This window comes from Malus domestica, chromosome 04 (genome assembly GCF_042453785.1).
Source record: "Malus domestica chromosome 04, GDT2T_hap1".
In the NCBI taxonomy this organism is placed as follows: Eukaryota; Viridiplantae; Streptophyta; class Magnoliopsida; order Rosales; family Rosaceae; genus Malus; species Malus domestica.
In genome coordinates, this window is record NC_091664.1 from 7,243,961 (window position 1) to 7,315,108 (window position 71,148).

Here is a 71,148-nt window from a genome sequence, read left to right on the forward strand (position 1 = left end):
TTCAAGAACAAGGGTATGGATGGTCCTAATCTAGGCTAGGTAAGGATAATGTGGGTTAACAAACAATATAGGCTAAATAAGGCTCAACAGGGTTAAACCTACAAAAACAAATGTATGGAATGAAGGCTTTTTGGATATGGTGGCAACTACTAAACAACTTCTTCTTGAATATGTGTTATGCAATTCAATAACATGTTTTGAATGAAATTGGCATGAGTTCTAGCATTTGGAACTAAAGTGATAAAACGCATTCTAAGTAGCAACCAAGCAAAGAATAATGAGATCATGCAACGACTTTAGAAAACAAGAATGCACAGATTAATAACTCTCCAAATAAAGTTTAGGCTCAAGTCTCTCAGGGATGTAGCGTTAGTTTGAGTTTCTTCCTTCAAGCATGTTACAAAAACTGATTTTTTTTTCTTTTTGATTACATGTGAATTCATAAGTTATAACCACAACCAAGCATAAACCAAAGAGTAAATCAAACTTTCATCCATGTTTATAACTTTCTTTAACAGTCATGCAATTAAAAACCGAATCCTCATCATTGTGTTGGAAGGTACCCTAAGACACAAACAAACACACAAAAACAACTTAAAAACGACTCTTTTTGGGTTTTTTTTAAAAACAATTTTTCAAATTTTTTATGGAATTTTCGGATTTTTGAATCAAAACACATTAAAACACACCAAAACAGCCTAAAAACATCTAAAAACAACAAGAAACAACATTGGAAGTTATGAGTGAGAAAACCCTACGAATTTGCATCAAAACACTTTGGTTACCCCTCCACACTTAAATCAAACATTGTCCTCAATGTTTCAAGCATTAACTAACACAAATAACAAACGACACACAAACAGCAACAAAGAGAAGGGTTTAGGAACGCAAATCTGGAATTGGAGTGCTCTCTAGGTCTTCTTTTGTCGAATGCATGGGTTGCCTCCCACGAAGCGCTTGCTTTAACGTCTTCCAGCCGAACGGTACCTCCGTTTAAGCTTGACTAGGTTCCACGGCATGGAGGGGTACCTCCTCCACGACATGCTCCTCAAACGTCTCGTAATAGGGCTTCAATCGATGCCCATTCACTTTGAATTCTTGCTGCGTCCTTGAACTTTTGATTTGCATTGCACCATGAGGGAAAACATTAGTGACAATAAAAGGACCAACCCATTTGGAACGCAACTTACCCGGAAACAACCGAAGGCGAGAATTGAACAACAACACTTTCTGCCCAATAGAGAACGTCTTGGCACGAATCATCTTGTCATGGAATGCCTTCGTTTTCTCCTTGTAAATCCGGGCATTCTCATATGCTTCATTTCGGATTTCATCAAGCTCACACAATTGAAGCTTCCTATGTAGACCTACGGCATCAAGGTCCATATTGAACGTTTTGATGGCCCAATGTGCACGATGCTCTAACTCGACGAGAAGATGGCATGGCTTCCCATAGATGAGCCGAAAAGGTGACATCCCAATGGGGGTTTTGTAGGCAGTGCGATACGCCAACAATGCATCGTTTAAGCGCAAACTTCAATCCTTCCTTGTAGGCCCCACGGTCTTCTCAAGAATCTGCTTGATTTCCCTATTCGAAACCTCAGCTTGCCCGCTCGTTTGAGGATGATAAGGTGTGGCCACCTTATGCGTGACATTGTATTTCTTGAGCAACGCCTCGATGGTTCGATTACAAAAATGGGAACCTCCATCACTGATTAGCACTCGTGGCATTCTAAACCTTGCAAAAATGTTAGTTTTCACAAAATCTGCAACCACTCGAGAATCATTAGTTCGGGTGGCTTTTGCTTCCACCCATTTCGACACATAGTCCACAGCAAGCAATATATAAAGAAACCCATGTGACGAAGGAAAGGGACCCATAAAATCAATACCCCAAACATCAAAGATTTCAACACTAAAAATGGGGGTTTGCGGCATTTGTTGTTTAGGACCAATAGTGCCCGTTCTTTGGCATCTATCACAAGACATGCAAAATGTTCTAGCATCCCTAAAGATGGTAGGCCAATAGAAACCACATTCTAACACCTTAAGTGCTGTTCTTTGAGTGCCAAAGTGTCCCCCACAATCATAAGTGTGACAAAAGGTTAGAATAGCATTAAACTCAGAATCGTGCACACACCTACGTATAACTTGGTCAGGGCAATATTTCCATAAATACAGGTCATCCCACACATAAAACCGTGCCTCTTTCTTCAATTTATCACATTGGTGTTTAAGTAATTCACTAGGAACATGTTTAGACACCAAATAATTCACCAAATCAGCATACCACGGTTCACTTACCTTGACGGACATCAGTTGCTCATCTGGGAATGTCTCTATGATAGGCACGGCATCCTCCTCATGCACCATACGGCTCAAGTGGTCAGCCACCACGTTTTCACTTCCCTTCTTGTCCCGGATTTCGATATCGAACTCTTGGAGAAGAAGCATCCAACGAATGAGTCGTGGTTTGGCCTCCTTCTTGGTGAATAAATACTTCAATGCTGCATGGTCCGTATAAATAATAACTTTAGTACCAAGCAAATAAGAACGGAATTTATATAAAGCAAATACAACAGCAAGAAGTTCTTTTTCAGTGGTAGAATAATTCAATTGTGCTTCATTCAAAGTCCGAGAGGCATAATAGATAACATGCGGCCTCTTTTCCTTCCTTTGCCCCAAAACAGCTCCTAATGCATAATCGGAAGCATCGTACATAAGCTCAAAAGGAAGGCTCCAATCCGGTGGAACTATGATAGGGGCCGAAGTTAGCATTTCTTTGAGGTGATTGAACGCCTTCTCACACTCCTCGTTGAAGTCAAACGCCACATCTTTCTGGAGGAGACGGCAAAGAGGGTTTGAGATCTTGGAGAAGTCCTTGATAAATCGCCTATAAAACCCTGCATGACCAAGAAACGAACGAACCTCTCGAACCGAAGTAGGAGAGGGTAAGTAGCGTACAAGATCTATTTTCGATTTATCCACTTCAATTCCTCTTTCTGAAACAATATGCCCTAGATATATGCCTTGTCTAACCATAAAGTGACATTTTTCCCAATTAAGCACAAGGTTAGTTTCTACACATCGTTTCAAAATTATTGTGAGATTTTCCAAACAATCATCAAATGAATCACCAAACACACTGAAATCATCCATAAATACCTCAATAATCTTTTCCACAAAATCTGAAAAGATACTTACCATACACCTTTGAAATGTGGCCGGAGCATTGCATAAACCAAAAGGCATGCGACGATAAGCAAAAGTACCAAAAGGGCATGTGAAAGTTGTCTTTTCTTGGTCATCCGGCGCTATGACAATCTGATTATATCCAGAATAACCATCAAGGAAACAATAAAAAGAATGACCGGCTAACCTTTCAAGCATTTGATCAATGAACGGCAAAGGGAAGTGGTCCTTCCTTGTGGTGGCGTTGAGCTTCCTATAATCAATGCACACGCGCCAACCTGTTTGGATACGGGTTGGCACAAGCTCATTCTCGGCATTCTTCACCACTGTCACTCCGGACTTCTTTGGAACACATTGCACCGGTGACACCCAACGACTATCAGAGATCAGATAAATCACTCCACAATCAAGAAGTTTGATAATCTCCTTTTTCACAACTTCCATCATTGGAGGGTTGAGATGGCGCTGAGCCTCTCGAGTTGGTTTAGCCCCCTCCTCTAGAAGTATGCGATGCATGCACGTAGTCGGGCTAATTCCCCTAATATCGGCCAAAGTCCACCCAATGGCCGTCTTGTGCTCTTTCAACACTCGGATCAACTTCTCCTCTTCTATGGCCGTGAGTGATGAGGAGACAATAATGGGCAATGTCTCGTTGTCTCCCAGAAAGACGTACTTTAAATGATCGGGCAACGGTTTAAGCTCAAGTACGGGTGCCTGAATCACTGAGGGTAACAACTTATTAGTGGAAACTGAAATTGAAATTGGGTTAGAAGGCTTACCATGGTGTTGAGGTAGTGACTCAAGGGCAGCCACTATCTCGGCCTCCTCCACACTTCTAGGCACGGCAAAACCAGATTTTTGCCCAATTCCTTGTGCAATTGTCGTTTCAAGGGTATCCATCTCCAAACAATCGAGAAAATCCTGCGCCAAATCATCAATTATATCAATAGAAAAGCAAGAATGATCGTCCTTAGGGAATTTAATACTTTCAGAAAGATTGAAATCAATGACTTCCCCATCAAATTCCATCGTTAAAGTTCCTTTAAACACATCTATCTTGGTGCGGGCTGTTTTCATGAAGGGCCTCCCTAATAGAATCGGCAATGGGGTGGAATAGGGTGAATCCTCCATGTCAAGCATGTAGAAATCCGCTGGAAAAATCAAGTTACCAACCTGCACCAAAACATCTTCCAAAACACCCTTTGGATATGCATTAGAACGATCGGCTAATTGAATTATAACACCATCATTTTTAAGCTCACCTAAGTTCATAGATGCATAAATAGAGTATGGCATAACATTAATCGAAGCCCCTAAGTCTAACATGCATTGTTCAAACTTAGTATTACCAATAACGCACGGAATTGTAAAACTACCCGGATCTTTGCATTTAGGGGGTAATTTCCTTTGTAACACAGCAGAGACATTTTCACTTACTTGAACCACCTCTTTGTTCGAAATCCTTCTCCTTGTTGTACAAAGTTCTTTTAAAAACTTAGCATACCTCGGGACTTGCTTAATCGCATCAAGGAGCGGGATATTGACTTGAACTTTCCGAAAGGTCTCTAGAATGTCCTTCTCGGCTTCTTCCTTCTTTGATTGCCTAAACCTGCCAGGAAAGGGCACATTTAGTGGAATAGAACTAGAAAAAGTCGAATTGGGACTTACCTTGGTGGTTTGGGACGGTTTAGGAGGACTAGATGAATTCGGCAAGGTTTGGTCATCCTTGGCCGTGGGCTTTGCTCCCTGTGCTTCTTCTTGCAGCAACTTGTCCTCCTCGTCTTGACTCGATTTGGATGTATTTGAGTCCGTTCCAACCTGTTTACCACTTCTTAACATGATGGCCTTAGCGGTTTCAAATCCTCCCTTCGGGTTCACAACGGTTGAACTAGGCAATCTGCCTTGTTCTCTAATTTGCCCCATAAACTCGGCAATTTGACCCATTTGCTTCTCCAAATTATCCACCCGTTTGTCTTGGATTTGTCTCTCCTTATTTTGAGTTTGTACTTCCTGCGTCAAAGTAGTAAGTAACTTAACAACTTGATCATTATCCAAAGACGTACCTGAGGTTGTTGGGGCAGATTGCACTTGGTTTTGATTGGGGACGAATGGCTTTGTATAAAAGCCCGGTGGTTGCTGCCTAAATCCTCCTTGTTGTTGGGGTTGTTGAGGATCCCGCCATTTGAAATTTAGATGGTCCCTCCACCCCGGATTGTAGGTATTAGAGTATGGATCATGGCGTGGTTGATTTTGGTTCCCAAAACCCACGGCATTGGCAGATTCCCAACCTCCATTCTCAATCAATTGAGGGCATTGATCGTTGGCATGTCCTTGCATAGAGCACACGCCACACACACTTGGTCCATGAATCTTCATTCCCTCGGCCAACTGAGAAACAATAGAAGTAAGGTTAGCTAATTGGGATTGAATTTCGGGCATAGAACTTACCTCATTCACTTGTGGCCGTAGGGGGTCTCTTTGTCCAACACCTTCGTATTGTTGTGCATTATGTGCTCGGTTGGCAATTAGAACTTTTGCAGCCCCCGGAGTTTTATCCACCAACGCACCTCCCGCCGAGGCATCAAGCATTTGGCGTTCCATGGGAAAGAGTCCTTCATAGAAGTATTGAATGAGCAGCTCCTCCTTCATTTGATGTTGTGGACAAAAAGCAACAAATGATTTAAAACGTTCATAATAAGAAGGAAACGATTCACCTTGATTTTGTTGGATGCCACTAATCCGTTTCCTCAAGAGAATGACTCTTGAAGTTGGGAAAAACTTCTCCAAGAAAGCTCTTTTCATACTATCCCAAGATGTAACCGTTCCGGGTGCTAACTCGTAAAGCCAATCCTTCGCCTTTTCCAAAAGTGAGAATGGAAAAGCCTTCATCATCAGAATGTTCCCGTCGACATTTATGGGTGTCATGCTCGAACAAACAACCTCGAACTCCTTGAGATGCTTGTTGGGATCTTCCATGGAAAGCCCATGGTATTTCGGAATGTGGTGCAACAAGCTTGACTTCAACTCGAATTCATCGGTCTTGCCTTGGGCAGCCGCAGGGTATTGAATGCATAATGGTGTGGCATTGGTCAACCCCGAGGCCAAAAGCTCTTTAATGGTCCGATTGTCCGCTGCCATAACTTCTTCTTCCACTTCTTCAAACTCAGATTCGGCCTCTGAACTTGAACTAGGTTCACTAGGTTCGGGATGCCTCCTCTGTCTTCTCAAATCACGTTCAAAATTGTCGTTAAAGTCCAAGATATTTGGATGCACAGTTTGAGAACTCCGCGTCATGCACTAGTACCTAAACCAAGAAAACAAAACAAACTAAGAAAACTAGGTAAATTATACTAAAAACACACGGCAAAAACACAAGGGATTAGCAATTTTGCTAATCCCCGGCAACGGCGCCAAAATTTGATGTGAAAATTAACTTGACACACAAATTAAACCCTATGGATGACAATTGTAGTATATGAGCAAATAGGGATCGTTCTAAACCGGGGATTAACTAGGGCTGCTAATCTACTCAAATTAAACATTAAAACACTAAACTAGACTTAAAAACACAAGAATAGACTCTATAGACTCTAATCTAACCTAAGACACTCAAATCTGCAAAACTTAGTGAAATTGACTCAATTCTAAACCTAACAAGTGATTTAGACGAAATTAACTCTTACTTTGACTCAAAAGATTAAAAGAAAACAGATTGTAACTTAACTAACTCAGAAAACACTTAAAAGACTCAAAACAGCACACTACTAACAATTAGACTCAAAACAGATTCTAGAGATGAAATTTGACGAATTTAAGACTAAACTAAGACTCAAACAATGTTTATGGACTAAACCTAACCTATTTTGACTCAAAACACTCTAAAGAACCTAATTAGGACAGATTCTGACCTAATAACATAAAACAGAAAAGGGTGTTTGATTTGTTGACGAAATTGAATTAAAACTAAACAAATTGCAAATCAAGCAAACTAAAACGAAATTGAGATGAATTCAAGGGTGAAAAACTAGTTAAAGGATCCTTATCCACACATGAACATATGCATATAATTTGATTCCCAGTTATGACTTCAACAAACGATGAATGACAATGGTCCAAGTTAATTAGGTCTGCTTAAATTAACTTTCCGATTTCCCTAGATGCATTGGATTGAATGGAATACGCATTACAACCAAATTATTCCTCATCAAAGTCCCCAACTATGGAATACGCATGATAGAGACATTCAACAAAGATCAATAAGTTCAACGGAAATCATAAACATCGACTAGGCATTCATAACTATGGAATACGCATGTTAATCCAGCCTAGGGTTTACTTAACACAATCGTGACTAACGACTTTTACTACTTATGAATATAAGTTAATAACGATTAGGTGAAATTCCCTTATATCCTAGCATCAAGTTTAGGCATGCAAACTAAGTGTCGACCCTCAACCCACATACATAAGCATGTTATCAATCAAAACAGAAAAGTAAACCACATCTAAAGTTCATGAATTCATAACTAGAGTAAATCAAATCATAACCAACATATGTCCATGGCTTCAAATTCGCCTCTAACTAAAAAGAAATTAGTTCCACATGTTTAACATAATTGAACAGCAAGTTAAATTAAACATGAAAACAGAAACAAGAGAAGAAAGAACTCCAAACACTCCACTAGTTGCAGATTGCATGTGCAAGGTCTCTTCCTTCCTTTGGTTTGCACGGCACTACTCCTCTCCTCTTCAATAGTGGCTGCACAAGGTGGTTATGGTGATGGAAAGGTGCGGCTATGGTTGAATTTTTGGCAGAAAGTTGGGAGTTTGGGGGTGGAAGCTGCGGCAAGAATTAGAACTAGGGTTTTTTGGGCGTGTAGAATGAATATGGGGGGGGTCCTTCGGCCTAGATGTTATAATGTGTATATATAGGCATCCAAAACCCTAGGGCAATCAGAGTAGGGCCTCTAAAACCCAAATCCATCAGAAATTAGGTTAAAACAATCAGATTTTTTGTGGGGAAAAGGCCTAGGGTGCGGCTGGTTTGCTAGGGTTAGAGATGGGCCTTCTAGAATGCCTTGCAAGGCATGGAAATTAGGTATTCTAGAAGGCTAGGTGCGGCAAAGGGTTAAGGTGATCAGATTAGGCAATGGGCTAGGGTTTAGGTGCGGCAAAGGGTGAAGATCCACAATGAATTAGGGTTTAGGTCCAATTAGTTGTAGAAAGGGATGTGTATAACCCAAATCCACAAGGAAAGGGCCTAACAAGTCAGAATTCAAGAGAGATTGGGCTAGGAAGGTGCGGCTCTAATCTAAGAGGGTAAGGATGGGTCATCTAAAAGCCCAAAGCCACGAATAGAAACTCTCGAAAATGGAAACCTCCAAGAATAGAAACTTCCAACTTTAGAAACTTTGGTTTCCAATTCTGAATTCTTTGTTCTTCACTTTCATTTCTTCATTTCTTAAGCTCCTTTGACCTTCAACCTCGTCCATTCCTTGTGCTCCAAGCATGTACTTTCCAATCTAAGCTCCATTTTGCTCCAAAAGGCTCCAATTTGCATCCTTTTATGTAATATGCCCTTTAAACCTGAAAACACATGAAAGTAGCTTAAAAGACTACTTTAACGAAGAAAACATAACGAAAATGCATAAGAACTAGCTAACTAAGGCGCATAAATATGCTCCTATCATCTATGCATGAACTTGAAGAGGAGTGTTGATGTGAGTATTTTATTGTAAATATTCTAAGAGTTCTATGTTTGGTAGGATTAAGATCTGTAATTGATTGTAATATTTTGTAATTAATTTCCTTATGGAATAAGGCATGTGTGTCTATGTAATCTAAACCCTAGAGGATTAATAATATTCATTCAAATATTCAGCCAAACTGTGTTATATTTTCCCTTGATATTTTCCTATCAGACCCCTCTCCTTTATCTCTATCAAATTTCAGCCTCTTCGACTTGAACTAGGATTCTGAATCTAGTCCCCTTTTGAGTTCGATCCATTCCTTATCTGATCACAAATTTTGATCTTAGAATAATTCAAACCTCATCAAAACCCTATCTAATCCTTAACAATCCTAATTTCTCCAGGACTCAACCGAACCACTGGCATTTCACTGCTGGGTTGAACATTCACTACTAGGCCAAGCCTTTCTTAGGGCTGAGATTTTACAATTTTCTGGACTTCGTGTCTTTTCAGCCTCATACATAACTTTAACGTAAGTACGTTTGTAAAAAAATAAAGGAAACAAATTCCTTTCTTTGAAATGCACAATAAGTAAACAAAATGTGTTAACTCTCAAAAACTGAAACTACAAATATTAAAGTGGAACTTCGATGAAACTACTAGAACAAAATCATCGTTGATCTTATATAATTGTTTACATGAACAAAAGAGTAAAATTAAATCCCCTTGACAGGAAAGAAAAAGGAAGAAAAAGACTCCAAAGTCCTTATCCAAATTTCTAAGGAAAGTGTTATTGGCACTCCAAATATAAAAAGTTAGGAGTATAGAATGAGAATTTTGAAATACTAATAACAATTCTCATTTCTAAAAGAAGAAAAAAAGGTCCTCCAGAGAGGCGTGTGAATAATTTGCCCATGGAATATGATGGCGCTTAGCTATGACTTGTATATCTTCTTGTGCCATAATTTGTATAGTGATATGTGTGCATCTTATAATCTATTTATTTCTCTCAATTATATATATATATTTTTTTTTTGGTTGCTATTTTGTTGGTTGATCTCAAATGTCTAACACTATATAATTGCTATTTTATATCATCAGAAGTCAATTGTATTTTGGCTGTTGTCGTTTTCGCTGTTTTATGCCAATTTCCGGCAATTACAATGTTTTCACATACTATACATTACTCAAATGGAATAATGTTAGGTAGATTATATTTTTAGATCAAATTTGTAAGTCATGTGATTTGTCACCAATAGAAAATAACTACGTTAATTAACACTTAAATAATAATTCAATCGTCAATGACCACGTCATATTATTACATAATTAAATAGACGGTGTCCCTATTGTTAGCCAGTTTGGATGATATAGAAAATGTTTAAAACTTTAGATATTATGTTCTTGTTTCAATTACAATAAGCTTTAACAGCCAATCATCCAATGCGCCTTTGCATGACCTTTTTTTTTTTTAACAAATGATATTATTTACACTAAAATGATGGGAGAGTGGGCTAAAAGAGTAGCAATAATGTAATTCAAATTTGTCTTTGACGAGAATTAAACGAACCTAAGACTTCTCACTTACAAATGAAAAGTAATACCAGTAGACCGTAATACTAAGTGGCCCATGACCTATTTATTTATCTTTTCTCATTTTCAAACATAAATTTCATCACGTCCCAAGTTGTTTTTCATTTTTTTATTGTGTAATTTAATGTAGAAATATTTCTTTTATCCAAATACATAAAACTTAAAAACAAATTTTAAAATCTTAGTTCTAATGAATCACGACTTTATTTCATGCACGTTGGACTTATCACATCTTGTTTTCGGTTGACCATTATAATTTGTCCACACAAGAAATCCTTGAAACTTATGTATGCGAATTTGATTTTTACAATGTCAATTTGGCACCACTATCCATTGTTTACTTTTTTATATATTGGAAAAAGATGCTTACAGAACGAGTTCAATAATTCCAACCGTACAAAACATGTACACAGATAGTCCTCTGGTAAGGTATGGAAATTTGACCCTTAGGATTGTCCGCACAATACAAAGAACGAAGAAAGACGTACTTTCGTGATTCAATTTTCCTCTGTTTTTTTTTTTTTTTTTTAATTACTAACGATGAGCATGTTTATTTATTTTGTTTGGGATGGTAAGAACCAAATACCTATTGTAATTAGCCACTAACAATATGGTCTAGTTTTATTTATTCATGTTATAAGTAAGAGGTTTAGATTCAAATCACATTAATGACGAGTTTAATATTTAATTATTATGACAAACTCACTAATATTGTCATGAAGTGCTTAACATCCTTTATCTCAGCATTAGAGGTATGTGTTCGAATCTTGTTTTTATAACTTGTATAAAAATGACGTATTGTAATCGCAAGCATAATAAAAGCACAAAAACCCAAGTAGAGAATCTGAATCCGTTTGATACCCAATAAAGAACAAAAGAAAGTTTCTTCTCCAAAATATAAAACTAACATAACTTGAATAAGGTGATTAGTTTACAATTCTTCAAATAAAAAAATAAAACAAAAAGGAATAACATTCTGTTGGATACTTTCTATGTAACATTTCTAACTTACGTTTTTGTGCCATTGTTGTGCTTATGACCGAAACAAGAATGCCTAGAGGTATGCGGTGCAGCCTAAAATGAGTGCAAAATATGAAGGTTTTTAAACTGAGCTCACATAATAGTATCTGTGCTCAAGCTTGAAAAAAGCTCGAACACGTATGCTCAAGCTCGGCTCAAATGAATTTTTCAAGCTTGAACTTAGCTTTGGCTTGGCTTGGTTGTAAATCAAAGTCGAGTTTTTAATTGAAAGGAATACATCCCAAAATAACTCCAAATAATAAGTTAAATTTTTATGAAATGGTTATCCGTTCAACATCAAATGATAGGAGTTGCTCACGAGTTTTATGAGCCCAACGTATCAATACTTGACCTCTGCTCACTTTTTTAGCAAGCTCAATATTTTGTTCAAATTAAACTTGTTTTGCTGATTACCTACCCCAGCCTGAACGAGGCCAAAACAAGATAATGCAAGTCGAACTCGAACCGTTGTGGCCTGATTTACATAATTAATTTGTATTTAGAAAGTCAATCATCAATCGGATACGGTTTTGGATTATAAACTTAAACGGCAAAAAGGAATTTGGTACGTAAGCATTTGAAAGAATAAGTACTGCCGTAGAGTCCGACGTTTTGTGAGCAAAGAAACGAAAGAAGTACTTGATTGATCATTGATGGACTTTTCAGGACTGCGACCTTTGAATTTTCAATTAATTTTGTTTTACTTATGTCATGGGAAGCCCTCCTGCTGCTATGCAACAATGACCAATCCCTTCACTTTCAGACGTCAGTTTCTCGTATCTTTGGAGAGTACAGTTTTTGCTAAGCTGGATATGCTGCGGCGTTGTTTCAGAAGCTCGCCGTTTTGTCTTCTCCTTCCCAACTCTCTCTCATCTGTCAAAGACTGGCATATAATTCTTACGTCAATGTCGTTTGCATGGCATTGGTAGCTCAGTACATATATTCCAACTTCTTGTAAGTTTTTCAATCGCTCTCTCCAACGGCACAAAAGGTCATCTTCTTCTGGTTTTTGAGGGGTCTTGGTGTTTGGTGATCGCCTTCGAGTATGTTCCCGTGAAACAATTAAGCTGGCTGTTTTAAGTTCTTTCTGAAAGATTTGGTAAATTAATTGGCACTTCAAGATTAAAGCCCTTTATTTGTTTCTTTAACTCGAGAAATGTTCTAATCCAATCTAAATTGCGGGGAGGTGCACACTACTTTAGCCAACTTGTGTTGCCTATTACTTGTTTGAACTATGTTTTCTGTGGGGTTTTAAATTTTTGTTTCTAGTCCGGATCGACTATACTGAACAATTGAATGCCATCACATACTATATCGTTTAATTTCCTTGCCATGCGATATCCAACGGTCTTTGATGACTGATGAGAGTCTGCATGATTTGATATGCAAAAACTACTGGGATTAGTTGCTAATCATTGAAATTTGAAATTTTTCTGTTTATTTGTTTAGATATATATTACTGTTTCTGATACTTAGAAACTCAATAAACAAGAAAATCCACTCAACTAAGCTGGAATTTTCATATTTCCAAACCACAAAGCAGGAATTATAAGATGATTTGAGGAATAAAAATTTGTATCAGATGTGTGTTTTATTTGTTAAATACTTTTTGCATCCTTAAACTTTATTCTTATGACAAACTTCTGAATCCACAGATTGTCTATCTTTGCGTTCTCGGTGGGGGACAAGACAATTGAGCAGCAATGGATGCCCTTGAGACTATTTTGAAGGAAGCTGTTGATCTGGTACATGTTCTTGATGTATTTACTTTTCGGTGTTAAACCAGGAAAACCTAAATTTTTATGATAATTATAAAGTTCTTATAAAACTTGTCTGCAAGAGGATTTTACCTGTTATATTAGAGGGTTTTGAGTATTTTGGCAGTTTTATAAATCTTTAATATTCTGGCAGGAGAACATACCCGTTGAGGAAGTCTTCGAAAATTTGAAATGTACAGCTGAGGGTCTCAGTACTGACGAGGTACAAAAGCGGTTGGAGATGTTTGGCTACAACAAACTTGAAGAGAAAAAGGTTTCAAATAATTTGTTTAGGCTTGTGCTTTTTCTTGTATTGTAATTAATTTTCTATAGATAGTTTCTTAAGAAGAATTTATTTTAGTAAGCTTTCACCTTCTTGCATTGTAACTCTGTCTTTCAAATTGCAGGAGAGCAAACTACTCAAATTTCTGGGATTTATGTGGAACCCTTTGTCTTGGGTTATGGAAGCAGCTGCGTTAATGTCCATATGTCTTGCGCACGGAGGCGTAAGTTCCTAGTAGTTCATTTTACCATTGAGACTGGAGACTAGATTTCTGAACTGATTTTTGTAAACTTTATTCTTTCAGGGACTGGGTATGGATTATCACGATTTCGTGGGTATCATTATATTACTCATAGTTAATTCAACTATAAGTTTTATAGAGGAAAACAATGCTGGTAATGCAGCTCAAGCCCTTATGGCAAGACTGGCTCCAAAGGCGAAGGTTACCCTCATTTTTATATACCAGTTACTTTTTCTTTCTGCGCTGAACGTTTCATTTGTTATGTTGCTTTCTATCATGTTGGTAGTTAACAAAATCTGAACAGGTTTTACGAGATGGAAAATGGAGTGAGGAAGATGCTTCTGTGCTGGTTCCTGGAGACATTATCAGTATCAAATTGGGTGATATTATTCCTGCTGATGCTCGTTTGCTCGAAGGAGATGCTTTAAAAATTGATCAGGTAGCTAAGTCATATTGCTGTGTAATAAATCATTTCCAGACAATTTCGGACTTTCTGTTAACCGGTTTCCTTGTTTTCAGTCCGCTCTTACAGGAGAGTCACTTCCAGTAACTAAGAATGCCGGTGATGGTGTATACTCTGGTTCAACATGTAAACAAGGTGAACTTGAAGCGGTTGTCATTGCAACTGGAGTACATACCTTCTTCGGAAAAGCTGCCCATCTTGTTGAAAACACAACTCATGTTGGGCACTTTCAGCAGGTAGTATTTTTGGATAGTGCTATGCACACACCAATATTTACGTCCCACACACCTTCGTCAATTTTTCGGTATTGATTTTCAAGTCATTCAATCCGACGGCCGAAAATTGAGAGGGGTGTGTGAGAAGTAAAAATGGGTGTGTGGATAGCACTACCAATATGTTTTACGGCCCTTTTCACGTTAATAGAGTGAGTTCACGTTCATGTTGCTAAAATGTCAAGCCAATAGACATGTTTCGTATGAGATGAGACACTCATGAACATAAAACTGAGCAGCATTAAAACTATGAATTTGTTGCTTGAATGTAAGAGACAGTGAAATCTACCTATGCTAGAGTGTTTTGTCTTGAGCACAAGAACTTTTTACTTGTTGCACATCTCTAAAGTACCATTTGGACTGATTGTTTCAGGTCTTAACATCTATTGGAAACTTTTGCATTTGTTCAATAGCCACTGGACTTGTGATTGAGCTCATTGTCTTCATTTGTCAAAAAAGAGGTTATCGTCCTTCGGTAGACAACCTTCTTGTTCTACTTATCGGTGGCATCCCAATTGCTATGCCAACAGTTCTGTCTGTCACCATGGCCATCGGTTCTCATCGGTTAGCTCAGCAGGTTCAACGAAAACCATGAAATTTTCCGTACTTAATTAGACCATCTATCTCTTCAGTTTGGAAATCAAATTAACTTGTTTGAGTTCATTTCAGGGTGCAATTACCAAGAGAATGACAGCTATTGAAGAAATGGCTGGGATGGATGTGCTCTGCAGTGATAAAACTGGAACTTTAACTCTCAACAAACTAACAGTGGACAAGAATTTGATAGAGGTGATAATCTTGATCCTGTCGTAAGGTTAAAAAGCAACTTCTTGGTTACAGAGAAAATCTGAACCCTAGTACTCGATTATACTGACATTGATTTGATGAGCACCTCCATTTGCAGGTCTTCGCCAAAGGTGTTGAAAAGGACACGGTTGTATTGATGGCTGCAAGGGCTTCAAGATTGGAAAATCAAGATGCTATTGATGCAGCAATTGTTGCCATGCTAGCTGATCCTAAGGAGGTAGTAGACTATATGAGACAAAACATTTATGCAGCTGTTGGGGTCCTAAATTGAAACTTTTCGAGAAAAATAGGACCTGATTAAGCTTTTCAAATTTCAATTTAGTATACCACACAATTCCAATATCAGTGCTAATGTTGTACATAAGAAGTGCATAATTACAGTATCATATTACCCCAGGAAAAGAATGATGTTTCTCTGTAAAAATAGATATAGCACATCGCCTAATTTGGAAAGCTGTTAAATTTGAAATTTTTCGAGAAATTGGACATTTTTGTTCTCTACAGTTTTCAAACATTGCATATGCATTAATTTGTTTTGTTAACTAAAGCTTCCATGAGCTGAGTTTCTCTTTTATCCATTTGTAAGGCTCGAGCGGGGATTACAGAAGTTCACTTCCTTCCATTCAATCCAACTGATAAGAGGACAGCACTTACATACATAGACACAACCGGTAACATGCACAGAGTGAGCAAAGGTGCACCAGAGCAGGTACTTAATCTAACAATTTTAAATCTATGTTTCGTAGTCCTTCACATTTAAAAATGGCCTGAGTTTCAAAAACATTTTTTTTTCTGTGAAATTTGTAGATACTCAATTTGGCAAGCAACAAATCAGAAATTGAAAAAAGGGTACATACAGTAATTGAAAAATTCGCAGAGCGTGGACTTCGATCCCTTGCTGTTGCACGGCAGGTAATTAACGAGATTTTAACAACCACTCCTAGATGTATGCTTTTCTGAAGCATTATGGCTCACAAGAGATATAATTTACAGGAAGTTCCTGCTGGTACGAAAGACAGTCCCGGTGGACCTTGGGAGTTTGTCGGTCTTCTCCCCCTGTTTGATCCACCACGTCATGACAGCGCTGAAACTATTAGAAGAGCTCTAGATTTGGGTGTGAGTGTTAAAATGATCACGGGTGATCAACTGGCAATTGGAAAAGAAACTGGGAGACGACTTGGGATGGGCACAAACATGTATCCATCATCGGCGTTGCTTGGTGAAAATAAGAATAGCATAGATGGAACTCTAGTAATTGATGAACTCATTGAGAATGCTGATGGTTTTGCTGGTGTATTTCCTGGTAATCCTGTTTGTTACAGCTTGCAACTTTTGCTAGTCAATTTTGCACTGCTTCTGTCTGATTTGATTCTTCATTGCAGAACATAAATATGAGATCGTTCAGCGATTACAAGGTAAGAAGCACATAGTCGGAATGACAGGTGATGGAGTCAATGATGCACCAGCATTGAAGAAAGCAGACATAGGAATTGCTGTCGCCGATGCCACAGATGCAGCCCGTGGTGCATCTGATATAGTACTGACAGAACCTGGTTTGAGTGTGATTATCAGTGCTGTTTTGACAAGCCGTGCAATCTTTCAAAGAATGAAGAATTACACAGTAAGGCGATCCTCTCCTCTTAATTCCTTTTGGAACTGAACCTGTAAGTGCGCCTGCTGCTAAATTTTGGGGGTTGTTTTCCGTAACTGTGTTGGTTTTGTTTTCCTTTTTCAGATATACGCAGTATCTATAACAATACGTATTGTGGTAAGTAGCCCTCAATCTCTTTGATAAATAGATTACTTGACATCTAAGGATGCTGTAATGTGAGTTCTCATTTCTTACTGGGTTTGTTTTACAGCTCGGTTTCTTGTTGCTTGCGGTATTCTGGAAATTTGATTTCCCTCCTTTTATGGTCCTAATCATTGCCATTCTTAATGATGGTAAGCATTACTAACCTTTTACGTTCTACCATGTGTTGCGCTAGTCTGTAATATGGTTTCTTGAGTGTGAATTCTCAGTTTCCTACTCATTTTTCATTTATTTTCCTTCTTGTTTCCGAAAATATTTCTGAAATTTGAGCCATTTACCAGGTACTATTATGACGATATCCAAGGACAGGGTTAAGCCATCTCCAGTTCCTGACAGTTGGAAGCTGAGTGAAATCTTTGCAACCGGGATTGTGTTAGGCAGTTATCTTGCCGTTACCACAGTTATATTCTTCTCGATCATTTACGATACTAAATTTTTTCCGGTAATTGTTTCTTATCTTAATTATGTGTTACTTCGTTCTGTTCTTCTTTTGGCATAGATGAAATTGTTCTCACATTTTGTACTCGATTACAATGATCAAGTTTTCACCTTCTCTCGTTCTCTCTCGCAGAAAAAATTCGGTGTAGAAGATATCTTCAATGAGAATCTCTATTATACCAACGGGACCCTCATTCCGGGAATGAATGCCAAGCTATCATCTGCTCTGTACCTTCAAGTTAGCACCATCAGCCAGGCTCTAATTTTTGTCACTCGCTCCCGAGGATGGTCATTCCTGGAAGTACCTGGTCTGCTTCTGCTTAGTGCTTTCGTAATTGCTCAACTGGTAAGTGGTTTCATGCTGTTTCAATCAAATAGCATTCAATTTTGTTTTCATATTCATCAAAATCAGCACATAGGAAGACGTTTATATACATAGTTATGCTCAGAAACTTTAGTCTTTAATTAAACTAACATGTAATTCATATTTGACAATTAAAAATTTTGCATCCTTGCAGATTGCTACATTAATATCTGCTTTAGTAACATGGAAAATTGCTAGAATTCAAGCAATCGGCTGGAAATGGTGTGGTGTCGTATGGATATACAACATTCTAATCTACATGCTACTTGATCCTGTCAAGATTTTCGTTCGATATGCACTCAGCGGGAGGGCTTGGAGTTTGGTATTGAACAAAAGAGTGAGTGAATATGAACCTTCCTTCTCTTAACAATTTTGAACTTCAAAACATTTTTTATTACACATTCTAACAGCATTGCAATGTACATGTGTATAATTTTGTAGACGGCTTTCAACACCCAAAAGGACTTCGGTAAAGAGTTCCGTGAGGCTGCATGGGCGGCAGAACAGCGGACGGTCCATGGCCTCCCATCTATGGAGGCAAAGAACATTCCTGAGAGGCACACATTCAGGGATGTTAGCATCATGGCTGAAGAAGCCAGGAGACGTGCAGAGATTGCAAGGTTGGTTTTCTTTCTTAAGTTGGACATTGATCACAAAGCAATTGTATTCAAGTTTCCGAAGAAAACGATAACATAAGTACTATTCTCTTGCCAGACATATACTTACAGACCGTGATTATGTACAATATATTACTAGCGATCCAGATTCTCAATTTGACAAGATAAGATTGTTTGGCAAGAGAGCATTTCTGAAATAATTCTTTACGATGTGTTTTGGCAGTGTTGTGTGTTGCCTAACTTTAATTTTTGGTGTTTCCTATCGATGCAGACTAAGGGAGCTTCACACTCTGAAGGGGAAGGTCGAGTCCTTTGCAAAGCTAAGGGGTTTAGACATCGAAACGAACCCAAATTACACTATCTAAGTCATTTTCTAGTGTAATTCTGGCTACCCTATTTTCCTTCAAACTGTTACTACCTTGATATTTTGTCCCCTTTTGTTTTGTTTCCTTTCCTGTATTCTTAATTATCTTTTTACTTGTGTTGTATGGATTTGATGGACAGAAAGCTCTTACATGAAAAGAACATACATCAATAAAAGTTTTTAAGTCATGGCTCTTAAATCAGCTCAATTCCATACTCTTGGTTTCCGGAAACACTTGTATGTATGTACTGACTGTATTGTTAACCGCCTCTTTAATATATGTAGTCAGTAAATGTGAAACAAATAGAAAAACTCATAAAATTGATTATAGTGTGCATGAGGGAGTTGAATATGGAAAAATTATTGAGTAAATATATACATATATATATATATATATATAAATTTAACAAATGACAAACAATTTACATTAATAATTTATGCGGTTTCTCTTCGAAATTCCATACAACAACAACAACAAAGCCTTTTCCCACTAAGTGGGGTCGGCTATATGAATCCTAGAACGCCATTGCGCTCGGTTTTGTGTCATGTCCTCCGTTAGATTCAAGTACTCTAAGTCTTTTCTTAGGGTCTCTTCCAAAGTTTTCCTAGGTCTTCCTCTACCCCTTCGGCCCTGAACCTCTGTCCCGTGGTCACATTTTCGAACCGGAGCGTCAGTAGGCCTTCTTTGCACATGTCCAAACCACCGTAACCGATTTTCTCTCCTCTTTCCTTCAATTTCGGCTACTCCTACTTTACCTCGGATATCCTCATTCCTAATCTTATCCTTTCTCGTGTGCCCACACATCTAACGAAGCATCCTCATCTCCACTACATATACGTGTTGATGCTTCACCGCCCAACATTCTATGTCATACAGCATTGCCGGCCTTATTGCCATCCTATAAAATTTTCCCTTGAGCTTCAGTGGCCTACGACGGTCACACAACACGCCGGATGCACTCTTCCACTTCATCCATCCAGCTTGTATTGTATTCTATGGGTGAGATCTCCATCAAATTCTCCGTTCTTTTGCAAGATAGATCCTAGGTAGCGAAAACGGTTGCTCTTTGGTATTTCCTGATCTCCGATCCTCACCCCTAACTTATTTTGGCCTCCGTTTGCACTGAACTTGCACTCCATATATTCTGTCTTTGATCGGCTTAGGCGAGGACCTTTAGATTCCAACACTTCTCTCCAAAGGTTAAGCTTCGCGTTTACCCCTTCCTGCGTTTCATCTATCAACACTATATCGTTTGCGAAAAGCATACACCAAAGAATATCATCTTAAATATTAAGTTTGTGATCTTCGCTAGATTGCTCCGGTCATTAGTGTGGATAAGTATGTAAATGGATAGAGACAGGAAGCAAACACCAAATGTACGTGGTTCACCCAGATTAGCTACGTCCACGGAGTAAAGGAGTTCTCATTAATTGTGAAGGGTTTACACAGTATATAGGTTCAAGCTCTCCTTTAGTGAGTACAAATGAATGATTTAGTACAAATGACATTAGGAAATATTGTGGAAGAATGATCTTGTAATCACAAAACTTTTAAGTACCGAAGTGTGGTATCGTCTTCACTTGCCTTATCTGTCTCATAGGTAGATGTGGCATCTTCTTTGGAAGTACTCTTCCTCCCTCCAGGGGTGGTATCTTTAACTAGTGGAGATGCACAAGGTAATGTATCAATTTCACTTGACGCTTACTTGTAGTTTCAGGCTTGGTCAAGTGCGATACAAACCATGTAGTAAGAGTCCCCCAAGTCGCCAAGCTAGGGGATCTGCTGAAAGAGGTGACAGACAAGATAAGCAATCAGAGTTCCAAGCAATCAGTCCCAGATCAGAAGTTTGATTTCGAGTTCCGGCTGATTGTTATCCTTCTCCTTATCTTGCAGGTAGCATGAAGGATAAAGAGAAGAAAAGGAGAAAATGTGATATGAGATACTTTTGCTTTTGAAGAAGTAACTTTCCACAGGCTTATTCTTGAACTGGGCTGAAGGGTTTTCTTGTTTCCGCCAGAGTATAAGGCCGACTGAAGAATTTGAGGGTCAAAACAAGTCCATCAAATCTAGAGTACGTTCGACCCTGCTGATATGGGATACTTTTGCTGTTGACAAAGTAGTGGATGTATCGGCACGTGTTCTGTTGCGCTTGTCTCCACATACCTCCTTGTATCCTTCTCACTTGCCCTATTTGTTCCTCAGGCAGATGTGGTATCTTCTCGGGAAGCATAAAATGTTGAAGATGAGTACTCGAGAGCAATGGGGTTCCAGGCAGTCAGTTCCGGACTGGAAGCTTGATTCCAAGTGCTGACTGATTGCTCTCTTTCTCCTTGTCTTGCAGGTAAGAACAAGGTCAAAGGAAAAGACAGGGAAAAAGCATGATATGGGATACTCTTGCTTTTAACCCTGATGATATGAGATATTCTTGCTCTAGTGTAGCTTGTTTGTAGAGGTATTCTCGGGGGGAAAGAAAGCTGAGTATTTCGAGAGGCTTCGTTGGGAGTGCCCTCTCAGATATGAGGAAGGGTTGAGCATTTTTGCAGGTCTGCCTGTCCGTTGAGGATGAAGGTCGACATCTATAGGAGTCTCCCTAACAAGGAGTAATACTATTCTTTTACCCTGCTTGGTCATAGCACGATAGTGGGAGCTGCCAGCTTCACGTGTTTTAACTCTGTCAGAGCACTTTGAAAAAGTGGTCTGTGGTATTTGGAAAGCTGATGTTACGTGTGAAGATTACAGACAAGCTTTATCCAAGGAGATCTGGCTCTCAAAGTTGAGAAAGTGGTGTGAGGATTACATACAAGCTTTATCTAAGGGGCTCTCGAAGTTGAGAAAGCGGTGCCTCTTCGGTTTTCGAACAAGCAATCCTGTCGGGGATCTGTCTCTCGAGATTTGGAGAACGGTGCCTCTTCGATTTTTTAGAAAGCGATCATGCTAGGAGTCTGGCTCTCGAGATTCAGAGAGCGGTGTCTCGTCGCTTTTTGAGAAAGTAATCATGTTGGGAGTCTGGCTCTCGAGATTCGGAGGACGGTGCCTCTTCGATCTTGAAGCAAGCAATCTTGTTGGGAGTGTGTTCTCGAATGTGAGTAAAGGTTAGGCCTGTTTGCTAGTCTACCTTGCCACGGAGCACAGAGGTTGACCCACAGGGACTTTCCAATTATCCAGCAATGGTCATGTTCCTTTACCCTTGTGGGTAATAATATGGTAGCTAGACCTTCAAAATTTATGTGTCTAAACTTTGTTAGTGTTGTTTCTTTGCTATTCTTTTACCCTTCTTAGTCATAGCGATGTAATGGCAGCTGCAAGTTTCACGTGTCTAAACTTTGTCAGAGATTTTTGGCAAAGTTATCCGTGGTACCCGTGAGCTGATGTTGCGTGTGGAAAGTGAATGATTGAACAGTAACATTCACGTGCTTTCTACTTCACTAGAAATCTTCGACAGAATGCCCGTAATTTCCGCAAAGTTGAGTGTGCATGTGACAAATGCTGACAAGGCTGAAAAAGCAGGTGCCTCTTTGATTTCTGAGATCGGACCTCGTGATCTCTGAGCAGCCCAGCTTTTGAGAAAGCAAGCGCCTCTTCGATTTCTGCAATCGACCTTCGTGGTCTTTGAGCAGCCCAGCTTTTGAGAAAGCAAACGCCTCTTCGATTCCTGAGATCGGCCCTCGTGGTTTCTGAGCAGCCCAGCTTTTGAGAAAGCAAACGCCTTTTCGATTTTTGAGCAGGCGCCTCTTCGATTTCTGAAGCTCCATCGAGTGCGGATTTTAATAGAGGCTGGTATTAAGTTCCAAAGCACACTTGAATCTCCACCAGTAAAAGCTCCCTTCGTGCATTTCTAAGATCTTGAAAATGTCTGGCCCCTCCGACCGTCGTTTTGACTTGAACCTTGTTGAAGAGGCAGCCACGCCTTCTCCAGACAACATATGGCACCCATCCTTCTTATCCCCTACTGGTCCTCTTACCGTTGGGGATTCCGTGATGAAGAATGATATGACCACTGCAGTGGTGGCCAGGAACCTTCTCACTCCCAAAGATAACAGAATACTTTCCAAACGGTCTGATGAGTTGGCTGTTAAGGATTCTCTGGCTCTCAGTGTTCAGTGTGCAGGTTCTGTGTCTAATATGGCCCAACGCCTATTTGCTCGAACCCGCTGGTAGGAATTATAACGCACCACAAAGTAGCACACAAATATCCTATTAATTTTCCTTATTAACACTAAAATTTGTCGATTGTAGCATATGAAAATAAGGGTCTTTCCCGCAGAAGATTGCTTTATCCAAATACTTAAAATGTCACAAAAACAGGGTGGCTGTCTCCACTGACCAGCCACCGAACAATAATTATTAAACTAACTTACACTTATCCAAATGCAACGAAATTTTATACACAAAAACTAGACACACCAAGCTATGCTCACACAAATTTTTGGGATTTTCGGAGTTGATTAGCTATTTAAATTAAATCGGACAAAACAGGACCTCAACAAGTTTTAAATAATACCAATAGATTTTAATTCACAAGTTAAGAAAATGAGTTAGGGGAAATGCTATCCACCACCAAATAATCATGCAAACATGTTATGTTTCATTCAAATTCCTTTTATTTCCGGATGAAGATGCTCAAGTTGGCTCAATGTTAGAACACAACCTATTACTCTTTCTTACGTAGTATGTTAAGAGAATGGCGTTTTCAACTTAACTTAGTCCCTAACATGCAATCTAGAATGGCGTGTTCATAGATTTAACAAGTAGAAATCATTAAGAATAAAAAGAGTTTGAGTCATCACAAGGCATCGTAAGTACTGGCGTTGTCTTACTTATCCTAGAAATCGGTTCACATGTTAACCATAATTAACAAGTGCTACTCTAGAACATATGTAGGCCCTCATTCAACAAGGGCAGGTAAACATAAATTCATAGCATTAAAATCCTAGATATGCTCACTATGTATGCATCCATAGAAACACATAAAGAATTTATCAATGACATAAGTAGTGAAACAATTTTCATCTTTTCATAAAAGTCATTCAAACAAAATATCACAACAAACTTACAATCATATTCGGGACTTCAAAACAGCCCCTAAATACTAAAAATTAGTTACACATTATTCTCAAATTAAACCAAAAGTAAAACATGGGTTTGAGAAGATAAAACCAAGAAATATAGAGTGAAGCCTCTGCTCTCTGCCGTGTTTTTTTTTGCACAGTTTTCTGTGTTTCTCTGTGCTCTGCTGCCAGCCGTCAGTCTCTCTTTGCGCACCCTGCGCCTGCTGTCCTCTCTTCTCTGCGTCTGCTGCGTGTCTGCTTGTTTCTGCTTCTGTGTCGTGTGCTTCTTGCGCACTGGCTCTTTCCTCCTTTCCTTTTCGCCTCGCCCCTCTGTCCCCGTGTCTATATCCTTTTCTGCTCCTGTCCTCCCTCTTTTATTTTCTGTTACTCTTTCCTCTCTCTCTTCTTTCCCCCCGCGTCAGTCCTCCACTTCTTTTTTTTATTTCCTTTCTTTATTCTTCCCTTTAGTCTTTCTTTATTCTTTTCTGTTTTTCATCTCGTCAGTCTCCCACTATTTTATTTTCTTTTCTTATTTTATTTCTTTTTTTTATTATTTTCTTTTCTTTCTTTCTTTTTCTCCACCAGTCCGTGTCTCTCCCTGCTCTCATTCTTTTATTCTGTCAGTGTCTCCCCCACTCACTTTGTTTTCTGCTCAGTGTTTCCTTTCCGTCCCATTTATTTTCTGTTGCTCTTATTTTTTCTTGAAATTGATCCTAAAACAAATTTAACTGCACATTAACACAAGGTAAGGTAAAATGCCACAATTTTAACACAAAAACATCACAAAGACTTTAGAAATGGATGGTATAAATGCATGAAATATATGATTGATCAAATACCCCCAAACTTACATTTTTGCTAGTCCTCTAGCAAAACAAAACACAAAACAAAACCACTCAACTAAGACTAGATTCAACAACTTAGTAGACAACTTCTCAATTTTGATTTCAGAGATAAGTGCTAATCATGAAACAAACAACCAAGAAGTAAGTAACAAGAGCTCAAAACATCATCCAATAGTTAACCAAATTTCCTTCAAACAAAACGTTGAAAAGCCATGTGTGAGCTAGCCATGTCAATGCAATTCCAAGCTCCTTTAAATCATCATATGCAAACACGTGAGTTTCTCACACGACATACGCTCATTCACTCATAAGTTTTGGTTAATGTGTTTCACTCAAGTGATCTCATTGTACATGCCGCCATATGCTTGCTTGTCCACCTAACTCGCTTATCAATATTTAAGTAATACCTTGGATCAATAGGACTTTATTACGGTTGTAATGGGGCTAAAGGTGGTAGGCTAATGAAAGAAAGGATATGGAAATCAAAAATTTTGAGAAAGTACACTTTGGTAGTTTTCCAACACCTCAATATCACACCACCTCAAATTGAAAGCAAAATAATAAACTTCGAACACCTGTTACTCCCCAAATTCAACTTCAAAAGGAAATTTATACTATGCAGACACAATTTCAACAAATCAACACTCTCCAATTTTCTTATATTTCGTTTTTTTTTTTTTTTTTAATTGAAAGAATTTTCTACAAAAGCTACATCACCCATCAAATTCACATTTCATTGTAATACACATGCTCCATCCATCTTTCTACATAAATGAAACCCCCAAAAGCACAACCCATGTAATACTTTCTCAAAACAATAAGGAATCGATTTTTGTGTATGGGTTCAACTCCAATATTGAAGCAAGGTAAAGAGATGTGGCTAACAAAGAAATGGCTTAGTTAAAGGCTCAATGGGCTACTACAGATAAACATAGCATATAAGGTAGGCATGAAAGGCTCAAACGATCCAAAGATGGCCTATATCACTTCCAAGTTATTACATGAATTGATTAATGAATCGAGTAGTATAAAGCAAGTTCTAGAGATACATGTACAGTGAGATCACACGCACAAGAAGGAATGAGATTGATGCATAATGGTTCAATCATGTATAGGCTCAAAAACTCACAAGGTTTACATAATCTCACATGATTCACATATGAAACGCTAAATCATGCTCAAGTTTCACATTGACAAGACTAGGCACATTTATTTTTCAACTTGACTTCTGGAAATCACAGTTAACACAAAGACAACGAAAAGAACTTAGACTTCTTGAAAGTAAGAAGGAAATTAAGATCAAATCTCATCATTGAATTGAGAAGTAGCTACAAACAACAATAAAAATGCAAAAAAAATAAAAATTTATTTATTTTTTAATAGAGAAATAAACTAACGAAATATATTTCCACCCCCAAACTTAATTATAGCATTGTCCCCAATGATAATGAAAGGAATTTTTGAACAATAAGACATAAAAATGGAAGGAAAGAAATATAAAATGAAATAAAGACATAAAGAAAAGGAAAGAACACACCAATTTGTGTAGGCGAATCTCGGAGTCTGATTTGAAACCAAGGAACTTTGAATTGTGCAGTCTGCATTCTTCTCTTCTTGTTTCTTCTGCAAGGCGGGCAGGCACGAGGTAGAGGTATTGGTCTGTTTCTTTCTTCAATCTTTCCAAGTGCCCACCTCTTGCTTTCTTTCTCCTTGTCCCTAGCTGAATTGTCTCCACATGCTTCGAGGTATCATTTTCACTTCCCTTATCTGTCCCCCAGGCAGATGTGGTAGACGAAGAGAAAGCACAAGATGATGAAGATGAGTACTCGAGAGTAAGGCTAGGTAAGCAATCAGGAAGAGGTTCCAGGCAGTTGGCTCCAGATCGGAAGATTAATACCAAGTGCTGGCTGATTGCTCTCTTTCTCCTTGTCGTAAAACAAAGACAAGGAGAAGGACAGGGAGAAAGCATGATATGAGATACTCTTGCTTTCAACCTTCATGATATGAAATACTTTTGCTTTGGATGGGTTGATTGCAGAGGTACCCCAAGGAATAAGGAACACGGAGTGACTCGAGAGGGTTTGTTGGAAAGGCATTCTCGAAGATGATGGAATGTTATGTATGTCTTCCTTGCCATGGAGGGTGAAGGTCGACATTTATAGGAAATAATAACCAGTACTGTTCTTTTACTCTTGTCGGCAACCATTAGATGATGGAACAGTAAACTTCACGTGTTTTCTACTTTACCAGAGATCATCGACAGATTGTCCGTAATTTCCGCAAAGCAGACTCTGCATGTGACAGATGTTGACACGTCTGGATAAAGCAGATTCCTCTCCGATTTCTGAGCTTGCCTCTTCGAAATCTGAGCTCCATCGAGTGCAGAGGGTGCATGTGACGAGTGCAGACAAATCTGGAAAAGAAGATTTGCCGTGGTTTCTGAGCAAGCTCAGCTTTTGAGAAAGCTAGCGCCTCTTTGATTTTTTTAGTTGGCCTCTTCAATAACTGGAATTGCCTCTTCGATCTCCGAAATCCCATCGCGCGCTGATTTTTATAGAGGTATGCAGGACGTTCAAAGCACACTTGAATTTCTGCCTTCAAAAACTCCCTCTTTGCATTTCTACTATCTTGACTTGTTCGACCTCTTCTTTCTTTACCACCTCTGAAAAATGTCTGGCCCTTCTGATCGTCGTTTTGACTTGAACCTTGGTGAAGAGGCAGCTCGACAACATATGGCGCTCATCCTTCATATCCCTTACTGGTCCCCTTACCGTTGGGGATTCGGTGATGAAGAATGATATGACAGCTGCGGTGGTGGCCAGGAACCTTGTCACTTCCAAAGATAACAGACTACTCGCCAAACGGTCTGATGAGTTGGCTGTTAAGGAATCTTTGGCTCTCAGTGTGTAGTGTGCAGGTTCCGTGTCCAACATGGCCCAACGCCTATTTGCCCGAACCCGTCAAGTTGAATCGTTGGCGGCGGAAGTGATGAGTCTCAAGCAAGAGATTAGAGGGCTCAAGCATGAGAATAAACAGTTGCACAAGCTCGCACACAACTATGCCACAAACATGAAGAGGAAGATTGACCAGATGCAGGAATCTGATGGTCAGATTTTACTTGATCATCAACGGTTTGTGGGCTTGTTCCAACAGCATTTGCCTTCGTCTTCTGGGGCTGTACCGCGTAGTGAAGCTCCAAATGATCAACCTCTGATGCCTCCTCCTTCTGGGACTCCGCCGACTGCTGAAGCTCCACCGACTGCTGAAACTTCTCCTAAGCAGCGTTTGTGAAGGCTCCCTCTTGTATTTATATGCTTAATGTTCCTTTCGTTTTTATGAATGTAAAACTACCTTGCAAGAAGTTGTGGCAGAGATTGCAAAATCATTACCTGCATAAAGGAACACAAGTAGGACTTAAACACAAAAACCAGAAAACAAGAGAAAAACAGAACAAGAAAATTTAAAATTATTCAAAATAAAGATAAAGATAGAAAGCTTGGGTTGCCTCCCAAGAAGCGCTTTCTTTAACGTCTTGCAGCCGGACGATGCCTCCAGTCACACTCCCCTAGGTTCCATGGCATGGAAGTGAACTTCGAATGGAAGGTGATACTTGAAATGATCCGGCATTTGGACTAAAAACTTCCCCAATTTGCAGTAAAATCAAATGATGACCCCCAAACTATAATTCTGCAATCAACTCAAGGGTGGACATAACCCAAATACAAAGAAAAGAAATAATTCAGTTTAGCACGCAAGAAAATTGAAAATGACAGAAAAAGGCAATGAATAGAAATATTGGGTTGCCTCCCAATAAGCGCTTGCTTTTACGTCCGCAACCAGACGGTATCAAGAGTAATCATCCAAAGGGAACTGGTTCTTGGAGAGGTACAACCTCCACATCATGCTCCGCAAAAGACTCGTAATATGGCTTGAGTCTATGCCCATTCACTTTGAACATGTATCCGGTCTTTGCACTTTGGATTTCCACTGCACCATGAGGAAAAATATTTGTTATAACAAATGGACCAACCCATCGAGAACGAAGCTTACCTGGAAATAACCGAAGGCGAGAATTAAATAGAAGAACTTTCTGTCCAATGACAAAGCTCTTCCTTAAGATCATCTTGTCATGAAATGCCTTTGATTTCTCCTTGTATATTCGACTAGACTCGTATGCATCATTCCGGATTTCGTCTAACTCATTTAATTGAAGCTTCCTTTGCTTTCCGGCAACACCCATGTCCATGTTGTAGGCTTTGATCGCCCAATAAGCTTTGTGCTCTAACTCCACTGGAAGACAGCATGGTTTCCCATAGATTAACCGAAATGGGGACATTCCAATAGGGGTCTTATAGGCAGTCCTATAAGCCCACAATGCATCGTTCAAGCGCATGCTCCAATCCTTCCTACTAGGACTCACAGTTTTCTCCAAAATTTGCTTCACCTCACGATTTGATACTTCTGCTTGACCGCTAGTTTGCGGATGATAAGGTGTAGACACCTTATGTGTGACATTGTACTTCCTAAGCAACGCTTCAAATGTTCGATTGCAAAAATGACTCCCTCTATCGCTAATGATCGCTCTAGGTATTCCAAATCTTGCAAAGATGTTACTCTTAATAAAATCTGAAACAACTTTTGAATCATTAGTTTTGGTGGCTTTTGCTTCCACCCATTTAGAAACATAATCCACAGCCAATAAAATGTAAAGAAAACCATTTGAAGATGGAAAAGCTCCCATGAAATCAATGCCCCACACATCAAAGATCTCAACAACCAAAATAGGGGTTTGTGGCATTTGATTTCTTGGGCCCAAGTTACCTGTTCGTTGACAACGATCACATGTTGGACAAAACTCGTACGCATCTTTAAACAAACTAGGCCAATAAAAACCACTCTCTAACACCTTCAGGGCTGTCCTCTTTGCTCCAAAATGGCCACCACATGCATAAGAATGACAAAAAGTTAGAATAGATTTAAACTCAGATTCGAGGACACACCTTCTAATCAATTGATCAGTGCAATATTTCCACAAATAAGGATCATCCCACTCGTAGTATTTGGCGGTTTTGACAAGCTTATCTTTTTGAGCACGTGTAAAATCATCCGGAATCTTTTTGATGACCTTATAATTGATAATATCTGCATACCAAGGGTCAGTAATCTTTAATGAAAATAGTTGCTCATCTGGAAAACTTTCACGTAAAAGGATGAGATCTTTCTCTGTGTTTGAATGCACAAGTCGGCTAAGATGATCGGCTACAACATTCTCACTCCCTTTCTTATCCTTGATCTCCAAGTCAAACTCTTAAAGAAGAAGTATCCATCGAATGAGTCGTGGTTTTGCATCTTTTTTTGTGAGTAGATACTTCAAAGCTGCATGATCAGAAAACACAATAACTTTAGTCCCAATCAGATAAGATCTAAATTTTTCTAAAGCAAATACAATAGCTAGAAGCTCCTTCTCTGTTGTTGAATAATTCAACTATGCATCATTGAGTGTTCGAGATGCATAATAGATGACATGTGGCAATTTGTTGACACGCTGCCCTAGAACTGCACCAACAGCATAGTCTGAAGCATCGCACATTAACTCAAAAGGTAAACTCCAATCTGGTGGCATGATTACAGGAGCCGTGGATAACAACTCCTTAAGCTTATTGAATGCTACCACACACTCTTCATTCATATCAAATGTTACATCCTTTTGAAGTAAACGACACAAGGGTCTAGAAATCATTGAGAAGTCCTTCATAAACCTACGGTAAAAACCTGCATGTCCAAGAAAATAACGAATCTCCCTGACAGTAGTAGGGATGGGTAAAGAACTAACAAGTTTTACTTTAGATTTATCAACTTCAATTCCCTTTTCAGATATGATATGCCCTAGAACTAATCCATGCGAAACCATGAAATGGCATTTTTCCCAATTTAACACTAGATTAGTTTCTTGACAACGTTTTAAAACTAGGGACAGATTATGTAGACATGTATCAAAAGAATCACCATAAACTAAAAAATCATCCATGAACACTTCAATTATTTTCTCAATCATATCAGAAAAGATACTTACCATACACCTCTGAAATGTGGCAGGGGCGTTGCACAGTCCAAACGGCATCCTCCGGTATGCAAATGTGCCAAATGGACATGTGAAAGTCATATTTTCTTGATCCTCCGGAGCAACTGCAATTTGATTATACCCAGAATAGCCATCAAGAAAACAATAATGAGAATGACCAGTTAGCCTTTCTAACATTTGATCAATGAATGGGAGTGGAAAGTGATCCTTGCGTGTGGTACTATTTATCTTTTGATAGTCTGTACAGACTCTCCAACTATTTTGCACACGTATAGGCATTAGCTCATTAGCTTCATACTTAACAACTGTGACTCCAGATCATTTAGGGACTACTTGAATAGGGCTTACCCACTTGCTATCTGAAATAGGATATATGATGCCAACATCAAGAAGTTTGATAACCTCTTTTTTAATGACTTCCATCATGAGTGGGTTTAAACGGCGTTGAGCTTCCCTTGTTGGTTTTGCACCTTCCTCCAACAGAATCCTGTGCATGCATGTAGCTGGATTTATACCTTTGATATCTGCAATGCTCCATGCTATGGCAGTCTTGTGATCCTTCAGTACCCGGATCAGTTTTTCCCCCTCTTCTGTTAAAAGTTGTGACGATATGATGACCGGTAATGTTTCATCCTCTCCCAAAAATGCATACTTCAAATGTTCAGGAATTGGTTTAAGCTCCAATTTGGGTGCCTGAATCACAGAAGAAAGAGTTTTTTCGTTAGAAGTAGGAAGAGAAATAAAATAGGAAGAACACTTACCAGGAATTGGTGAAAGAGACTCAAGAGAGGCCACTATTTAGATTAATTCTTCTTCAATGTGCTCTGAATAATTAAAATTTCCATGTGTAATGCTATGCACTAATTCCTTCTCTAAATTATCTTGTCCCACACCTTCATTAAAACAATCCTACACAAAATAGTCAAACACATCAATAGACAAACAAGATTCTAATTCACTAGGATACCTCATAGCATCGAAGATTCTGAACTTGACGCTTTCCCCCTCAATTTCCATGGTTAAGGTACCATCGTAGACATCAATCTTCGTCCATGCTGTTCTAAGGAATGATCTTCCCAATATAAGAGGAAGTGCAGTAGGCATAGGATCATGTTTCATCTCAAGAACAAAAAAGTCAGCGGGAAAAATGAGCTCATTCACTTGCACAAGTACATCCTCCAATAGGCCTTTGGGATATCTATTTAAACGATCTGCCAACTGGATTACTACCTTTGTTTCCTTCAAGTCTCCAAGGTTCAATGACTCATACACTGAATATGGCATCAGATTGATGGATGCCCCCAAATCACACAATGCTCTCCTAAACTCTTTGCCTCCAATTACACATGGAATGGTAAAGCTACCGGCATCTTTCAACTTCGGTGGCAGCTTTCTCTGCAAAACAGCTGATACTTCCTCGCCTAATGCCATAGTTTCTTGATCATGGAATCTCCTCTTGTTTGTACAAAGCTCTTTAAGGAACTTTGCATACTTGGGCACTTGTTTTATGGCATCTAAAAGAGGTAAGTTCACTTGGACTTTCCGGAAAGTATCCAAGATTTCCTTATCAGTTTGCTCTTTCTTAGACTTCATAAACCTACGAGGAAAAGGAATAGGGACACATGAGTTAAATGAATTTTGAACTTCTTTACTTACCTTATCAGAATCTTTTTTGTTCAATTCTGTATCTTTAGGAGACGTTTCAGCTTTTGTTGAAGCCTCATCTTGCTCAAAAACTTCTTTTCCACTCCTTAAAGTCACAACATTCATCTGCTCCGCATTTGGATTCACCACGGTTTGGCTAGGCAACCTTCCTGGTTGGTGTTGTTGCCCCATCAAATTTGCTAACTGACTCATTTGGCGCTCAAGGTTTTCAATTGCTTTGTCTGTTTTCTGTTGATGAGATTGAGTAGAGTTAGCTAAAGAAGAAATTAAATCCTCAAGAGACTTACTTGGAGCTTCTTGTTGTTGAGGCTGAAATGGTGCCTGCGGTCTTGCTTGAAAGAAGCCAGGCGGACGATTATAGTTGTTGGGAACAGATTGTTGTCCATGTCTTGATTGTTCCACTTTAAGTGTGGATGATCGCGCCATCCTGTATTATAGTTGTTGGAATAGGGATCATACTTTTGCCTTTGTTGCCCTTGAAATCCTCCTAATGCATTAGCTTGCTCAAGACCACCTTGATCCATCGATGAAGGGCACATGTCTGTGGCATGTCCCATCATTGAACATACACCACACACCTGTTTTGGAGCCACAATAACCTGTTGCACAAGATTAGTCAAGTTAGCTAATTGTAATTCAATACTAGAATTAGCACTTACCTCATTCACTTTCTTAAAAGGTAGCTCATCTCTCCCTCCAAATTGTCGTGTATTGCCAGCAATGTTCTTTAATAATGCCTTAGCATTAGTAGGCGTCTTGTCCATGAATGCTCCGCCACTTGCTGCATCAAGCATTACACGATCAGTACCATACAATCCCTCATAAAAGTATTGTATTAGTAAATGCTCTGAAATTTGATGATTAGGACAAGATGCAACCAAATGTGTGAACCGCTCATAGTAATCTCCAAAGGGCTCTCCATGTTGTTGTCGGATTGCACATATGTCCTTCCTTATGCTTGCAGCTTTTGTGGCTGGAAAATATTGCTCCAAAAATGCGTGCTTCACCTGGTTCCATGTGTTCATTGATCCCGGAGGTAAATTGTAAAGCCACTCCTTTGCCTTGGCTTCTAATGTAAATGGGAATGCCCTCAACTTGACTTGCTCTTCATCCACATTTGCTGGTCTCATTCCTGAGCATACCACGTGAAACTCCATGAGATGCTTGTTGGCATCCTCTGTTGAGAAGCCATGGAACTTAGGCAAGTAGTGAATCATGCCGGACTTAAGCTCAAATCCTCCTCCTGCATTTGGATATGTGAGGCACAATGGTTGTTGATCCGTATTTGGCATTGCCAACTCCCTCAATGTAAAGTTATCAGCCATGCCTTCTTGTGGTTCCTCCTCCTCTTCCGAACTTAAATGTGGTGGGGAAGATGGTGGTAAAGACACCGATGCACACTTTTGCTTGATTTTTCTCTGAAGCTTTCGAAATGTTCGTTCAATCTCTGGATCGTAGGAAGCTAGATCAATGCTCTTAAACTTTCGAGTATGCATGTACTACAAAGAGGACCTGAAATAAAAACAAAAACACTAATTGGACAAGAAAAGAAAACAATAGAAAAATAAGTAATTTAGAAATAACAATCCCCGGCGACACGGCGCCAAAATTTGGTAGGAATTATAACGCACCACAAAGTAGCACACAAATATCCTATTAATTTTCCTTATTAACACTAAAATTTGTCAATTGTAGCATATGAAAATAAGGGTCTTTCCCGCAGAAGATTGTTTTATCCAAATACTTAAAATGTCACAAAAACAGGGTGGCTGTCTCCACTGACCAGCCACCGAACAATAATTATTAAACTAACGTACACTTATCCAAATGCAACGAAAGTTTATACACAACAACTAGACATACCAACCTATGCTCACACAAAATTTTGGGATTTTTGGAGTTGATTAGCTATTTAAATTAAATCGGACAAAACAGGACCTCAACAAGTTTTAAATAATACCAATAGATTTTAATTCACAAGTTAAGAAAACGAGTTAGGGGAAATGCTATCCACCACCAAATAATCATGCAAACATGTTATGTTTCATTCAAATTCCTTTTATTTCCGGATGAAGATGCTCAAGTTGGCTCAATGTTAGAACACAACCTATTACTTTTTCTTACGTAGTATGTTAAGAGAATGGCGTTTTCAACTTAACTCAGTCCCTAACATGCAATCTAGAATGGCGTGTTCATAGATTTAACAAGTAGAAATCATTAAGAATAAAAAGAGTTTGAGTCATCACAAGGCATCGTAAGTACCGGCGTTGTCTTACTTATCCTAGAAATCGGTTCACATGTTAACCACAATTAACAAGTGCTACTCTAGAACATATGTAGGCCCTCATTCAACAAGGGCAGGTAAACATATATTCATAGCATTAAAATCCTAGATATGCTCACTATGTATGCATCCATAGAAACACATAAAGAATTTATCAATGACATAAGTAGTGAAACAATTTTCATCCTTTCATAAAAGTCATTCAAACAAAATATCACAACAAACTTACAATCATATTCGGGACTTCAAAACAGCCCCTAAATACTAAAAATTAGTTACACATTATTCTCAAATTAAACCAAAAGTAAAACATGGGTTTGAGAAGATAAAACCAAGAAATATAGAGTGAAGCCTCTGCTCTCTGCCGTGTTTTTTTTCTGCACAGTTTTCTGTGCTTCTCTGTGCTCTGCTGCCAGCCGTCAGTCTCTCCTTGCGCACCCTGCGCCTGCTGTCCTCTCTTCTCTGCGTCTGCTGCGTGTCTGCTTGTTTCTGCTTCTGTGCCGTGTGCTTCTTGCGCACTGGCTCTTTCCTCCTCTCCTTTTCGCCTCGCCCCTCTGTCCCCGTGTCTATATCCTTTTCTGCTCCTGTCCTCCCTCTTTTATTTTCTGTTACTCTTTCCTATCTCTCTTCTTTCCCCCCGCGTCAGTCCTCCACTTCTTTTTTTTATTTCATTTCTTTATTCTTCCCTTTAGTCTTTCTTTATTCTTTTCTGTTTTTCATCCCGTCAGTCTCCCACTATTTTATTTTCTTTTCTTATTTTATTTCTTTTTTTTATTATTTTCTTTTCTTTCTTTTTCTCCACCAGTCCGTGTCTCTCCCTGCTCTCATTCTTTTATTCTGTCAATGTCTCCCTCACTCACTTTGTTTTCGGCTCAGTGTTTCCTTTCCGTCCCATTTATTTTCTGTTGCTCTTATTTTTTCTTGAAATTGATCCTAAAACAAATTTGACTGCACATTAACACAAGGTAAGGTAAAATGCCACAATTTTAACACAAAAACATCACAAAGACTTTAGAAATGGATGGTATAAATGCATGAAATATATGATTGATCACCCGCCAAGTTGAATCATTGGCGGCTGAAGTGATGAGTCTCAAACAGGAGATTAGAGGGCTCAAGCATGAGAATAAACAGTTGCACCGGCTCGCTCATGACTATGCTTCAAACATGAAGAGGAAGCTTGACCAGATGAAGAAATCTGATGGTCAGATTTTACATGATCATCAGATGTTTGTAGGTTTGTTCCAAAGGCATTTATTGCCTTCGTCTTCTGGGGCTGTACCGCGTAATGAAGCTCCAAATGATCAACCTCCGATGCCTCCTTCTTCTAGGGTGCTGTCCAATACTAAGGCTCCGAATGATCCCCCTCCGGTGCCTTCTCTTTCTGGGGCTCTGCCGACTGCTGAGACTTCTCCTAAGCAACCTTTGTGAAGGCTCCTTCTTGTTTGTTTATTTTGACTCATGTATATGTACATATTTGTAACTTCTTAGAGATATCAATAAATAAGCTTTGTTTCATTTCAACGTATTGTGTTAAATACACCAAAGCCTTCTTCACTAAGTTCTTTGAATTTTTCTTTTGTTGAAGCTTGTATGTTGAAGCTTTGTGAGTGGAGCATGTAGGTTGAGGTAGTGTTCCCTTAATTTCTCGAGTGGGGAAAACTTCTCGATTGGAGACTTGAAAAATCCAAGTCACTGAGTCGGGTCGGCTATATGAATCTTAGAACGCCATTGTGCTCGATCATATGTCATGTCCTCCGTTAGATCCAAGTACTCTAAGTCTTTTCTTAGAGTCTCTTCCAAAGTTTTCCTAGGTCTTCCTCTACCCCTTCGGCCCTGAACCTCTGTCCCGTAGTCGTATCTTCTAACCGGAGTGTCAGTAGGCCTTCTTTGCACATGTCCAAACCACCGTAACCGATTTTCTCTCAGTTTTCCTTCAATTTCGGCTACTCCTACTTTATCTCGGATATCCTCATTCCTAATCTTATCCTTTCTCGTGTGCCCACACATCCAACGAAGCATCCTCATCTCCGCTACACCCATTTTGTGTACGTGTTGGTGCTTCACCGCCCAACATTCTGTGCCATACAGCATCGCCAGCCTTATTGCCGTCCTATAAAATTTTCCCTTAAGCTTCAGTGGCATACGACGATCACACAACACACCGGATGCACTCTTCCACTTCATCCATCCAGCTTGTATTCTATGGTTGAGATCTCCATCTAATTCTCCGTTCTTTTGCAAGATAGATCCTAGGTAGCGAAAACGGTCTTTCTTTGTTATTTCCTGATCTCCGATCCTCACCCCTAACTCATTTTGGCCTCCATTTGCACTGAACTTGCACTCCATATATTCTGTCTTTGATCGGCTTAGGCGAAGACCTTTAGATTCCAACACTTCTCTCCAAAGGTTAAGCTTCGCATTTACCCCTTCTTGAGTTTCATCTATCAACACTATATCGTCTGCGAAAAGTAAACACCAAGGAATATCATCTTGAATATGTCCTGTTAACTCATCCATTACCAACGCAAAAAGGTAAGGACTTAAGGATGAGCCTTGATGTAATCCTACAGTTATGGGGAAGCTTTCGGTTTGTCCTTCATGAGTTCTTACGGCAGTCTTTGCTCCTTCATACATATCCTTTATAGCTTGGATATATGCTACTCGTACTCCTTTCTTCTCTAAAATCCTCCAAAGAATGTCTCTTGGGACCCTATCATACGCTTTTTCCAAATCTATAAAGACCATGTGTAAATCCTTTTTCCCATCTCTATATCTTTCCATCAATCTTCGTAAGAGATAGATTGCCTCCAGGTTGAGCGCCCTGGCATGAACCCGAATTGGTTGTCCGAAACCCGTGTCTCTTGCCTCAATCTATGCTCAATGACTCTCTCCCAGAGCTTCATTATATGACTCATTAGCTTAATACCCCTATAGTTCATGCAATTTTGTACGTCGCCCTTATTCTTGTAAATAGGCACCAAGGTGCTCTTTCGCCACTCGTTTGGCATCTTCTTCGTTTTCAAAATCCTATTGAAAAGGTCAGTGAGCCATGCTATACCTGTCTCTCCCAAGGCTTTCCACACTTCAATCGGTATATCGTCTGGGCCCACTGCTTTTCTATGCTTCATCTTCTTCAAGGCTACAACCACTTCTTCCTTCCTGATTCGACGATAAAAGGAGTAGTTTCTACACTCTTTTGAGTTACTCAACTCCCCTAAAGGAGTACTCCTTTCATGTCCTTCGTTGAAAAGATTATGAAAATAACCTCTCCATCTGTCTTTGACCGCGTTCTCTGTAGCAAGAACCTTTCCATCCTCATCCTTGATGCACCTCACTTGGTTTAGGTCCCTTGTCTTCTTTTCCCTTGCTCTAGCTAGTTTATAGATATCCAACTCTCCTTCTTTGGTATCTAGTCGCTTATACATATCATCATAAGCCGCTAACTTAGCTTCTCTCACAGCTTTCTTCGCCTCTTGCTTCGTTCTTCTATACCTTTCACCATTTTCATCGGTCCTATCCTTGTATAAGGCTTTACAACATTCCTTCTTAGCCTTCACCTTTGTTTGTACCTCCTCATTCCACCACCAAGATTCCTTTTGGTGTGGAGCAAAGCCCTTGGACTCTCCTAATACCTCTTTTGCTACTTTTCGGATACAGCTAGCCATGGAATCCCACATTTGGCTAGCTTCCCCCTCTCTATCCCACACACACTGGGTGCTTACTTGCTCTTTGAAAATGACTTGTTTTTCTCCTTTTAGATTCCACCATCTAGTCTTTGGGCACTTCCAAGTCTTGTTCTTTTTTCTCACTCTTTTGATATGTACATCCATCACCAACAAGCGATGTTGATTAGCCAAGCTCTCCCCCGATATAACTTTGCAATCCTTACAAGTTATATGATCCCCTTTCCTCATTAGAAGAAAATCTATTTGTGTTTTTGACGACCCACTCTTGTAGGTGATCACATGTTCTTCTCTCTTCTTAAAGAAGGTGTTGGCTAAGAAGAGATCATATGCCATTGCAAAATCCAAGATAGCTTCCCCATCCTCATTTCTCTCCCCAAAACCATGGCCACCATGAAAACCTCCATAGTTGCCTGTCTCCCTACCCACGTGTCCATTTAAATCTCCTCCTATAAATAATTTCTCCGTCTGAGCAATTCCTTGCACCAAGTCTCCAAGGTCTTCCCAAAATTTCTCATTCGAACTCGTATCCAACCCTACTTGAGGTGCGTACACACTAATCACATTGATGAGTTCTTGTCCTATTACAATCTTGATTGCCATGATTCTATTTCCTACCCTCTTGACATCTACAACATCTTGTGTCAAGGTCTTGTCCACAATGATGCCAACACCGTTTCTCGTTCTATTTGTGCCCGAATACCAAAGCTTAAACCCTGAGTTTTCTAGATCCTTTGCCTTAAGACCAACCCACTTAGTTTCTTGTAGGCACATAATATTTATCCTTCTCCTCACCATAACTTCCACTACTTCCATAGATTTTCCCGTTAAGGTTCCTATATTCCACGTTCCTAAACGCATTCTACTCTCTTGAACTCTACCCTTCTGTCCTAGCTTCTTCACCATCCCCCGTCTAATAGGATCAAAGTACTTCTTTTGTGTGTCCTGTGTAAAGTTGATAGGAGCATATGCTCCCAAACAACTTTGAGTGGAGTCGTTCGAAAAGAAGTTTCTATGGCCCCCTTGCTCATTTAACACTGCATCCGAGTGCCGATGGAGATACAGCGACCCTTGCTCACTTATCACTGTACTCGGGCCACACAGCACGCCACTTACGGGTGACGTCCTAGCTTTAACGCGATTTCGTTCTGGATTCATTGTCATAAGGATTCGACGTAACTATGGAATGCCGGCTGTCGACTACCTGACGTCCTCCCCCTCCTCCTTTATCCGGGCTTGGGACCGGCAATGCAAGATAAACTTACATAGGCGGAATTCCATACATTATAAAAATATCTAACAAGCTAACAGACTCTTTAATGTACTTAAAGATCATTGTATTCATTGAGTAATTAATGGAAAATAGGTAAGATTGGTTTCAGACCTGCTATCTATTGGAAATGTGTCTTAAAGGTCAATCATGAGATGATATTCTAAGGAGTAAACACAAAAATCCTGTGACAAATGATAAGAGAACACGTGTACAAAGTAAATGTATTGTATTAATGAGTTTAGTGTTACAATCTCTGTTAAAAAGTTTCCTCTGATTCGATCTCCAAAGTGTAAGGTGTGTAGTGTTGTTGAGTCAAGGGTCACGATGATGATAAGCTCATATATATATATATATATATATATATATATTACATCAAATTCACTTGCCTTTTCTTAGTTAGTTCCTTATATTTTTGAGCTATTTACTTTGCTTTTGTGTTTTGTAGGATTTGTCAAGCAAAGAAAAGAAAAATAGCACAAATGGGATTTTAAGTAACAAATTCGTCAAAACTGCCTGTGCAGATCAGCTGACTTTGGAAGCAAGTTGCGAACAACTCAGAATGAATTAGAGAATGAGCCTTATATGCTTGGAAAGCTACGGATATCTATTTTCCGGACTGTTTCACGGATTGTTAATATCATTTTTCTAGAAGAAGTTATGGCCGTTTTAACACTAAAAGGTTCGTAAGAGGCTGAGCAGTTTGTAACTGCAAAGAAAGCAATAAACCCAATAAATCTAACAGCCAAAACTGATGCAGCCAAGAACAAGCCAGCTGACACCTATTCAAATATCAGAGGAAATGGAATTAAAGATGAGGATTAAATGGGAGTAATTGGCATAAAGGCTACCCAAAGAGTTACAATTGTTTTACCATTTTCTCTCACTTATTGTCATCACTAAATTGCTATTAGTGGGGAAAGTTATGGAGAAGAAGATGATGCAGCAAGAATTGGTTACAAGGAATGTTGGGAGAGGGAATAAGGGAGAGTTTTACAGAAATAATTTTGAAAAAGGAAATAAAAATTAAAAATAAAAAAGAAGGTTGCAGGTTGTAGCGAAAAGGAAGAAAAAAGGTAAGGCAGCAGTGTTGAGGAAGTAATAGAGAAAGAATGAGGAAATCTTGGCATTCTCTTCTTTCGGTTTTATCTTCTCAAACTTATGTCCTTCATTTGGTTTAATTTGAGAATTATGATTAACTAAATTTTTAGTAGTTAGGGGTTGTTTTGAAGCCCCGAATATGATTGCAAGTTTGTTATGACATTTCGTTGAATTGCTTTTATGAATGGATAAAAATTGGTTCACTACTTATGTCAGTGATGAATTCTTTATGTGTTTTCTACGGATGCATGTCGAATGAGGACCTACATATGTTCTAGAGTTGTACTTGTTAATTGCGATTAACATGTGAACCAATTTCTAGGATAAGTAAGACAACGCTAGTACTTACGATGCCTTGTGATGACTCAAACTGTTTTCATTATTAATGATTTCTACTTGTTAAATCTATGAACACGCCATTCTAGATTGCATGCTAGGGACTACGTAAGAAAGAATAATAGGTTGAGTTCTAACATTAAGCCAACTTGAGCATCTTTATCCGGAAGTAAAAAGAATTTGAATGAAACATAACATGTTTGTATGATTATTTGGTGGTGGATAGCAATTCCCCTAACTCATTTTTCTTAATTTGTGAACTACATAAAATATGTTTCTGTCATGTTTTTGTTCAATTTAATTTAAATAGAAAATCAACACCAAAAATCCCAAAAATTTGTGTGAGTCCCTTTTTACAAAGGCCCAAGGTACCTCATTCATTGCAGTCCTTACCTATGTAGATGACATACTTCTTACAAGAAATCATCTTAAAGAGATGGAACGTCTCAAAACATTCCTTCTCACACGCTTCCGCATCAAAGATCTTGGTGATTTAAAATATTTTTTGGGCATTGAATTTTTTCGTTCCAAGAAAGGCATTTTCATGTCTCAGAGGAAATATGCACTACATATTTTGCAGGATTCTGGTCTTACAGGGGCATGCCCAGACAAGTTTCCAATGGAACAAAATTTGAAACTCACTCCCACATAGGGAGCATTGCTAGATGATCCCACCAAGTACAGAAGACTAGTCGGACGATTGATTTATCTTACTGTCACCAGGCCTAACATAGTCTTTTCGGTTCGCACATTGAGTCAATTCATGCACGAGCTTCACAAACCTCACTAGGATGTAGCTTTGCGAATTCTCAAGTACGTCAAAGGTACTCCTGGTCAAGGTTTGTTATTTCCTGTCTCTGACAATCTTGAATTAAAGGTTTTTTGTGATTCCGATTGGGGAGGTTGTCGTGCCACAAGAAGGTCAGTTACTGGGTATTGTCTCTTTCTTGGAAATTCCATCATCTCATGGAAATCCAAGAAACAAGACAATGTTTCTCGATCATCTGCAGAAGCTGAATATCGAGTTATGGCCAACACATGCTTAGAGTTAACATGGTTGCGCTATATATTGCAAGATTTAAAGGTTCCGCAAAAGGGTCCCACACCATTATTTTGTGACAATGAAGCCGCTCTATATATTGCAGCTAATCTCCTTTTTCATGAGCGAACGAAGCATATTGAAATTGATTGTCACATTGTTCGAGAAAAACTGCAAGTTGGAATGATTAGTCCTTCACATGTACCTACACGTTTCCAGTTAGCAGATTTATTCACAAAGGCTTTAGGGAAAGATCAATTCGTGAAATTGTGAGACAAGTTGGAACTTCATGATATTCACTCTCCAACTTGAGGGGGAGTATTATGAAAAGATCGTGTAATTTACCGTATAATATGTTTACCTAAAATAGTTGATGTGAAATCTCATTAAAAGAGGGATGCGATTTCCTAGGCTTTATTGTAGATTAGTTGACTTAGTTGTGTATATATATTGTACTCTTACTTGAGCAACAAAAAAATGAAAACTATTCAGCTAATCACTTTCCATAGCCCTACAATATACTATTCATTCTTTTAATAGTATGGGATCCCGATGCTCCCAGGGATTCTCTCTAACTTATAAAATTTATTTCATATCAAACATTTGGTACTAGATGCATTATCAATGTTTTCATTCTCTCAAATTATTCTCGAACTAAACTACCAGTCGCATTCTCAAATCATAACAATGCAAAATTCTATTTGTCCTTTTTGTTTTACAAAACAATTTTTCAAAAATTGTTCTGTAAAACGTTACCAAATGACCGTTAAATTTGTCAAAATAAAACCCTATGTGGCCCCTCTACGAAGATATGACATGTAGTGAAAACATCATTTTTACCCAATCTTCTTCAACTTTAACCCTAGTCCTCACATGTTTGATTGCTTTAGCTAGGTGCGCATGTAGAATTTAAAGGTTAGGTTTTCTAGTCTGACATTGAGTAGTCGTTATAATTTTGGGTTTCCACATGTGCTAAATTGGAACCTTCAAATGATCATTTTATACATTTTTAACCAAAATTATTATTATTATTATTATTATTATTATTATTATTATTATTATTATTATTATTATTATTATTATTATTATTATTCAAGAGAAGGGGAGAATTCGAAATACATTAAACATAGAGGATGGAGTTTCAAACTCGGGACACATGTATTGTGATCGAATCTTGATTCTATATCTTGTATAAAAAAACATGACGTATTTTAACCGCAAGCATAATAAAAGTACAAAAAACCCAAATAGAAGCTCGGCTCAAATGAATTTTTCAATCTTGAACTTTTTTTTGTCAAATGATAGATTTGTTAGATTAAATGTTAGATTAGGAAATCGATGGGATTCGAACCCACATGCCATGGTGCAAGGGCAACATCTTGAACTTAGCTTTGGCTTGTCTTGGTTGTAAATCAAAGTCGAGTTTTTAATTGATTTGGCTTAGAGCGTAATTTAAACAAACATATGCTCGGCAGGACTTAATGAAAATTACTAATAAGAAAATTATACATCCCAAAATAACTCAAAATAATAAGTTAAATTTTTGTGAAAGGATTATCCGTTCAACATAAAATGATACGAGTTGCTCACAAGTTTTATGAGCCCAACGTACCAATACTTAACCTCTGCTCACTTTTCTAGCAAGCTCAATATTTTGTTCAAACTAAACTTGTTTTGCTGATTACCCCAGCTTGAACGAGGCCAAAACAAGATAATGCACGTCAAACTCGAACCGCTGTGGCTCGATTTACATAATTATACGTGTATTTAGAAATTCAATCATCAATCGGATACAGTTACGGATTATAAACTTAAACGGCAAAGAGGAGTTTTGTATATTAGCATTTGAAATAGTAAGTGCTGCCTTAGAGTCCAACGTCTTGTAACCAAAGAAACCAAAGAAGTACTTGATTGATCATTGATGGACTTTTCAGGACTGCGACCTTTGAGTTTTCAATTCATTTTGTTTTACGTATGTCATTCCCATATCAGGAAGCCCTCCTGCTGCTATGCAACAATGACCAATCCCTTCACTTACAGCCGTCAGTTTCTCGTATCTTTGGAAAATTTTTGCTAAGCTGGATATGCTGCGGCGTTGTTTCAGAAGCTCGCCATTTTGTCTTCTTCTTCCCAACTCTCTCTCATCTGTCAAAGACTGGCATATAATTCTTACGTCCGTGTCGTTTGCATGGCATTGGTAGCTCAGTATATATATATTCCAACTTCTTGTATGTTTTTCAATCGCCCTCTCCAACGGCACAAAAGGTCATCTTCTCTGGATTCTGGTTTTTGAGCGGTCTTGGTGTTTGGTGATCGCCTTCGAGTATGTTCGCGTGAAACAATTAAGCTGGCTGTTTTAAGTTCTCTCTGAAAGATTTGGTAAATTAATTGGCATTTCAAGATTAAAGCCCTTTAGTTGTTTCTTTAACTCAAGAAATGTTCTAATCCAATCTAAATTGCGGGGAGGTGCACACTACTGTAGCCAACTTGTGTTGCCTATTCCTTGTTTGAACTATGTTTTCTGTGGGCTTTGAAATTTTTGTTTCTAGTCCTGATCGACTTTACTGAACAATTGAATGCCATCACATACTGTATCGTTTAATTTCCTTGCCATGCGATATCCAACGCTCTTTAATGACTGATGAGAGTCTTGATGATTTGATGAGGCAAAAACTACTGGGATTAGTTGCTAATCATTGAAATTTGAAATTTTCCGTTTATTTGTTTAGATATATATTACTGTTTCTGATACTTAGAAACTCAATAAACAAGAAAATCCGCTCAAATAAGCTGGATTTTCATATTTCCAAACCACAAAGCAGGAATTATAAGATGATTTGAGGAATAAAAACTTGTATCAGATGTTTGTTTTATTTGTTAAATGCTTTTTGCATCCTTAAACTTTATTCTTATGACAAACTTCTGAATCCACAGATTGTCTATCTTTGCGTTCTCGGTGGGGGACAAGACAATCGAGCTGCGATGGATGCCCTTGAGACTATTTTGAAGGAAGCTGTTGATATGGTACACGTTCTTGATCTATTTACATTTTGGTGTTAAACTAGGCAAACCTAAAATCTTATGCTAATTATTGAGTTGATATAAAACTTGTCTGCAAGAGGATTTTACCTGTTATATTAGAGGGTTTTGAGTATTTTGGCAGTTTTATAAATCTTTAATATTCTGGCAGGAGAACATACCCGTTGAGGAAGTCTTCGAAAATTTGAAATGTACAGCTGAGGGTCTCAGTACTGACGAGGTACAAAAGCGGTTGGAGATGTTTGGCTACAACAAACTTGAAGAGAAAAAGGTTTCAAATAATTTGTTTAGGCTTGTGCTTTTTCTTGTATTGTAATTAATTTTCTATAGATAGTTTCTTAAGAAGAATTTATTTTAGTAAGCTTTCACCTTCTTGCATTGTAACTCTGTCTTTCAAATTGCAGGAGAGCAAACTACTCAAATTTCTGGGATTTATGTGGAAGGAACCCTTTGTCTTGGGTTATGGAAGCAGCTGCGTTAATGTCCATATGTCTTGCGCACGGAGGCGTAAGTTCCTAGTAGTTCATTTTACCATTGAGACTGGAGACTAGATTTCTGAACTGATTTTTGTAAACTTTATTCTTTCAGGGACTGGGTATGGATTATCACGATTTCGTGGGTATCATTATATTACTCATAGTTAATTCAACTATAAGTTTTATAGAGGAAAACAATGCTGGTAATGCAGCTCAAGCCCTTATGGCAAGACTGGCTCCAAAGGCGAAGGTTACCCTCATTTTTATATACCAGTTACTTTTTCTTTCTGCGCTGAACGTTTCATTTGTTATGTTGCTTTCTATCATGTTGGTAGTTAACAAAATCTGAACAGGTTTTACGAGATGGAAAATGGAGTGAGGAAGATGCTTCTGTGCTGGTTCCTGGAGACATTATCAGTATCAAATTGGGTGATATTATTCCTGCTGATGCTCGTTTGCTCGAAGGAGATGCTTTAAAAATTGATCAGGTAGCTAAGTCATATTGCTGTGTAATAAATCATTTCCAGACAATTTCGGACTTTCTGTTAACCGGTTTCCTTGTTTTCAGTCCGCTCTTACAGGAGAGTCACTTCCAGTAACTAAGAATGCCGGTGATGGTGTATACTCTGGTTCAACATGTAAACAAGGTGAACTTGAAGCGGTTGTCATTGCAACTGGAGTACATACCTTCTTCGGAAAAGCTGCCCATCTTGTTGAAAACACAACTCATGTTGGGCACTTTCAGCAGGTAGTATTTTTGGATAGTGCTATGCACACACCAATATTTACGTCCCACACACCTTCGTCAATTTTTCGGTATTGATTTTCAAGTCATTCAATCCGACGGCCGAAAATTGAGAGGGGTGTGTGAGAAGTAAAAATGGGTGTGTGGATAGCACTACCAATATGTTTTACGGCCCTTTTCACGTTAATAGAGTGAGTTCACGTTCATGTTGCTAAAATGTCAAGCCAATAGACATGTTTCGTATGAGATGAGACACTCATGAACATAAAACTGAGCAGCATTAAAACTATGAATTTGTTGCTTGAATGTAAGAGACAGTGAAATCTACCTATGCTAGAGTGTTTTGTCTTGAGCACAAGAACTTTTTACTTGTTGCACATCTCTAAAGTACCATTTGGACTGATTGTTTCAGGTCTTAACATCTATTGGAAACTTTTGCATTTGTTCAATAGCCACTGGACTTGTGATTGAGCTCATTGTCTTCATTTGTCAAAAAAGAGGTTATCGTCCTTCGGTAGACAACCTTCTTGTTCTACTTATCGGTGGCATCCCAATTGCTATGCCAACAGTTCTGTCTGTCACCATGGCCATCGGTTCTCATCGGTTAGCTCAGCAGGTTCAACGAAAACCATGAAATTTTCCGTACTTAATTAGACCATCTATCTCTTCAGTTTGGAAATCAAATTAACTTGTTTGAGTTCATTTCAGGGTGCAATTACCAAGAGAATGACAGCTATTGAAGAAATGGCTGGGATGGATGTGCTCTGCAGTGATAAAACTGGAACTTTAACTCTCAACAAACTAACAGTGGACAAGAATTTGATAGAGGTGATAATCTTGATCCTGTCGTAAGGTTAAAAAGCAACTTCTTGGTTACAGAGAAAATCTGAACCCTAGTACTCGATTATACTGACATTGATTTGATGAGCACCTCCATTTGCAGGTCTTCGCCAAAGGTGTTGAAAAGGACACGGTTGTATTGATGGCTGCAAGGGCTTCAAGATTGGAAAATCAAGATGCTATTGATGCAGCAATTGTTGCCATGCTAGCTGATCCTAAGGAGGTAGTAGACTATATGAGACAAAACATTTATGCAGCTGTTGGGGTCCTAAATTGAAACTTTTCGAGAAAAATAGGACCTGATTAAGCTTTTCAAATTTCAATTTAGTATACCACACAATTCCAATATCAGTGCTAATGTTGTACATAAGAAGTGCATAATTACAGTATCATATTACCCCAGGAAAAGAATGATGTTTCTCTGTAAAAATAGATATAGCACATCGCCTAATTTGGAAAGCTGTTAAATTTGAAATTTTTCGAGAAATTGGACATTTTTGTTCTCTACAGTTTTCAAACATTGCATATGCATTAATTTGTTTTGTTAACTAAAGCTTCCATGAGCTGAGTTTCTCTTTTATCCATTTGTAAGGCTCGAGCGGGGATTACAGAAGTTCACTTCCTTCCATTCAATCCAACTGATAAGAGGACAGCACTTACATACATAGACACAACCGGTAACATGCACAGAGTGAGCAAAGGTGCACCAGAGCAGGTACTTAATCTAACAATTTTAAATCTATGTTTCGTAGTCCTTCACATTTAAAAATGGCCTGAGTTTCAAAAACATTTTTTTTTCTGTGAAATTTGTAGATACTCAATTTGGCAAGCAACAAATCAGAAATTGAAAAAAGGGTACATACAGTAATTGAAAAATTCGCAGAGCGTGGACTTCGATCCCTTGCTGTTGCACGGCAGGTAATTAACGAGATTTTAACAACCACTCCTAGATGTATGCTTTTCTGAAGCATTATGGCTCACAAGAGATATAATTTACAGGAAGTTCCTGCTGGTACGAAAGACAGTCCCGGTGGACCTTGGGAGTTTGTCGGTCTTCTCCCCCTATTTGATCCACCACGTCATGACAGCGCTGAAACTATTAGAAGAGCTCTAGATTTGGGTGTGAGTGTTAAAATGATCACGGGTGATCAACTGGCAATTGGAAAAGAAACTGGGAGACGACTTGGGATGGGCACAAACATGTATCCATCATCGGCGTTGCTTGGTGAAAATAAGAATAGCATAGATGGAACTCTAGTAATTGATGAACTCATTGAGAATGCTGATGGTTTTGCTGGTGTATTTCCTGGTAATCCTGTTTGTTACAGCTTGCAACTTTTGCTAGTCAATTTTGCACTGCTTCTGTCTGATTTGATTCTTCATTGCAGAACATAAATATGAGATCGTTCAGCGATTACAAGGTAAGAAGCACATAGTCGGAATGACAGGTGATGGAGTCAATGATGCACCAGCATTGAAGAAAGCAGACATAGGAATTGCTGTCGCCGATGCCACAGATGCAGCCCGTGGTGCATCTGATATAGTACTGACAGAACCTGGTTTGAGTGTGATTATCAGTGCTGTTTTGACAAGCCGTGCAATCTTTCAAAGAATGAAGAATTACACAGTAAGGCGATCCTCTCCTCTTAATTCCTTTTGGAACTGAACCTGTAAGTGCGCCTGCTGCTAAATTTTGGGGGTTGTTTTCCGTAACTGTGTTGGTTTTGTTTTCCTTTTTCAGATATACGCAGTATCTATAACAATACGTATTGTGGTAAGTAGCCCTCAATCTCTTTGATAAATAGATTACTTGACATCTAAGGATGCTGTAATGTGAGTTCTCATTTCTTACTGGGTTTGTTTTACAGCTCGGTTTCTTGTTGCTTGCGGTATTCTGGAAATTTGATTTCCCTCCTTTTATGGTCCTAATCATTGCCATTCTTAATGATGGTAAGCATTACTAACCTTTTACGTTCTACCATGTGTTGCGCTAGTCTGTAATATGGTTTCTTGAGTGTGAATTCTCAGTTTCCTACTCATTTTTCATTTATTTTCCTTCTTGTTTCCGAAAATATTTCTGAAATTTGAGCCATTTACCAGGTACTATTATGACGATATCCAAGGACAGGGTTAAGCCATCTCCAGTTCCTGACAGTTGGAAGCTGAGTGAAATCTTTGCAACCGGGATTGTGTTAGGCAGTTATCTTGCCGTTACCACAGTTATATTCTTCTCGATCATTTACGATACTAAATTTTTTCCGGTAATTGTTTCTTATCTTAATTATGTGTTACTTCGTTCTGTTCTTCTTTTGGCATAGATGAAATTGTTCTCACATTTTGTACTCGATTACAATGATCAAGTTTTCACCTTCTCTCGTTCTCTCTCGCAGAAAAAATTCGGTGTAGAAGATATCTTCAATGAGAATCTCTATTATACCAACGGGACCCTCAATCCGGGAATGAATGCCAAGCTATCATCTGCTCTGTACCTTCAAGTTAGCACCATCAGCCAGGCTCTAATTTTTGTCACTCGCTCCCGAGGATGGTCATTCCTGGAAGTACCTGGTCTGCTTCTGCTTAGTGCTTTCGTAATTGCTCAACTGGTAAGTGGTTTCATGCTGTTTCAATCAAATAGCATTCAATTTTGTTTTCATATTCATCAAAATCAGCACATAGGAAGACGTTTATATACATAGTTATGCTCAGAAACTTTAGTCTTTAATTAAACTAACATGTAATTCATATTTGACAATTAAAAATTTTGCATCCTTGCAGATTGCTACATTAATATCTGCTTTAGTAACATGGAAAATTGCTAGAATTCAAGCAATCGGCTGGAAATGGTGTGGTGTCGTATGGATATACAACATTCTAATCTACATGCTACTTGATCCTGTCAAGATTTTCGTTCGATATGCACTCAGCGGGAGGGCTTGGAGTTTGGTATTGAACAAAAGAGTGAGTGAATATGAACCTTCCTTCTCTTAACAATTTTGAACTTCAAAACATTTTTTATTACACATTCTAACAGCATTGCAATGTACATGTGTATAATTTTGTAGACGGCTTTCAACACCCAAAAGGACTTCGGTAAAGAGTTCCGTGAGGCTGCATGGGCGGCAGAACAGCGGACGGTCCATGGCCTCCCATCTATGGAGGCAAAGAACATTCCTGAGAGGCACACATTCAGGGATGTTAGCATCATGGCTGAAGAAGCCAGGAGACGTGCAGAGATTGCAAGGTTGGTTTTCTTTCTTAAGTTGGACATTGATCACAAAGCAATTGTATTCAAGTTTCCGAAGAAAACGATAACATAAGTACTATTCTCTTGCCAGACATATACTTACAGACCGTGATTATGTACAATATATTACTAGCGATCCAGATTCTCAATTTGACAAGATAAGATTGTTTGGCAAGAGAGCATTTCTGAAATAATTCTTTACGATGTGTTTTGGCAGTGTTGTGTGTTGCCTAACTTTAATTTTTGGTGTTTCCTATCGATGCAGACTAAGGGAGCTTCACACTCTGAAGGGGAAGGTCGAGTCCTTTGCAAAGCTAAGGGGTTTAGACATCGAAACGAACCCAAATTACACTATCTAAGTCATTTTCTAGTGTAATTCTGGCTACCCTATTTTCCTTCAAACTGTTACTACCTTGATATTTTGTCCCCTTTTGTTTTGTTTCCTTTCCTGTATTCTTAATTATCTTTTTACTTGTGTTGTATGGATTTGATGGACAGAAAGCTCTTACATGAAAAGAACATACATCAATAAAAGTTTTTAAGTCATGGCTCTTAAATCAGCTCAATTCCATACTCTTGGTTTCCGGAAACACTTGTATGTATGTACTGACTGTATTGTTAACCGCCTCTTTAATATATGTAGTCAGTAAATGTGAAACAAATAGAAAAACTCATAAAATTGATTATAGTGTGCATGAGGGAGTTGAATATGGAAAAATTATTGAGTAAATATATACATATATATATATATATATATAAATTTAACAAATGACAAACAATTTACATTAATAATTTATGCGGTTTCTCTTCGAAATTCCATACAACAACAACAACAAAGCCTTTTCCCACTAAGTGGGGTCGGCTATATGAATCCTAGAACGCCATTGCGCTCGGTTTTGTGTCATGTCCTCCGTTAGATTCAAGTACTCTAAGTCTTTTCTTAGGGTCTCTTCCAAAGTTTTCCTAGGTCTTCCTCTACCCCTTCGGCCCTGAACCTCTGTCCTGTGGTCACATTTTCGAACCGGAGCGTCAGTAGGCCTTCTTTGCACATGTCCAAACCACCGTAACCGATTTTCTCTCCTCTTTCCTTCAATTTCGGCTACTCCTACTTTACCTCGGATATCCTCATTCCTAATCTTATCCTTTCTCGTGTGCCCACACATCTAACGAAGCATCCTCATCTCCACTACATATACGTGTTGATGCTTCACCGCCCAACATTCTATGTCATACAGCATTGCCGGCCTTATTGCCATCCTATAAAATTTTCCCTTGAGCTTCAGTGGCCTACGACGGTCACACAACACGCCGGATGCACTCTTCCACTTCATCCATCCAGCTTGTATTGTATTCTATGGGTGAGATCTCCATCAAATTCTCCGTTCTTTTGCAAGATAGATCCTAGGTAGCGAAAACGGTTGCTCTTTGGTATTTCCTGATCTCCGATCCTCACCCCTAACTTATTTTGGCCTCCGTTTGCACTGAACTTGCACTCCATATATTCTGTCTTTGATCGGCTTAGGCGAGGACCTTTAGATTCCAACACTTCTCTCCAAAGGTTAAGCTTCGCGTTTACCCCTTCCTGCGTTTCATCTATCAACACTATATCGTTTGCGAAAAGCATACACCAAAGAATATCATCTTAAATATTAAGTTTGTGATCTTCGCTAGATTGCTCCGGTCATTAGTGTGGATAAGTATGTAAATGGATAGAGACAGGAAGCAAACACCAAATGTACGTGGTTCACCCAGATTAGCTACGTCCACGGAGTAAAGGAGTTCTCATTAATTGTGAAGGGTTTACACAGTATATAGGTTCAAGCTCTCCTTTAGTGAGTACAAATGAATGATTTAGTACAAATGACATTAGGAAATATTGTGGAAGAATGATCTTGTAATCACAAAACTTTTAAGTACCGAAGTGTGGTATCGTCTTCACTTGCCTTATCTGTCTCATAGGTAGATGTGGCATCTTCTTTGGAAGTACTCTTCCTCCCTCCAGGGGTGGTATCTTTAACTAGTGGAGATGCACAAGGTAATGTATCAATTTCACTTGACGCTTACTTGTAGTTTCAAGCTTGGTCAAGTGCGATACAAACCATGTAGTAAGAGTCCCCCAAGTCGCCAAGCTAGGGGATCTGCTGAAAGAGGTGACAGACAAGATAAGCAATCAGAGTTCCAAGCAATCAGTCCCAGATCAGAAGTTTGATTTCGAGTTCCGGCTGATTGTTATCCTTCTCCTTATCTTGCAGGTAGCATGAAGGATAAAGAGAAGAAAAGGAGAAAATGTGATATGAGATACTTTTGCTTTTGAAGAAGTAACTTTCCACAGGCTTATTCTTGAACTGGGCTGAAGGGTTTTCTTGTTTCCGCCAGAGTATAAGGCCGACTGAAGAATTTGAGGGTCAAAACAAGTCCATCAAATCTAGAGTACGTTCGACCCTGCTGATATGGGATACTTTTGCTGTTGACAAAGTAGTGGATGTATCGGCACGTGTTCTGTTGCGCTTGTCTCCACATACCTCCTTGTATCCTTCTCACTTGCCCTATTTGTTCCTCAGGCAGATGTGGTATCTTCTCGGGAAGCATAAAATGTTGAAGATGAGTACTCGAGAGCAATGGGGTTCCAGGCAGTCAGTTCCGGACTGGAAGCTTGATTCCAAGTGCTGACTGATTGCTCTCTTTCTCCTTGTCTTGCAGGTAAGAACAAGGTCAAAGGAAAAGACAGGGAAAAAGCATGATATGGGATACTCTTGCTTTTAACCCTAATGATATGAGATATTCTTGCTCTAGTGTAGCTTGTTTGTAGAGGTATTCTCGGGGGGAAAGAAAGCTGAGTATTTCGAGAGGCTTCGTTGGGAGTGCCCTCTCAGATATGAGGAAGGGTTGAGCATTTTTGCAGGTCTGCCTGTCCGTTGAGGATGAAGGTCGACATCTATAGGAGTCTCCCTAACAAGGAGTAATACTATTCTTTTACCCTGCTTGGTCATAGCACGATAGTGGGAGCTGCCAGCTTCACGTGTTTTAACTCTGTCAGAGCACTTTGAAAAAGTGGTCTGTGGTATTTGGAAAGCTGATGTTACGTGTGAAGATTACAGACAAGCTTTATCCAAGGAGATCTGGCTCTCAAAGTTGAGAAAGTGGTGTGAGGATTACATACAAGCTTTATCTAAGGGGCTCTCGAAGTTGAGAAAGCGGTGCCTCTTCGGTTTTCGAACAAGCAATCCTGTCGGGGATCTGTCTCTCGAGATTTGGAGAACGGTGCCTCTTCGATTTTTTAGAAAGCGATCATGCTAGGAGTCTGGCTCTCGAGATTCAGAGAGCGGTGTCTCGTCGCTTTTTGAGAAAGTAATCATGTTGGGAGTCTGGCTCTCGAGATTCGGAGGACGGTGCCTCTTCGATCTTGAAGCAAGCAATCTTGTTGGGAGTGTGTTCTCGAATGTGAGTAAAGGTTAGGCCTGTTTGCTAGTCTACCTTGCCACGGAGCACAGAGGTTGACCCACAGGGACTTTCCAATTATCCAGCAATGGTCATGTTCCTTTACCCTTGTGGGTAATAATATGGTAGCTAGACCTTCAAAATTTATGTGTCTAAACTTTGTTAGTGTTGTTTCTTTGCTATTCTTTTACCCTTCTTAGTCATAGCGATGTAATGGCAGCTGCAAGTTTCACGTGTCTAAACTTTGTCAGAGATTTTTGGCAAAGTTATCCGTGGTACCCGTGAGCTGATGTTGCGTGTGGAAAGTGAATGATTGAACAGTAACATTCACGTGCGTTCTACTTCACTAGAAATCTTCGACAGAATGCCCGTAATTTCCGCAAAGTTGAGTGTGCATGTGACAAATGCTGACAAGGCTGAAAAAGCAGGTGCCTCTTCGATTTCTGAGATCGGACCTCGTGATCTCTGAGCAGCCCAGCTTTTGAGAAAGCAAGCGCCTCTTCGATTTCTGCAATCGACCTTCGTGGTCTTTGAGCAGCCCAGCTTTTGAGAAAGCAAACGCCTCTTCGATTCCTGAGATCGGCCCTCGTGGTTTCTGAGCAGCCCAGCTTTTGAGAAAGCAAACGCCTTTTCGATTTTTGAGCAGGCGCCTCTTCGATTTCTGAAGCTCCATCGAGTGCGGATTTTTATAGAGGCTGGTATTAAGTTCCAAAGCACACTTGAATCTCCACCAGTAAAAGCTCCCTTCGTGCATTTCTAAGATCTTGAAAATGTCTGGCCCCTCCGACCGTCGTTTTGACTTGAACCTTGTTGAAGAGGCAGCCACGCCTTCTCCAGACAACATATGGCACCCATCCTTCTTATCCCCTACTGGTCCTCTTACCGTTGGGGATTCCGTGATGAAGAATGATATGACCACTGCAGTGGTGGCCAGGAACCTTCTCACTCCCAAAGATAACAGAATACTTTCCAAACGGTCTGATGAGTTGGCTGTTAAGGATTCTCTGGCTCTCAGTGTTCAGTGTGCAGGTTCTGTGTCTAATATGGCCCAACGCCTATTTGCTCGAACCCGCTGGTAGGAATTATAACGCACCACAAAGTAGCACACAAATATCCTATTAATTTTCCTTATTAACACTAAAATTTGTCGATTGTAGCATATGAAAATAAGGGTCTTTCCCGCAGAAGATTGCTTTATCCAAATACTTAAAATGTCACAAAAACAGGGTGGCTGTCTCCACTGACCAGCCACCGAACAATAATTATTAAACTAACTTACACTTATCCAAATGCAACGAAATTTTATACACAAAAACTAGACACACCAAGCTATGCTCACACAAATTTTTGGGATTTTCGGAGTTGATTAGCTATTTAAATTAAATCGGACAAAACAGGACCTCAACAAGTTTTAAATAATACCAATAGATTTTAATTCACAAGTTAAGAAAATGAGTTAGGGGAAATGCTATCCACCACCAAATAATCATGCAAACATGTTATGTTTCATTCAAATTCCTTTTATTTCCGGATGAAGATGCTCAAGTTGGCTCAATGTTAGAACACAACCTATTACTCTTTCTTACGTAGTATGTTAAGAGAATGGCGTTTTCAACTTAACTTAGTCCCTAACATGCAATCTAGAATGGCGTGTTCATAGATTTAACAAGTAGAAATCATTAAGAATAAAAAGAGTTTGAGTCATCACAAGGCATCGTAAGTACTGGCGTTGTCTTACTTATCCTAGAAATCGGTTCACATGTTAACCATAATTAACAAGTGCTACTCTAGAACATATGTAGGCCCTCATTCAACAAGGGCAGGTAAACATAAATTCATAGCATTAAAATCCTAGATATGCTCACTATGTATGCATCCATAGAAACACATAAAGAATTTATCAATGACATAAGTAGTGAAACAATTTTCATCTTTTCATAAAAGTCATTCAAACAAAATATCACAACAAACTTACAATCATATTCGGGACTTCAAAACAGCCCCTAAATACTAAAAATTAGTTACACATTATTCTCAAATTAAACCAAAAGTAAAACATGGGTTTGAGAAGATAAAACCAAGAAATATAGAGTGAAGCCTCTGCTCTCTGCCGTGTTTTTTTTTGCACAGTTTTCTGTGTTTCTCTGTGCTCTGCTGCCAGCCGTCAGTCTCTCTTTGCGCACCCTGCGCCTGCTGTCCTCTCTTCTCTGCGTCTGCTGCGTGTCTGCTTGTTTCTGCTTCTGTGTCGTGTGCTTCTTGCGCACTGGCTCTTTCCTCCTTTCCTTTTCGCCTCGCCCCTCTGTCCCCGTGTCTATATCCTTTTCTGCTCCTGTCCTCCCTCTTTTATTTTCTGTTACTCTTTCCTCTCTCTCTTCTTTCCCCCCGCGTCAGTCCTCCACTTCTTTTTTTTATTTCCTTTCTTTATTCTTCCCTTTAGTCTTTCTTTATTCTTTTCTGTTTTTCATCTCGTCAGTCTCCCACTATTTTATTTTCTTTTCTTATTTTATTTCTTTTTTTTATTATTTTCTTTTCTTTCTTTCTTTTTCTCCACCAGTCCGTGTCTCTCCCTGCTCTCATTCTTTTATTCTGTCAGTGTCTCCCCCACTCACTTTGTTTTCTGCTCAGTGTTTCCTTTCCGTCCCATTTATTTTCTGTTGCTCTTATTTTTTCTTGAAATTGATCCTAAAACAAATTTAACTGCACATTAACACAAGGTAAGGTAAAATGCCACAATTTTAACACAAAAACATCACAAAGACTTTAGAAATGGATGGTATAAATGCATGAAATATATGATTGATCAAATACCCCCAAACTTACATTTTTGCTAGTCCTCTAGCAAAACAAAACACAAAACAAAACCACTCAACTAAGACTAGATTCAACAACTTAGTAGACAACTTCTCAATTTTGATTTCAGAGATAAGTGCTAATCATGAAACAAACAACCAAGAAGTAAGTAACAAGAGCTCAAAACATCATCCAATAGTTAACCAAATTTCCTTCAAACAAAACGTTGAAAAGCCATGTGTGAGCTAGCCATGTCAATGCAATTCCAAGCTCCTTTAAATCATCATATGCAAACACGTGAGTTTCTCACACGACATACGCTCATTCACTCATAAGTTTTGGTTAATGTGTTTCACTCAAGTGATCTCATTGTACATGCCGCCATATGCTTGCTTGTCCACCTAACTCGCTTATCAATATTTAAGTAATACCTTGGATCAATAGGACTTTATTACGGTTGTAATGGGGCTAAAGGTGGTAGGCTAATGAAAGAAAGGATATGGAAATCAAAAATTTTGAGAAAGTACACTTTGGTAGTTTTCCAACACCTCAATATCACACCACCTCAAATTGAAAGCAAAATAATAAACTTCGAACACCTGTTACTCCCCAAATTCAACTTCAAAAGGAAATTTATACTATGCAGACACAATTTCAACAAATCAACACTCTCCAATTTTCTTATATTTCGTTTTTTTTTTTTTTTTTAATTGAAAGAATTTTCTACAAAAGCTACATCACCCATCAAATTCACATTTCATTGTAATACACATGCTCCATCCATCTTTCTACATAAATGAAACCCCCAAAAGCACAACCCATGTAATACTTTCTCAAAACAATAAGGAATCGATTTTTGTGTATGGGTTCAACTCCAATATTGAAGCAAGGTAAAGAGATGTGGCTAACAAAGAAATGGCTTAGTTAAAGGCTCAATGGGCTACTACAGATAAACATAGCATATAAGGTAGGCATGAAAGGCTCAAACGATCCAAAGATGGCCTATATCACTTCCAAGTTATTACATGAATTGATTAATGAATCGAGTAGTATAAAGCAAGTTCTAGAGATACATGTACAGTGAGATCACACGCACAAGAAGGAATGAGATTGATGCATAATGGTTCAATCATGTATAGGCTCAAAAACTCACAAGGTTTACATAATCTCACATGATTCACATATGAAACGCTAAATCATGCTCAAGTTTCACATTGACAAGACTAGGCACATTTATTTTTCAACTTGACTTCTGGAAATCACAGTTAACACAAAGACAACGAAAAGAACTTAGACTTCTTGAAAGTAAGAAGGAAATTAAGATCAAATCTCATCATTGAATTGAGAAGTAGCTACAAACAACAATAAAAATGCAAAAAAAATAAAAATTTATTTATTTTTTAATAGAGAAATAAACTAACGAAATATATTTCCACCCCCAAACTTAATTATAGCATTGTCCCCAATGATAATGAAAGGAATTTTTGAACAATAAGACATAAAAATGGAAGGAAAGAAATATAAAATGAAATAAAGACATAAAGAAAAGGAAAGAACACACCAATTTGTGTAGGCGAATCTCGGAGTCTGATTTGAAACCAAGGAACTTTGAATTGTGCAGTCTGCATTCTTCTCTTCTTGTTTCTTCTGCAAGGCGGGCAGGCACGAGGTAGAGGTATTGGTCTGTTTCTTTCTTCAATCTTTCCAAGTGCCCACCTCTTGCTTTCTTTCTCCTTGTCCCTAGCTGAATTGTCTCCACATGCTTCGAGGTATCATTTTCACTTCCCTTATCTGTCCCCCAGGCAGATGTGGTAGACGAAGAGAAAGCACAAGATGATGAAGATGAGTACTCGAGAGTAAGGCTAGGTAAGCAATCAGGAAGAGGTTCCAGGCAGTTGGCTCCAGATCGGAAGATTAATACCAAGTGCTGGCTGATTGCTCTCTTTCTCCTTGTCGTAAAACAAAGACAAGGAGAAGGACAGGGAGAAAGCATGATATGAGATACTCTTGCTTTCAACCTTCATGATATGAAATACTTTTGCTTTGGATGGGTTGATTGCAGAGGTACCCCAAGGAATAAGGAACACGGAGTGACTCGAGAGGGTTTGTTGGAAAGGCATTCTCGAAGATGATGGAATGTTATGTATGTCTTCCTTGCCATGGAGGGTGAAGGTCGACATTTATAGGAAATAATAACCAGTACTGTTCTTTTACTCTTGTCGGCAACCATTAGATGATGGAACAGTAAACTTCACGTGTTTTCTACTTTACCAGAGATCATCGACAGATTGTCCGTAATTTCCGCAAAGCAGACTCTGCATGTGACAGATGTTGACACGTCTGGATAAAGCAGATTCCTCTCCGATTTCTGAGCTTGCCTCTTCGAAATCTGAGCTCCATCGAGTGCAGAGGGTGCATGTGACGAGTGCAGACAAATCTGGAAAAGAAGATTTGCCGTGGTTTCTGAGCAAGCTCAGCTTTTGAGAAAGCTAGCGCCTCTTTGATTTTTTTAGTTGGCCTCTTCAATAACTGGAATTGCCTCTTCGATCTCCGAAATCCCATCGCGCGCTGATTTTTATAGAGGTATGCAGGACGTTCAAAGCACACTTGAATTTCTGCCTTCAAAAACTCCCTCTTTGCATTTCTACTATCTTGACTTGTTCGACCTCTTCTTTCTTTACCACCTCTGAAAAATGTCTGGCCCTTCTGATCGTCGTTTTGACTTGAACCTTGGTGAAGAGGCAGCTCGACAACATATGGCGCTCATCCTTCATATCCCTTACTGGTCCCCTTACCGTTGGGGATTCGGTGATGAAGAATGATATGACAGCTGCGGTGGTGGCCAGGAACCTTGTCACTTCCAAAGATAACAGACTACTCGCCAAACGGTCTGATGAGTTGGCTGTTAAGGAATCTTTGGCTCTCAGTGTGTAGTGTGCAGGTTCCGTGTCCAACATGGCCCAACGCCTATTTGCCCGAACCCGTCAAGTTGAATCGTTGGCGGCGGAAGTGATGAGTCTCAAGCAAGAGATTAGAGGGCTCAAGCATGAGAATAAACAGTTGCACAAGCTCGCACACAACTATGCCACAAACATGAAGAGGAAGATTGACCAGATGCAGGAATCTGATGGTCAGATTTTACTTGATCATCAACGGTTTGTGGGCTTGTTCCAACAGCATTTGCCTTCGTCTTCTGGGGCTGTACCGCGTAGTGAAGCTCCAAATGATCAACCTCTGATGCCTCCTCCTTCTGGGACTCCGCCGACTGCTGAAGCTCCACCGACTGCTGAAACTTCTCCTAAGCAGCGTTTGTGAAGGCTCCCTCTTGTATTTATATGCTTAATGTTCCTTTCGTTTTTATGAATGTAAAACTACCTTGCAAGAAGTTGTGGCAGAGATTGCAAAATCATTACCTGCATAAAGGAACACAAGTAGGACTTAAACACAAAAACCAGAAAACAAGAGAAAAACAGAACAAGAAAATTTAAAATTATTCAAAATAAAGATAAAGATAGAAAGCTTGGGTTGCCTCCCAAGAAGCGCTTTCTTTAACGTCTTGCAGCCGGACGATGCCTCCAGTCACACTCCCCTAGGTTCCATGGCATGGAAGTGAACTTCGAATGGAAGGTGATACTTGAAATGATCCGGCATTTGGACTAAAAACTTCCCCAATTTGCAGTAAAATCAAATGATGACCCCCAAACTATAATTCTGCAATCAACTCAAGGGTGGACATAACCCAAATACAAAGAAAAGAAATAATTCAGTTTAGCACGCAAGAAAATTGAAAATGACAGAAAAAGGCAATGAATAGAAATATTGGGTTGCCTCCCAATAAGCGCTTGCTTTTACGTCCGCAGCCAGACGGTATCAAGAGTAATCATCCAAAGGGAACTGGTTCTTGGAGAGGTACAACCTCCACATCATGCTCCGCAAAAGACTCGTAATATGGCTTGAGTCTATGCCCATTCACTTTGAACATGTATCCGGTCTTTGCACTTTGGATTTCCACTGCACCATGAGGAAAAATATTTGTTATAACAAATGGACCAACCCATCGAGAACGAAGCTTACCTGGAAATAACCGAAGGCGAGAATTAAATAGAAGAACTTTCTGTCCAATGACAAAGCTCTTCCTTAAGATCATCTTGTCATGAAATGCCTTTGATTTCTCCTTGTATATTCGACTAGACTCGTATGCATCATTCCGGATTTCGTCTAACTCATTTAATTGAAGCTTCCTTTGCTTTCCGGCAACACCCATGTCCATGTTGTAGGCTTTGATCGCCCAATAAGCTTTGTGCTCTAACTCCACTGGAAGACAGCATGGTTTCCCATAGATTAACCGAAATGGGGACATTCCAATAGGGGTCTTATAGGCAGTCCTATAAGCCCACAATGCATCGTTCAAGCGCATGCTCCAATCCTTCCTACTAGGACTCACAGTTTTCTCCAAAATTTGCTTCACCTCACGATTTGATACTTCTGCTTGACCGCTAGTTTGCGGATGATAAGGTGTAGACACCTTATGTGTGACATTGTACTTCCTAAGCAACGCTTCAAATGTTCGATTGCAAAAATGACTCCCTCTATCGCTAATGATCGCTCTAGGTATTCCAAATCTTGCAAAGATGTTACTCTTAATAAAATCTGAAACAACTTTTGAATCATTAGTTTTGGTGGCTTTTGCTTCCACCCATTTAGAAACATAATCCACAGCCAATAAAATGTAAAGAAAACCATTTGAAGATGGAAAAGCTCCCATGAAATCAATGCCCCACACATCAAAGATCTCAACAACCAAAATAGGGGTTTGTGGCATTTGATTTCTTGGGCCCAAGTTACCTGTTCGTTGACAACGATCACATGTTGGACAAAACTCGTACGCATCTTTAAACAAACTAGGCCAATAAAAACCACTCTCTAACACCTTCAGGGCTGTCCTCTTTGCTCCAAAATGGCCACCACATGCATAAGAATGACAAAAAGTTAGAATAGATTTAAACTCAGATTCGAGGACACACCTTCTAATCAATTGATCAGTGCAATATTTCCACAAATAAGGATCATCCCACTCGTAGTATTTGGCGGTTTTGACAAGCTTATCTTTTTGAGCACGTGTAAAATCATCCGGAATCTTTTTGATGACCTTATAATTGATAATATCTGCATACCAAGGGTCAGTAATCTTTAATGAAAATAGTTGCTCATCTGGAAAACTTTCACGTAAAAGGATGAGATCTTTCTCTGTGTTTGAATGCACAAGTCGGCTAAGATGATCGGCTACAACATTCTCACTCCCTTTCTTATCCTTGATCTCCAAGTCAAACTCTTAAAGAAGAAGTATCCATCGAATGAGTCGTGGTTTTGCATCTTTTTTTGTGAGTAGATACTTCAAAGCTGCATGATCAGAAAACACAATAACTTTAGTCCCAATCAGATAAGATCTAAATTTTTCTAAAGCAAATACAATAGCTAGAAGCTCCTTCTCTGTTGTTGAATAATTCAACTATGCATCATTGAGTGTTCGAGATGCATAATAGATGACATGTGGCAATTTGTTGACACGCTGCCCTAGAACTGCACCAACAGCATAGTCTGAAGCATCGCACATTAACTCAAAAGGTAAACTCCAATCTGGTGGCATGATTACAGGAGCCGTGGATAACAACTCCTTAAGCTTATTGAATGCTACCACACACTCTTCATTCATATCAAATGTTACATCCTTTTGAAGTAAACGACACAAGGGTCTAGAAATCATTGAGAAGTCCTTCATAAACCTACGGTAAAAACCTGCATGTCCAAGAAAATAACGAATCTCCCTGACAGTAGTAGGGATGGGTAAAGAACTAACAAGTTTTACTTTAGATTTATCAACTTCAATTCCCTTTTCAGATATGATATGCCCTAGAACTAATCCATGCGAAACCATGAAATGGCATTTTTCCCAATTTAACACTAGATTAGTTTCTTGACAACGTTTTAAAACTAGGGACAGATTATGTAGACATGTATCAAAAGAATCACCATAAACTAAAAAATCATCCATGAACACTTCAATTATTTTCTCAATCATATCAGAAAAGATACTTACCATACACCTCTGAAATGTGGCAGGGGCGTTGCACAGTCCAAACGGCATCCTCCGGTATGCAAATGTGCCAAATGGACATGTGAAAGTCATATTTTCTTGATCCTCCGGAGCAACTGCAATTTGATTATACCCAGAATAGCCATCAAGAAAACAATAATGAGAATGACCAGTTAGCCTTTCTAACATTTGATCAATGAATGGGAGTGGAAAGTGATCCTTGCGTGTGGTACTATTTATCTTTTGATAGTCTGTACAGACTCTCCAACTATTTTGCACACGTATAGGCATTAGCTCATTAGCTTCATACTTAACAACTGTGACTCCAGATCATTTAGGGACTACTTGAATAGGGCTTACCCACTTGCTATCTGAAATAGGATATATGATGCCAACATCAAGAAGTTTGATAACCTCTTTTTTAATGACTTCCATCATGAGTGGGTTTAAACGGCGTTGAGCTTCCCTTGTTGGTTTTGCACCTTCCTCCAACAGAATCCTGTGCATGCATGTAGCTGGATTTATACCTTTGATATCTGCAATGCTCCATGCTATGGCAGTCTTGTGATCCTTCAGTACCCGGATCAGTTTTTCCCCCTCTTCTGTTAAAAGTTGTGACGATATGATGACCGGTAATGTTTCATCCTCTCCCAAAAATGCATACTTCAAATGTTCAGGAATTGGTTTAAGCTCCAATTTGGGTGCCTGAATCACAGAAGAAAGAGTTTTTTCGTTAGAAGTAGGAAGAGAAATAAAATAGGAAGAACACTTACCAGGAATTGGTGAAAGAGACTCAAGAGAGGCCACTATTTAGATTAATTCTTCTTCAATGTGCTCTGAATAATTAAAATTTCCATGTGTAATGCTATGCACTAATTCCTTCTCTAAATTATCTTGTCCCACACCTTCATTAAAACAATCCTACACAAAATAGTCAAACACATCAATAGACAAACAAGATTCTAATTCACTAGGATACCTCATAGCATCGAAGATTCTGAACTTGACGCTTTCCCCCTCAATTTCCATGGTTAAGGTACCATCGTAGACATCAATCTTCGTCCATGCTGTTCTAAGGAATGATCTTCCCAATATAAGAGGAAGTGCAGTAGGCATAGGATCATGTTTCATCTCAAGAACAAAAAAGTCAGCGGGAAAAATGAGCTCATTCACTTGCACAAGTACATCCTCCAATAGGCCTTTGGGATATCTATTTAAACGATCTGCCAACTGGATTACTACCTTTGTTTCCTTCAAGTCTCCAAGGTTCAATGACTCATACACTGAATATGGCATCAGATTGATGGATGCCCCCAAATCACACAATGCTCTCCTAAACTCTTTGCCTCCAATTACACATGGAATGGTAAAGCTACCGGCATCTTTCAACTTCGGTGGCAGCTTTCTCTGCAAAACAGCTGATACTTCCTCGCCTAATGCCATAGTTTCTTGATCATGGAATCTCCTCTTGTTTGTACAAAGCTCTTTAAGGAACTTTGCATACTTGGGCACTTGTTTTATGGCATCTAAAAGAGGTAAGTTCACTTGGACTTTCCGGAAAGTATCCAAGATTTCCTTATCAGTTTGCTCTTTCTTAGACTTCATAAACCTACGAGGAAAAGGAATAGGGACACATGAGTTAAATGAATTTTGAACTTCTTTACTTACCTTATCAGAATCTTTTTTGTTCAATTCTGTATCTTTAGGAGACGTTTCAGCTTTTGTTGAAGCCTCATCTTGCTCAAAAACTTCTTTTCCACTCCTTAAAGTCACAACATTCATCTGCTCCGCATTTGGATTCACCACGGTTTGGCTAGGCAACCTTCCTGGTTGGTGTTGTTGCCCCATCAAATTTGCTAACTGACTCATTTGGCGCTCAAGGTTTTCAATTGCTTTGTCTGTTTTCTGTTGATGAGATTGAGTAGAGTTAGCTAAAGAAGAAATTAAATCCTCAAGAGACTTACTTGGAGCTTCTTGTTGTTGAGGCTGAAATGGTGCCTGCGGTCTTGCTTGAAAGAAGCCAGGCGGACGATTATAGTTGTTGGGAACAGATTGTTGTCCATGTCTTGATTGTTCCACTTTAAGTGTGGATGATCGCGCCATCCTGTATTATAGTTGTTGGAATAGGGATCATACTTTTGCCTTTGTTGCCCTTGAAATCCTCCTAATGCATTAGCTTGCTCAAGACCACCTTGATCCATCGATGAAGGGCACATGTCTGTGGCATGTCCCATCATTGAACATACACCACACACCTGTTTTGGAGCCACAATAACCTGTTGCACAAGATTAGTCAAGTTAGCTAATTGTAATTCAATACTAGAATTAGCACTTACCTCATTCACTTTCTTAAAAGGTAGCTCATCTCTCCCTCCAAATTGTCGTGTATTGCCAGCAATGTTCTTTAATAATGCCTTAGCATTAGTAGGCGTCTTGTCCATGAATGCTCCGCCACTTGCTGCATCAAGCATTACACGATCAGTACCATACAATCCCTCATAAAAGTATTGTATTAGTAAATGCTCTGAAATTTGATGATTAGGACAAGATGCAACCAAATGTGTGAACCGCTCATAGTAATCTCCAAAGGGCTCTCCATGTTGTTGTCGGATTGCACATATGTCCTTCCTTATGCTTGCAGCTTTTGTGGCTGGAAAATATTGCTCCAAAAATGCGTGCTTCACCTGGTTCCATGTGTTCATTGATCCCGGAGGTAAATTGTAAAGCCACTCCTTTGCCTTGGCTTCTAATGTAAATGGGAATGCCCTCAACTTGACTTGCTCTTCATCCACATTTGCTGGTCTCATTCCTGAGCATACCACGTGAAACTCCATGAGATGCTTGTTGGCATCCTCTGTTGAGAAGCCATGGAACTTAGGCAAGTAGTGAATCATGCCGGACTTAAGCTCAAATCCTCCTCCTGCATTTGGATATGTGAGGCACAATGGTTGTTGATCCGTATTTGGCATTGCCAACTCCCTCAATGTAAAGTTATCAGCCATGCCTTCTTGTGGTTCCTCCTCCTCTTCCGAACTTAAATGTGGTGGGGAAGATGGTGGTAAAGACACCGATGCACACTTTTGCTTGATTTTTCTCTGAAGCTTTCGAAATGTTCGTTCAATCTCTGGATCGTAGGAAGCTAGATCAATGCTCTTAAACTTTCGAGTATGCATGTACTACAAAGAGGACCTGAAATAAAAACAAAAACACTAATTGGACAAGAAAAGAAAACAATAGAAAAATAAGTAATTTAGAAATAACAATCCCCGGCGACACGGCGCCAAAATTTGGTAGGAATTATAACGCACCACAAAGTAGCACACAAATATCCTATTAATTTTCCTTATTAACACTAAAATTTGTCAATTGTAGCATATGAAAATAAGGGTCTTTCCCGCAGAAGATTGTTTTATCCAAATACTTAAAATGTCACAAAAACAGGGTGGCTGTCTCCACTGACCAGCCACCGAACAATAATTATTAAACTAACGTACACTTATCCAAATGCAACGAAAGTTTATACACAAAAACTAGACATACCAACCTATGCTCACACAAAATTTTGGGATTTTTGGAGTTGATTAGCTATTTAAATTAAATCGGACAAAACAGGACCTCAACAAGTTTTAAATAATACCAATAGATTTTAATTCACAAGTTAAGAAAACGAGTTAGGGGAAATGCTATCCACCACCAAATAATCATGCAAACATGTTATGTTTCATTCAAATTCCTTTTATTTCCGGATGAAGATGCTCAAGTTGGCTCAATGTTAGAACACAACCTCTTACTCTTTCTTACGTAGTATGTTAAGAGAATGGCGTTTTCAACTTAACTTAGTCCCTAACATGCAATCTAGAATGGCGTGTTCATAGACTTAACAAGTAGAAATCATTAAGAATAAAAAGAGTTTGAGTCATCACAAGGCATCGTAAGTACCGGCGTTGTCTTACTTATCCTAGAAATCGGTTCACATGTTAACCACAATTAACAAGTGCTACTCTAGAACATATGTAGGCCCTCATTCAACAAGGGCAGGTAAACATATATTCATAGCATTAAAATCCTAGATATGCTCACTATGTATGCATCCATAGAAACACATAAAGAATTTATCAATGACATAAGTAGTGAAACAATTTTCATCCTTTCATAAAAGTCATTCAAACAAAATATCACAACAAACTTACAATCATATTCGGGACTTCAAAACAGCCCCTAAATACTAAAAATTAGTTACACATTATTCTCAAATTAAACCAAAAGTAAAACATGGGTTTGAGAAGATAAAACCAAGAAATATAGAGTGAAGCCTCTGCTCTCTGCCGTGTTTTTTTTCTGCACAGTTTTCTGTGCTTCTCTGTGCTCTGCTGCCAGCCGTCAGTCTCTCCTTGCGCACCCTGCGCCTGCTGTCCTCTCTTCTCTGCGTCTGCTGCGTGTCTGCTTGTTTCTGCTTCTGTGCCGTGTGCTTCTTGCGCACTGGCTCTTTCCTCCTCTCCTTTTCGCCTCGCCCCTCTGTCCCCGTGTCTATATCCTTTTCTGCTCCTGTCCTCCCTCTTTTATTTTCTGTTACTCTTTCCTATCTCTCTTCTTTCCCCCCGCGTCAGTCCTCCACTTCTTTTTTTTATTTCATTTCTTTATTCTTCCCTTTAGTCTTTCTTTATTCTTTTCTGTTTTTCATCCCGTCAGTCTCCCACTATTTTATTTTCTTTTCTTATTTTATTTCTTTTTTTTATTATTTTCTTTTCTTTCTTTTTCTCCACCAGTCCGTGTCTCTCCCTGCTCTCATTCTTTTATTCTGTCAATGTCTCCCTCACTCACTTTGTTTTCGGCTCAGTGTTTCCTTTCCGTCCCATTTATTTTCTGTTGCTCTTATTTTTTCTTGAAATTGATCCTAAAACAAATTTGACTGCACATTAACACAAGGTAAGGTAAAATGCCACAATTTTAACACAAAAACATCACAAAGACTTTAGAAATGGATGGTATAAATGCATGAAATATATGATTGATCACCCGCCAAGTTGAATCATTGGCGGCTGAAGTGATGAGTCTCAAACAGGAGATTAGAGGGCTCAAGCATGAGAATAAACAGTTGCACCGGCTCGCTCATGACTATGCTTCAAACATGAAGAGGAAGCTTGACCAGATGAAGAAATCTGATGGTCAGATTTTACATGATCATCAGATGTTTGTAGGTTTGTTCCAAAGGCATTTATTGCCTTCGTCTTCTGGGGCTGTACCGCGTAATGAAGCTCCAAATGATCAACCTCCGATGCCTCCTTCTTCTAGGGTGCTGTCCAATACTAAGGCTCCGAATGATCCCCCTCCGGTGCCTTCTCTTTCTGGGGCTCTGCCGACTGCTGAGACTTCTCCTAAGCAACCTTTGTGAAGGCTCCTTCTTGTTTGTTTATTTTGACTCATGTATATGTACATATTTGTAACTTCTTAGAGATATCAATAAATAAGCTTTGTTTCATTTCAACGTATTGTGTTAAATACACCAAAGCCTTCTTCACTAAGTTCTTTGAATTTTTCTTTTGTTGAAGCTTGTATGTTGAAGCTTTGTGAGTGGAGCATGTAGGTTGAGGTAGTGTTCCCTTAATTTCTCGAGTGGGGAAAACTTCTCGATTGGAGACTTGAAAAATCCAAGTCACTGAGTCGGGTCGGCTATATGAATCTTAGAACGCCATTGTGCTCGATCATATGTCATGTCCTCCGTTAGATCCAAGTACTCTAAGTCTTTTCTTAGAGTCTCTTCCAAAGTTTTCCTAGGTCTTCCTCTACCCCTTCGGCCCTGAACCTCTGTCCCGTAGTCGTATCTTCTAACCGGAGTGTCAGTAGGCCTTCTTTGCACATGTCCAAACCACCGTAACCGATTTTCTCTCAGTTTTCCTTCAATTTCGGCTACTCCTACTTTATCTCGGATATCCTCATTCCTAATCTTATCCTTTCTCGTGTGCCCACACATCCAACGAAGCATCCTCATCTCCGCTACACCCATTTTGTGTACGTGTTGGTGCTTCACCGCCCAACATTCTGTGCCATACAGCATCGCCAGCCTTATTGCCGTCCTATAAAATTTTCCCTTAAGCTTCAGTGGCATACGACGATCACACAACACACCGGATGCACTCTTCCACTTCATCCATCCAGCTTGTATTCTATGGTTGAGATCTCCATCTAATTCTCCGTTCTTTTGCAAGATAGATCCTAGGTAGCGAAAACGGTCTTTCTTTGTTATTTCCTGATCTCCGATCCTCACCCCTAACTCATTTTGGCCTCCATTTGCACTGAACTTGCACTCCATATATTCTGTCTTTGATCGGCTTAGGCGAAGACCTTTAGATTCCAACACTTCTCTCCAAAGGTTAAGCTTCGCATTTACCCCTTCTTGAGTTTCATCTATCAACACTATATCGTCTGCGAAAAGTAAACACCAAGGAATATCATCTTGAATATGTCCTGTTAACTCATCCATTACCAACGCAAAAAGGTAAGGACTTAAGGATGAGCCTTGATGTAATCCTACAGTTATGGGGAAGCTTTCGGTTTGTCCTTCATGAGTTCTTACGGCAGTCTTTGCTCCTTCATACATATCCTTTATAGCTTGGATATATGCTACTCGTACTCCTTTCTTCTCTAAAATCCTCCAAAGAATGTCTCTTGGGACCCTATCATACGCTTTTTCCAAATCTATAAAGACCATGTGTAAATCCTTTTTCCCATCTCTATATCTTTCCATCAATCTTCGTAAGAGATAGATTGCCTCCAGGTTGAGCGCCCTGGCATGAACCCGAATTGGTTGTCCGAAACCCGTGTCTCTTGCCTCAATCTATGCTCAATGACTCTCTCCCAGAGCTTCATTATATGACTCATTAGCTTAATACCCCTATAGTTCATGCAATTTTGTACGTCGCCCTTATTCTTGTAAATAGGCACCAAGGTGCTCTTTCGCCACTCGTTTGGCATCTTCTTCGTTTTCAAAATCCTATTGAAAAGGTCAGTGAGCCATGCTATACCTGTCTCTCCCAAGGCTTTCCACACTTCAATCGGTATATCGTCTGGGCCCACTGCTTTTCTATGCTTCATCTTCTTCAAGGCTACAACCACTTCTTCCTTCCTGATTCGACGATAAAAGGAGTAGTTTCTACACTCTTTTGAGTTACTCAACTCCCCTAAAGGAGTACTCCTTTCATGTCCTTCGTTGAAAAGATTATGAAAATAACCTCTCCATCTGTCTTTGACCGCGTTCTCTGTAGCAAGAACCTTTCCATCCTCATCCTTGATGCACCTCACTTGGTTTAGGTCCCTTGTCTTCTTTTCCCTTGCTCTAGCTAGTTTATAGATATCCAACTCTCCTTCTTTGGTATCTAGTCGCTTATACATATCATCATAAGCCGCTAACTTAGCTTCTCTCACAGCTTTCTTCGCCTCTTGCTTCGCTCTTCTATACCTTTCACCATTTTCATCGGTCCTATCCTTGTATAAGGCTTTACAACATTCCTTCTTAGCCTTCACCTTTGTTTGTACCTCCTCATTCCACCACCAAGATTCCTTTTGGTGTGGAGCAAAGCCCTTGGACTCTCCTAATACCTCTTTTGCTACTTTTCGGATACAGCTAGCCATGGAATCCCACATTTGGCTAGCTTCCCCCTCTCTATCCCACACACACTGGGTGCTTACTTGCTCTTTGAAAATGACTTGTTTTTCTCCTTTTAGATTCCACCATCTAGTCTTTGGGCACTTCCAAGTCTTGTTCTTTTTTCTCACTCTTTTGATATGTACATCCATCACCAACAAGCGATGTTGATTAGCCAAGCTCTCCCCCGATATAACTTTGCAATCCTTACAAGTTATATGATCCCCTTTCCTCATTAGAAGAAAATCTATTTGTGTTTTTGACGACCCACTCTTGTAGGTGATCACATGTTCTTCTCTCTTCTTAAAGAAGGTGTTGGCTAAGAAGAGATCATATGCCATTGCAAAATCCAAGATAGCTTCCCCATCCTCATTTCTCTCCCCAAAACCATGGCCACCATGAAAACCTCCATAGTTGCCTGTCTCCCTACCCACGTGTCCATTTAAATCTCCTCCTATAAATAATTTCTCCGTCTGAGCAATTCCTTGCACCAAGTCTCCAAGGTCTTCCCAAAATTTCTCCTTCGAACTCGTATCCAACCCTACTTGAGGTGCGTACACACTAATCAC

At 39.2% G+C, this 71,148-nt stretch overlaps 5 protein-coding genes across 5 annotated transcripts; 2 read left to right on the top strand and 3 right to left on the bottom strand.

Moving 5' to 3' along the window:
• Positions 1–3,892: 3,892 nt before the first annotated feature.
• LOC139194960 (uncharacterized) lies at positions 3,893–6,213 on the bottom strand (the record flags this gene model as incomplete). Its single annotated transcript, XM_070820123.1, has 3 exons — positions 3,893–3,906; positions 4,026–5,010; positions 5,449–6,213. Coding segments are annotated over 3 exons (1,764 nt in total), but the record flags the coding sequence as incomplete, so codon positions are not given.
• Positions 6,214–13,149: 6,936 nt separating this feature from the next.
• Positions 13,150–19,113, top strand: LOC103432979 (ATPase 11, plasma membrane-type-like). Its single transcript, XM_070820319.1, has 20 exons — positions 13,150–13,240; positions 13,407–13,526; positions 13,660–13,758; positions 13,840–13,977; positions 14,081–14,215; positions 14,296–14,475; positions 14,885–15,088; positions 15,181–15,300; positions 15,416–15,535; positions 15,905–16,027; positions 16,126–16,230; positions 16,312–16,621; positions 16,701–16,939; positions 17,054–17,086; positions 17,181–17,262; positions 17,413–17,573; positions 17,703–17,915; positions 18,088–18,270; positions 18,375–18,553; positions 18,822–19,113. Exons 1-20 carry the CDS (start codon positions 13,199–13,201, stop codon positions 18,913–18,915), a joined length of 2,880 nt encoding a protein of 959 aa, XP_070676420.1. The 5' UTR covers positions 13,150–13,198; the 3' UTR covers positions 18,916–19,113.
• A 9,551-nt stretch (positions 19,114–28,664) lies between these two features.
• LOC114821358 (uncharacterized) lies at positions 28,665–34,051 on the bottom strand. Its single transcript, XM_070820124.1, has 5 exons — positions 33,215–34,051; positions 32,843–33,154; positions 32,121–32,783; positions 29,791–29,921; positions 28,665–29,655 (listed from the first exon to the last, which is right to left on the bottom strand). Exons 1-5 carry the CDS (start codon positions 34,049–34,051, stop codon positions 28,665–28,667), a joined length of 2,934 nt encoding a protein of 977 aa, XP_070676225.1.
• Positions 34,052–45,904: 11,853 nt separating this feature from the next.
• On the top strand, positions 45,905–51,172 carry LOC139195132 (ATPase 11, plasma membrane-type-like). The gene is made up of 17 exons (XM_070820320.1): positions 45,905–46,036; positions 46,140–46,274; positions 46,355–46,534; positions 46,944–47,147; positions 47,240–47,359; positions 47,475–47,594; positions 47,964–48,086; positions 48,185–48,289; positions 48,371–48,680; positions 48,760–48,998; positions 49,113–49,145; positions 49,240–49,321; positions 49,472–49,632; positions 49,762–49,974; positions 50,147–50,329; positions 50,434–50,612; positions 50,881–51,172. Exons 1-17 carry the CDS (start codon positions 45,908–45,910, stop codon positions 50,972–50,974), a joined length of 2,610 nt encoding a protein of 869 aa, XP_070676421.1. The 5' UTR covers positions 45,905–45,907; the 3' UTR covers positions 50,975–51,172.
• Positions 51,173–60,711: 9,539 nt separating this feature from the next.
• Positions 60,712–66,110, bottom strand: LOC103418439 (uncharacterized). Its single transcript, XM_029098363.2, has 5 exons — positions 65,274–66,110; positions 64,902–65,213; positions 64,180–64,842; positions 61,850–61,980; positions 60,712–61,714 (listed from the first exon to the last, which is right to left on the bottom strand). Exons 1-5 carry the CDS (start codon positions 66,108–66,110, stop codon positions 60,724–60,726), a joined length of 2,934 nt encoding a protein of 977 aa, XP_028954196.2. The 3' UTR covers positions 60,712–60,723.
• Between the last annotated feature and the right edge of the window lie 5,038 nt (positions 66,111–71,148).

What these genes read in the sequence shown, in the direction of transcription:
- LOC103418439 (XM_029098363.2), bottom strand. Translation starts at nt 66,110, where the DNA reads ATGCATACTCGAAAGTTTAAGAGCATTGATCTAGCTTCCTACGATCCA. An exon ending in TCAACAACAAGAAGCTCCAA is followed by an intron (nt 64,843 to 64,901) that starts GTAAGTCTCTTG and finishes TCTCATCAACAG; the next exon opens with AAAACAGACAAAGCAATTGA. An exon ending in GAGACTTGAAGGAAACAAAG is followed by an intron (nt 61,981 to 64,179) that starts GTAGTAATCCAG and finishes GTCATCAAAAAG; the next exon opens with ATTCCGGATGATTTTACACG.
- LOC139195132 (XM_070820320.1), top strand. Translation starts at nt 45,908, where the DNA reads ATGGATTATCACGATTTCGTGGGTATCATTATATTACTCATAGTTAAT. An exon ending in TGCTAGCTGATCCTAAGGAG is followed by an intron (nt 47,595 to 47,963) that starts GTAGTAGACTAT and finishes TCCATTTGTAAG; the next exon opens with GCTCGAGCGGGGATTACAGA. An exon ending in CATTGCCATTCTTAATGATG is followed by an intron (nt 49,322 to 49,471) that starts GTAAGCATTACT and finishes GCCATTTACCAG; the next exon opens with GTACTATTATGACGATATCC.
- LOC114821358 (XM_070820124.1), bottom strand. Translation starts at nt 34,051, where the DNA reads ATGCATACTCGAAAGTTTAAGAGCATTGATCTAGCTTCCTACGATCCA. An exon ending in TCAACAACAAGAAGCTCCAA is followed by an intron (nt 32,784 to 32,842) that starts GTAAGTCTCTTG and finishes TCTCATCAACAG; the next exon opens with AAAACAGACAAAGCAATTGA. An exon ending in GAGACTTGAAGGAAACAAAG is followed by an intron (nt 29,922 to 32,120) that starts GTAGTAATCCAG and finishes GTCATCAAAAAG; the next exon opens with ATTCCGGATGATTTTACACG.
- LOC103432979 (XM_070820319.1), top strand. Translation starts at nt 13,199, where the DNA reads ATGGATGCCCTTGAGACTATTTTGAAGGAAGCTGTTGATCTG. An exon ending in ACAAACTTGAAGAGAAAAAG is followed by an intron (nt 13,527 to 13,659) that starts GTTTCAAATAAT and finishes TTCAAATTGCAG; the next exon opens with GAGAGCAAACTACTCAAATT. An exon ending in GTTTGGTATTGAACAAAAGA is followed by an intron (nt 18,271 to 18,374) that starts GTGAGTGAATAT and finishes ATAATTTTGTAG; the next exon opens with ACGGCTTTCAACACCCAAAA.